Below are 58,069 nucleotides of genomic sequence, written 5' to 3'. Positions count from 1 at the left end.
GACAAGTTCAGCTATCGGCCCAGTTTTGCTTAGGTGTTTAGTGTGAGTTATTCAGCGGCAAAGGAGCAGCATCATCAGACCGTGTAGTTTTCCTACAAGTCTCTTGAGAATAGATGTCTCCTCCAAGTCACAGGATTTAATGAAAATCTCTATTCTTATTCATATATGAGTTTACATACCTGTTTCAGCCTCATTGACCAAGGAGAAACACAGAAAGACATGTCCTAAACATATCTCTTCGCATTTAAACCAGTTTTGGGAGAGGGGAGAGAATGGGGAGTTGGGCACAGCGCTTGGTGACTTATCTCCCTTTCTGGGAAGTAAAATTTATTTTCTGTGCCTGGCCTGGAGACCGTACATCCCTCTGACTGGGAGCTACCCGACTCTCAGAGCACGGCCAAAGGAACCTGAGGACTAAGCATGTAAGGGGTGAATCATTTGAAATGGCTGAGGCCAGATTCTACTCTGGACACTTGAAGTCTGGATTAACTCCTCCAGCTTTGGTGGAATCACTCAGGGTTTGTGCAGATATAAATGACAGCAGGATTTGACCCAGAGGTTTTATGTTTATAATGAAAGAGTTGAAATGCAGGATTTTGCCTTAAATGTGGACAGACCAAACATCTGGAAAGGGATGGCTTTGTTTTGCATTAACGTTAACGCAGTTTTGAAACCAACTCCCACTTCTGAAGGATTTTTAGCATGGATTTCTTCCAAGAACATGAAAAACTAACTTCTGTTTTACTCAGAATCCCCTTATCAGATCTAGCTGTCCATCTGCGTGTCCATTACCACACCAGCTGCTCAAACATCCACTGTTCCTCTCCATACGAGCACATTGGGAAATTGAATCTGAGTTTACGTCTAAGCTGGATTTCATTAACCCTCATTATGTCATTTGTAGTGAGTCTTGCTCAAGAACTGATTGGCCTTCAGCTCATTTATCTTACTTGCTTTCCAAAATGAATTAACTTAAAATGAGTGAAGGAAACCTTAATTCTGAATAGCAGTCTTTTTGAGGAGTAAAATAAAATGTCATAACCCCCCTTCAGTCTGTGCTTCAGAGGGATTGAAATAAGCAGCCACCTCCATGGGCAAGCCCTACATCCTACCAACAGGTTTCCTTCTCATCTGCAGATCAGTACTGGCTTCACAAGGCTTTGTGTTCTTTCCTTTGCCTGCCTGTACTATGCATTGAGGTTTAGGTCTGCTCCATCCATCAGGATGTGGAGCTCTGCCCTAGGTTTTGCCTTACAGATTTACAGTGGCTAGTCTCACCAGTTCAGTCAGTATAAATAACAAGAAAAGAAGGAAAAAAAAATTTTTTAAAAAAAAAGTTGCTTTGTATAAAACAGTACTGCAGCCCTTCTTGCTTACATTATGCTTTTACAAGTGAGTGAGTGCTAAGTTCTGCACAAATCCAGAGAGAGGCAACATCTTCTCTCATTGAATTTATAGTCTGATTAATCAAGACAGACAAATATTAAGGAAACAGAGGCAATGAGGAGCGGTGACTTATCCCAACTTGCTACGTAACTTAATTCTCTCAGGCTGGTGCCCTACCAACATCTTTAATTCAGGAGCCCTATAAGTCCTAATGCCTCTTCTGTGCTTTGAACCAGCTTTGGGGTGATTCTGTGGATGAGGATCCCTCCCAGTCCTGACCTCCCATAGATGCTTCTGCCATGATTGGCAGAGTACTAAGGATGGACCTAAACCTCAAAGGTTTCACAAGGGTCGTCAGAGCCTGTAAGGGAGGCTTGTCAGTAGATGGATGTAGTGCACAATTTTCCTCACCTCCTCCTATGCTGCAAATCACAAAGCACCTAATAGGGTATGATCTGCATCACCCATTCAAATCTAGGGCAGAAAAAGAATGCAGGAGAAGGTTAAGTATACTGTTCTTTTAGGGGAAAAAAGCAGGAGAGAACATAGGCAATATCATCCCTGTGTAGCTGGAATGGGTACCGTGAAATTTCCATCCATTCCTGCCAAAGTGACCTGGGAGAAAGTTCTTCCTAATCTCAGCCTTTGTCTGGCACTGGAACTGGTCCTGGATGTCTGAGCAGGACACACAAATACCCAACAGGCACAGCAGAAAGTTAAAGCAGCAGTATTGCATTAGGTCAAAGCTTGGTATGCTATAACAACCCAAGCATTTGTAGAACAAGCCTTCCCCACAGTTGTACCCCCAGCTTCCCGAGGGCAGCCATACCTGATGGGAATGTGCCAGCTTCATGAAGCGAGATTTTTATTTTTTTTTATGACCAGAAAGTGCCTTTGAGGGTCAAGTATCACCTCGTATCAGCAAGCAGCAGAGGAAGGTAAAAAAGGCTCTGGGTAAAGCACCTTCTCTGTGCCTCATCTGTCCCTTGACCTCTGGAGACCTTACAGGAGCAGAAACCTAATTTTCCCAGGATGATGCTCACAGACTCTTTTCCCAGAGTCTTTGGGGTCAGACGCTGTCAGCTCACAGCCCTGCCTAAGGCAGCCCCCTCTGCACTTGTTGTTGGTTTTAGGTAGGATGTTTATAGAGCCTGATGCCATGTGGCTGAAGGTCTGCATGCAGAGGTGGAAATAGCACTGCATTGATGGCGGCAGGTTGCAATTCTTGAGAGGAGTCCTTGGTATGATATTATTTACTAGGATTTTTTTTTTCCTTTTGGATAATAGGCTCATCCCTGCAAGCTGGGGCATGCTACCCCAGAAATTGCTGCCTTCCTCTGGGTGCATGTGTACGATGTGAGCAATTGCAGGGTGAACTTCCTTGGCCATGTACACAGATGATTCCATGTGGCATCTAGTAAGAGATGTTGCTTGGGTCACTCATTGCTGAACAGGCTGAGATACGCAGGGCAAGGCTGGTGGAGGAAACTGCTGAAGCAAAGGAGATTTTTGCATTCAGATCGCCTGCATTATCTAGAAAGTTTGTGTCCTGCTGCTCTTCACGTGCTGAGGTTTAACCTCATTTCTCCCCATCGCTGCAGGTGGATGCTGATGATGTCATCACCAAAGAGGAGCAGATCTTCCTACTGCTAAAAGCCAAGGCTAAGTGCGAACGACACCTGAAAGCCAAGGTGCCCAAGGTGCATGGTGAGTGTTCCTACAGCAACCCAGACTGCGTGGCTGGGGCTGGGCCCCTCTCTGCTCAACCCCAGCCCTTCCCCTCAGGCCCATATGCAGAGCTCAGAGCATGCGAGGGAGGCAGCTGAAGAAGGCCCAACACATTGGGTTTTCAGGTTAGCCTACAGGGAAGATCTTTCAGCACAAGGTGTTGGAAAGCAAAGCTGTCACAGCCTCTTTCTCCTGCTCCGGAACTCCAGATGCCAAGGGGTCAGGAGGATGCAAGCAAGAGTCATGGTCATGGGCTTACAGCCTTTATCACTATACCCAAAGCCCAGGCAATGCACAGGAGTTAGCATCACCAGGCAAAGCATGGGAGGTAGCGTCAGCCATCAGTTGTCCCAAGATTTTTTGCAGCAAGGCACCAGTAGTATGGGAAACGAAGCATCCTTCCAACACCCCTTCTCTGTTTCCCTCTGATACTCTCTCTCTATTTTTCTCAAATGAGCCCAAGCTCAGCTAAACCTCTGTCTTCCACTTCTTTTCTATTTTGGGCTGCAAAATCACTACCAGATGTAGGGCTAGAGGGAGAAGGAAGGGAGAAAGCTCTCTCATGTGGGTAGCAAAGTAATCATACCCCATTGGTTTCTTTCACCAATTTTACATGTGTTAATTATTGGCTCTGGGGGTGTATGCTGAGGCACCCTGCAACCACCCAGTTAGTCCTGGGTGGGGAACTTGTCCCATCTACCTCTATTGCCTGAGAGAAGGGGACAAGCTAGAATGCTTCTCACCTTCACTGTTGCACCTCAGACATCTCTCTTCCCACAGCCAGCACTGTGGGAGTACTTGGAAATAATTCTGGTAGAAGGAAAGGTCCCCAAAGTCAGCTGTGATTTTAAAGCAGAGTTGCCTGCCCACTTGGTGTCCCTCTCCTGTTGGAAATGACAGTAAGGGGCCATAAGAGCCCAGCTTTCATTTTCTTCCAGGCCTCCTGCTTTACATCATCCAAAACCTCAAGCCACATCCTCTGTTGTTTCTTTGTCCTGTTCACTCAATGCCCAATTAACACCTCATTAAAAAGCATATGTGCAAAGGCATTTCCTTCTCTTGTACTGTAGACCACCTGCCTACCTTGGGAAGTGGTGATATCAACCAGCTGGTCTTGCTCTCACACCCTATTTTCTAACTCTTCTCCATGAGACTGTCAGCATTTAGTATTGATCTCTCTCCTTAATTGTCAGCAGCAGTGTTGGTGGGGCTGGGGAGATGTGTATGACTGGCAAGCAGACTTTGGGTTCTTCACCGTGGTCAAAGAAACCAAATCACAGGGCTTTGCAAACATGCCCTTGGTCCTGTTTTGAGACCTGACTCTGCGACTGAGGCCAGCATGAGCTCTGCCATTGACTGGAACAGAAAGAATTCTAATACATTGTCATTTAGATATCTCATGGACCCAAGTCCTGGCTTTGGAAAAAGCTGTTCTGAGCTGCTCAAACAATAAAACCCAGACTTGCTCCTCCATCCTCTATAGAAAATCTCAGTCCAGTCCCAAAAAGTTCAGCAAAGAGGAGGAATCATCTTGATGTCAGTATTTACAGCAGTATATCCAAGGCTTTAAAGACTCAAGGCAGTCATTAGCAATAGATAGATCAAATTAATCTGCAAGAGGTCCACTAATCCAAAAGCAGAATGAATTCTGATTTAACCTTTCCCAAGAAACGTTTTCTTAAGATGTTGTGAAAGAACCTCCAGTGGCAGTGCCTCCAGCACCCCAGAAATTCACTCTAGCACTTCACAAACAAGGTAGTGAGTTGCCAGACCATCTCTGAGACCGTCTAAAGAGTCCATGGTGGCAGACATAGGGTTTTTCAATTTGGAAAAGATCTTTCCACTTTGCAGAAGAGATGCCATCCACAGATTTTTAGACTACAGATGCCCTTGGACACATGAAAAGATAATCTTATGGGGTATTTGTGAACAGACTGACTCAATCTCCATTTTGCACTCTGTCTGCTCCTTCATGCTGCAGGAGTCAAAGAGGATGGATAGTTTTAGATCCTATTGTGGGTTGAAGGGCGACAGAACAAAAGGTTGTAATCTGCACTGTGTTAGCTTTAATGTAATTAATTGGCTAAGGCTTGGAAGCTTAGTTTTTGCATAAAGGATTCAGAGCCCAGGCTGAAAAGTCGTTAGGTCCAGTCCTTTCCTCCTTTGATGATAAGGAAACTGGGGACTGGTTTCTGTTTGTGCTAATCACCCAAGGATGTATGAGTCTGTGCCCTTCTCAGTCAGATGGAGGACCTCATCCCATTGCCTCTTCCTTCAATACAGACACAAAAGAAAAAGCCTGGGAAGGGCAACATGATCTTCACCAGCCCTGGCTTGCAGACAATATGGGGGGCAAAGTGGTTGTGACTTGGAGCAATACAAATTCTGGATGACCACCCCAAGCCTTCAAGCAGTCTCCTGTGATATCTCTCGGAGTATTTCTAAGGAGCACCCACCTGGGTGGCAGGTGGACTCTTCTAACTGCTATTGAGGACTTGGGTTGTGTTACTGCCCTGCCAGGTCCCCTATCTGTCTTGTCTTTGGATTTTTAGTGGTGTAGGACAGAGTCGTCCCTCACAATGCATTTGTATTTTGGCTCTGCAAGACCTAACCTTTCCTGGAAGGAAAACAAGTGACTCTGCAGGCAGGCAAAGAGCTGTGCCCAGGTCCGTTTGACTCTGTTTGATGGTAATGGCAGCCCATGGCATTTATGTGCCACTATATCGATACCAAGTCTACCTGCCAGCAATGCTGACTGATGGTCACCATGTCAGATGCACAAAGGACCTTGTCTCTTTGCAAGACCTCTTCCAGGGCAGCCAGTCGTGCTCCTTGACAGCTCCCAGTGCCTCCTGAAAGCAAGGCTGGAGACTCAACCCATGACCCTGGAATTTATTTTTCTTTTCAGCAGTGTGATGAATAGGTCTCACTCTGAAGGCTGCTTTTGCCAGTGTAGAACAGACTTATTTTATATTAGAGGTGGGCCAAGCCCTACTGAGAAGTATGTTTGCAGATCACAGGGAGCAGAGCATATGGCCTACAATGATTTATTGATCTGGCTGGTATTCAAAGGACAAAAGGGAAAAGGCACAGCTTAGCCCCCTTAAAATATTTTAAAAAAAAAGAAACAAACCCAGCAAAAAAACCCCACAACAACAAAAAAACAACAACAATGAAAGTGACCACAAAAAGAGACAAATCAGCCCAGGCTCAAGGTATGCAATGCAGGAGGCAGCATACACTCCTGCTTCAACCTGCCTGTGTTACATTTGATTTCTGAATGTCTTCTAAATGAGAGAAACTGTCTCCATGTGGTCAATAAATGGCCATAAGGATCATACATGAGACCCCAAAACGTTTGCACAATCTTCCCTCTCTGTCCGTAATAAAGCAGAGCTACTCCATGGCACCCTGGAGGACTTCAAGGTCAAACAATCTGTCTTGCAAAAGAGGGTAAGGGAGTATGGTTTCATCTGATGTGACAGTGGCATAGTGAACTTCAGCTGAAGAAGTCACTCATAAAACAAAAGTCATGGTCATTGGGGCCATTACGAATTTGAGCCAAGGTGGTCACAGTGCTGGTGATAGCTGTGTGCAGCAGAGGTGGATTACTGATGACCTTGAATATCTGTGCTCCTTCTAGAGTTGGTGGACAGAGAAGAGCATCTTTTGGGGTGGCATCTGCCTCCCACCTGTCTCCAGATGTTAATCACAGATTAAACCTAGGATTGCTGATTTAGATGGACCACTTAACACTCACGCTGCAGGGTGATATGGTTACTGATGATGATGGTGTGATTCTGAGGAGGGTAGTCTAGCATTAAGATAGCTTACCTGAACATGTGGTGGGATCTTCATCTTCAGAGATTTTTGAGAGTTGGCAAGACAAACCCATAACTGACCTGATTCATGCCAGTTTTGAAGGCTGAAGGTTGGACAGGAGATGTTCAGAGGTCCCTTCCAACAAACATTTCTATGATTAGTCCTGTCCAGGGGATTTAGGATCACAGGCCAACATCTTTGAGGCTCCTTGGGGTGATTGTTTCCTCTCTGTAGACTTCAAGGCTCAGTAATCAAAGATTGGTGAGGGCATAACTACAATGCAGCAGGTACAGAGGTGGACAAGAAGAGAAGGGCAGGTCTGGGTAATTTATCTTTTACATTGGAAAAGAAGAGGAGCTTTGCATGTTGTCTCTCTCTTTTTTTTTTTTATTTTCATGTTGTTTCTGGTTATCTTGCATGTTCAAATCTGTGTTTGGTTTGTCATTTCAAAGAAGGAGAAAGGACAAGCCCATGATGAGGCTAGTTTTGGGGAGATCATAAGGAAAGCACATCACATAGTTATCAAAGGATGAGATTTTTCAGCCTTTCTTACACAGTTCTTTGTGGTGAGGGAAAAGATTCACATTCAGCTGTGCTTGAAGGAATCTAAATCTATGTTATTACTTCCTAGAAACAATGCTTTACTGCCTAGCACGTAAAAAATGAAAAAGGAGATTGAAATCTCTTCTATTAGTTCTGCTTCTCTATGTCTGTAAGTACCAAAAAGCACCGGTGCAACAGCTGGATCTCAGCTGCCCAACCTCACGATCTGCTTGTAGAGCCCGAATCCTTCTGGGACCGTTGTAGTCACCTTCAGCATGGAGCAACTCTGCCTGTGGGAGAACTCTGCTGACAACACAGTGGTGTAGGATATTTGGGAAAGGAGAAAGCTTCTGCTTAAAATCCCTGGGCCAAGTCAACAAGGAGTGGCTTTGGACTTGAGAGTCCCATCTCTCCAGGGAAACGCGACTTCAGAGGTCAAAGGAAAAGAGGCTTTTGACCTCATGGCTGGTTTAGAGCTGCTTCACACTGGATGCTTACGAAAGCTCTGCAACAAGTGAAGACTGCTCTGCAGCCTGAGGTCCGGGTTTCAAATCTCTGCTCTGGGGTTTTGTCCTGCACCCCTCCATGTTCGATGTTATAGTTTGTGGATGAAGTCAGAAGAAGACTTTAAAAGATGGATCCATTGCTATGAGCACGCAGGGGTACTTCCCTCTCGTGGCTCTCTAAGCCATGAGAAATAGGGGTGTGCACTGCTGTAGACAGCCTCTGCTTCTCCAAGGAGCCTTCTGAGAACCTCTTCCTGCAGACCTGATCTCATCAACACTTCGAGTTCATACCTGGATTTGAACCAGGCTGAATGAAGCACTGTTTTTCTGCCAGCTCAGAGGCAGCCAGATGGAAGGTGTGAGGAAACAGCAGTAACGTCTCTTCTCTCAGACAAGGAGAAGATGGAGTCCCACAGACTCCTAACTGTATGTCAAGTCTTGAACTGGTCCTACAGGGCATCTCTATGGCCAAGGGAAGGAGTGACTTCACCATAAGCCCATATCCTTGATAGGACAGCTTGGCTAACAAGGGCTGAGCAGGACTCATTGATGGTGGCCAAGTTGCTAAGGACCTGCGTGTGTACACAGGCCAGTTTTCTTATCACCAAAAAGCATGACTTCATTTGCTATTTCAGATTCCTTTTTGCATGCAAGTATGAGCAGGGCCAATGGCACAACTGATTGACCTGAGAAAGAGACTTTTTGGATGGGGCTCTGAGCAACCTTATCTAGTTGGAGATGTCCCTGCTCACCGCAGGGGGAGTCGACTAGATGACCTCTAAAGGTCCCTTCCAGCCCAAATGATTCTATGATTCTATGAGGTTCGTTTTTCAGCTGGATCAGCTTCCTGATCTGGTTCATCATGCAGCCCCATAAACAACAGAGTCATCACAGGGAGAGGAGCAGTGCCAGGAAAGAAAGGTGTTGGTGTAAGCAGTACTGCACTGAGCATTACCTGCCGAACATCTGAGGTTTTGAAAACTGGTTTTTGAAAAGCTGGCTTATCCCCCATTGCCTTCTCTCCTTGCTCCCACGCAGCCCCACTTCACGTCAAGGGGTGTATGCGTCCAATTAGTGCTGTCAGATCCCGTCCTGCGGTCACCCTTGGGCCGTGCCCATCCTTGTTCATCAGAAGTTGCCAGGTACCACCTGGCAGAGGGCTGCTTGGATCCTGCCTCTGCCTGGGTGTGATCCCAGCCCAGTGTTGTGATTTACTCCGCTCCATAATAGTCAATGATCCGTGTTTTCGGAGGCAGTGAGGGAATTTGGGACACCTTGATGGGTTTTTTGTGTTATTTTTTAGATAGAAAGAAATATCACGTAAGCTGGCATGAAAGTTTGGTAGGGCTGCTGTCCTCATTCTTGGGAGCTGACGCAGAGGGATATTCAACGCCTCGCCTCCGATCTCAAAGGAGAGTCTGTGGCAGAGCCAAGATTTGGATTCTCATCTCCTTACTCTTCAGCCAGGGCGCAAGCCACAAACCACATTTCCTTTTGTCCTGGAATTCAAGGTGAGGCTACAAAGATTCAAATCCAGGTGGACAGAAAGTGATGAAAATCTTTGGACAAACCCCATTTGACTGAAACTCAAAACTCTCGTCATCGCTCTTGCTTTAAAGCCTCTGGTTTTGTTTCGAAAAGAGGAAAACACATTTGAAATTTCCTGCAGTGCCATGGGTACCTGGATTCTCCTCCTCTTTTGCCCATCTCATCGCTGAGTGCATTTCACAGCCCAGTTCTTTTCCTGGTATAAACCAGCAGACTCCCATTCAGTTTAGTGAGGGCATTGATTGGTTTCACCCACCTTTCAGCACTGCAACTTACTTTTTTCCCCCCTCTAATATTCATTCAACCAACATCTTAAAAAAAGGAAAAATCTGAATTTCAGAGATATTCGTGAGTCTTAAGAGGCGGGAGGTAACCTGGATCAGCACCGAACCTTGATTTTGGGTTGATACCTGCTGTTCCCTCTCACCTTGCAGCTACCCAATCCCAATACATTTACTCGACAATCGCAGACTAGAAACAGCTACACAAGTTAACACAAGTGAAGAAGAAATGCTATGGCAGGGACCTGTGAGTCCAGCACAGCTGCTTGCCCCCAAGAGGGGAAATCAGATTTTGAGGAGCAGGTTTCCATGCGTCATTCCTCCAGCACAGGCTTGAATTTGGCATGGAGACATACACCAGAATTGGCTTTTTGAGTGAAAAATGTGATCCTGCCTGTGCATGGACTTCATGAGCTCTTCCCCAGGAAGCAGCCAGCCCAGAAGAGACAAGTACCTCGAATCACGCTCCACCGTCCTCTGAAAGCAGAAAGACCTTGGTCTCCCATCTGTTCCACTTAGCGTTGTCCTTTTCCCTTTGCTGGGTTTTACTGTCTCAGTTTTATTAAATCCACAGTATTCTTTTCTTCAACCTGCACGATTATTAAGCAGTGCCATGTGCCTTGCAGTGCCAAAAGGCAGCGGTTTCCAGAGCAGCTCCTATCAAAGTATCGGGTGAGTGGTTATGTTGTTCTCCCAACCAACCTGCACCCTCAAAAACCTGTCCAGCACTGGCTTCATCCTTGTGACAAAGGGCAGATCTTAATGTAGCTTCAGCTACTAAAAACAGCCATAAAAATCAGTATAGTAGGCCTAAAACTTGAACTGTATGTCATGAAAAAAGGAAAGAGTTGATGGGAGTATGGGAGTAGTGGTGTCCACCCATCTGGTAGAGACTGGAAGGAGAGGTTCATTGGAAGGAGACTTCCAGAGGCTGGAAGGGATGCTCGCTGTCTGTCTTGAGTTTAATTTTCATCTGATTCCTGGCCCATGCCCTGAAAGATCAGGCAATTAGCTGTCAAGTGGAGTATTCAAATATGTTATCTGCTACCGTGGTTCAGCAATATCTTCTTCAGTTGAAATAAACCAGATGCAATTTAATTAAATATGTGTCCAAGCTACATTTCAAGAGTTGAATTAGGGACTAAAGAGCATCAGGGTGAACAATAGGCATGCCAAACGTTTCTGGAGAGTGAGAATATGTGGCTGTTACATGTGTGATTGGTGGCAGGGTTGATAGTCCAAAGGAAAGTCCTAGCAAACAAAAAGCTAAAATATTAAAAATTCTAAACTTTCTTCAGCAATAATGAACCACTGTTTATGCGTAAAAATTGAAAATTCCCTTTTTTCCCTCTAAAAATGTTAATTTTTAGTTTTATCCTAGTTAGTGGAGGGTGAGCCTCCTCCTGTCCTCCTAGGACAGATCACGTAGACAGTGTCATCTGTAATCTCTCCACCTCCCAGGCGTGTCTCTCAGCCTGAGGACCTGCCATGGACTCTGATCCATGGGGTGACATGGGCACAGCCCCAGATGGGCCTGTGCCATGGGGAGACAGGGCTAAGCCAGTTCAGTGTGCAACCCCTGTCTCAGGCTATGTGCATCATCTGCCACTTTTGGCCAAGACACTGAGGGAAGGAGACCCAACGTATTGAAACAAAAAATACTCAAAAACCTGTCCCCACAAGCACTTGGCTTCCTTTCTTCTTTTCTCTCTTTTTTCTCCTCTCCTCCTTTTTTCTTTAAATTTAGTCTCTAGATGAAAGCCTTTTGGAAAGAACAGGAAACCCTAAAATTTCTCCTCTACGTACACAAATATTACATTTCAGCTGTGGTGGGCAGCCTGATGCCACCCCAAAGTTAAACCTGGAAGAGGATGAAGTGAAATTCCCAGCTACAAGCCATCAGACCTGATTTTTTTTTAATTTTTTTTATTTTTTTCACTCATGAATTAAAAGTCTGTCTTTCCCTGGTTTGGAAAAGGAGATGGGACATTTTGTGGGGGAAGAGAGATTTTTACACAAACCTGTTATTAGCAAAGGCCATCGGCAATCCTTTCTCAGAGTCCTAGGTGTTGCAGCTTGCCTCAAAATTGCTTGTTTTCTTAATAAACAAACCTATTTGCTAGGGAAAGGGGTTATTTTTAGTTGAGAAGCCTTGTGTATTTACTTAAGGTGTGTGGGTTACACATCTGAGTTTACGGCTCCATTGTCCCTAAAGGACCTATACCCAAGCCCAGGCTCTCCCTGGGCTTGCAAAAGCCCAGGATCTACTCCTGGTTTTCTCTCCAGAGGCTCAAGCACTGTCTCTTCATAATCCATCCTGCCAGGATCTCCTCAGAGGTTGTGAGTAGCCTCAGATGCCTTAGAAGTCAAGGGAGACAAACGCATCCAGGACACTCAGAATTTGCCCTAAACACCCCAGACCTCTCTAAAGCCGTATGTTCTCCTCCTCTTTCTATCTTCTGCCTGTTTCTATTCTCAGTCCTTGCGGCTTAATGATGCAGGGCCAGGACAATGACCTAAATACTGTCCTGCAAACAACTAAAGCATCCCTTGCTAGCATGCTCCCAAGCAGAGTTTTGGCCTGAGACAGCTGTCACTGCCCCAGTGGACCCCATCCAGGATCCAGCATGGATCAGGAGACCTTTCGAGATGACAGCACAGACAAGACTGTTCTTCTAGGGAATGCATGAAGGGGAGTTCAGATTCGTGGATATGAGCCGTGCTGGACTTGAAGGGCCTGAAAATGGGCTATGGTCTGTTGTATTCACTGGTATAGATGCAATCAGTGAGTCTTGGTCAAGTCCGGGTTTTCTCATTGCATCTGTGGTTCTGGGATGGGTCGAAAGAGCACTGAAACCCTACAGAGTGATGTCATCTCCCACCAAGCCCATCTACCACAGCCACCTTTCAAATCAGCAGACTGTGATGACTAGTGAAGGCTTGCAGTTTTTCACAGAGGGCTGCTTGCCAGCCGTGCCTGAATAAGAGCTAGCAAGAGATAGGAAATACCAACGGTTGGCCTCTACGATTGGCCAAGGGCTTCCAACCTGGTTAAGAAATGTCTGCTGAGCAGGTATATAAGTCTTGTAATGCACAGGAGGAGCAGGTCTCAGGAGTTATGATAGGCATAAATGGTCCAGGTGTAGTAGGTAGCAAAGTAACATGGAGAAAGGGTGAAAAACAGTACGTAGGATGGCTGAACTGCAATACTAATTATCAACCTTGTTTCTATGCTTATTTTAATGATTGATATGACCACACTATCCCCTCTCAGAGGGAGATCTGGAGGGTTTTGGAAGGACTAGATGTACTGGGATGAGGAGAGAAGGATGCCTGGGCTTAGCCAGGCCAGTAGCGGCAGGTCAGGTGTTATCACATGAGATGTTGAAGGTGATATTTCTTCTTCCAGGTTGTGAATGCAGTAAGTGGAGAGGCAGCATGTGAAATGGGCTAGTGATGTCAGGGTAGCCAGCTCTCTGGAGCTGTGTCACGCTAGTAATTGTCTGGTAGCACTCATAACCTTGAGACTTTCCCGTTCTGCCTTGGGGTGAGTAAAGACACATTGTGAGTTGGAACAGCCCCTGGCCCACGCACCCTTCTCCTCCAAAGTCCAGTTGCTCCAAGGCTGAGCATGCAAGGGGTGTTTTACCCACTAAACACTGGTGTGCAGACCAGCAAAGGTCTCCGAGTAGTAACAAGCAGAACCTACATCCATCCATCCCCTCTCCTCACCCTCCCCTCATGTTGGCCAGCACGCAGTACCCATATGTACACAGATGCGTTCAGAGATGCACGCGTGGGTGCAGCCCACGTCGTGCACAGCTCCACCGAGAGACACTGCACCACTGTGCTCCCAGCTGCCCACACAAATACCCTTGGGTGCACACGGAGCATCTTTCCTCAAAACAGACACACGCTCCCCCTGCATTGCACAAAACAGGTCAACAACAATACACCCCCCTTCCTACAGACATACCCACCTATAGATTTATACATATACATATGCAGGCACTTATACACACACGCTCTGACAGCCAGGTTTGAAATGCATCTGCAACACCAAACACCCCTATACAGAGGCACTGACCCTCCAAGCCTCCCTTTCTCCCCCTCCTGTCCCAAAATGCTGGGTCATTTTTTTGGTTACTCCTCCCTGCCTGTTTCCAATCCACCAAATGTCCTTCCCGTAATAGAGTGACCACAATTGCACACCGTATTCCAAATGTGGTCTCCCTGGTGCCTTGCACAGTGCCAGAATAAGTTGGGCTGATTTATATTCCATACCCCTAGATAAACACCTCAAGACCATGTTTGCATTTCTCCAGCTGCCAAGCAGCCTCACAGATGGTTTTAATGTGTTCTCCACATGCATCTACCACTTGCACAGAAATCGGAATTGAGACTGGGGGGAAGGAAAGGAGGGAGGAGGCAAGGGAAAAGTAGCAGGCAGGAGAGAATATCCGTCATTGCACCCTGGGGATACGGTCCGAGCAGTGGGTAGGCATGGACCAAATATGCCTCTCCTTTCCTCTCTCTTCCACCAAAGCAACCTGCAGCGTGCTGGGATTTCTGACCAGGCGCAGGTGGGTAAGCCGAAACGAAGAAAGAGCAAAACGAGAGATGCATGTGGTGCAGCCCTTTCACAAAGCACTCTGCGACCGGCCTGTCCGCCTTCAAAAGGCAAGTCCCGCAGCAATGACATCAAACAGAGCGTTTGCTTGCTCCTTCCTGAGTATCACATTGGCTTGTGATAATGACTACAATTTCCATGCCCTGAGATTTCAGCCCTCAAGGGCTACGGAGAGCTGCAAGGCACGTCTGTTCTAAAACTACGGTAGTCTGTGCTACTATAACTACTCTGTAGTAGGGTACTACTGTAAGGGAGTATTCATGTCAGTCCAAGCACCGGTGAGATGAATGGGTACACTATAATAGTAACCTTCAGGCACTGAGACACAGACCCTGCCTGGAGGATTTTACAGTCGAGCCTTAGAAGATGGGTAAAGATGGTCTGTGATAAAAAGGCATGCAGATGCAGAGGAATAAATCAGATTTTCTGACTTAGACCCAGCAGGTATATACCTGCCCTATTGTGATTGACATTTAGAGGAACATGCCATTCAGTGCATTTCGATGAGGTGCTAGTAACGTCTAGTTAGATGGTGAACTGACACGTTTCCACCTGCCTTGTCTTCTCAAAGTGCCTGCTTTGTGGTGGTGATGGTATGTCCTTTGCAGAGATGGACAAGGAGGAGCTGTCTGCTGATGACCCTGCTCACCGCAGGAGAGTTGGACTAGATGACCTCTAAAGGTCCCTTCCAGCCCAAATGATTCTATGATTCTATGACCTGAGCTCCCGCCCCTGGGAAGGCAGTGGGTGAATAGGATTTAGCATCATCTCTCCCAACACATGTCCCTCAGACTCAAGACTGTATTTCAATGAGGGCTTTGTTGCCTGAACACTTGGGGCTGCCTTCAGCTGAAGCTGAGGACTTGAGCGAGGTGGATTGTTGGGCTGAGAAGTAAAAAACAGCCTTATAGCAAATGAATCAGGAAACTAGAGGAGGTGACCCTTACTGGTGTGGGGAGGTAGTGCTGGGAAGAGAGGCTGAGCTCTGCTGTGGCTTAGCTTGCCTTGAGGAAGCGTTGAGCTGGGTATCTCAAGACCAAGAGATGAGAGCACAATTACACACAGGAGCTGTGTTGGCGTCTTTGTACCTGGGAAGGAAGGAAGGAGTAATCCGGACTGGTTTGGAATTTCTCTTGTCCTTGGAAGTGATTGCCCCCAGCGCAAGTAAGATGATTTCTGAGATCTGGAGTAGAAGGAGGTAACCAGCTGGAAAACTGAGGTCTCTTTGGGAAACACAAATGACTTTGCTGACCGCAAAACAGCAGCATGTAGGGTACTGGAGCAGGATGAAGATACACCGACCTGCCTCAGGGCGAGGGTGGCAGTGACACGGTGCTCTCCTCCTAGCCCCATTAATGCCACAGCCTCCGTTTGCTCTAATGATACCAACTTAAAATCACTCAGGGACGTGAAACTTACTGACCTCATCCCGAACACGACTCATCTGAAGGACAGAAGCTCTCTCTTAATTTCCAGTATAAGTTTTTTTCACTGCCAGTTTACACCTGTTTATTTTTGCATCATTTTCCACTTTCGTAGCTCATCTCCAGTCATACTGCTTACCAACAGGATGAGAAAACCCTTCTTTCTCATTCTCTCTTGTTGGATTAAGCAGACCAAGCCTTCTATGCTCCTCCAGGGCCACCAGCAAAATCTTCCGACCCTACCAGTCTTTCCCTCTTGCTGGAAGATTTTTTCTTTCTGTTCCTTTTCAATGAAGGAACTTACGAGCTGTATCGACCCAAACAGCATATTTGAACCCTCAAACTATTTTTCACCCAAAAAAAGAAATTTTTCAAAAGCTTTTCAATCAGCATTTAGAACAAACTGGATCCCTTCTGATCATCTCGGCTTCTAAATATTGTTTAACAGTGTCTCAGAAGAGACTGACTTATTTTTACCATGCCAAAAATACGCTACTTGCAGGTGGTGAATTTTTTTTTTCTAATGACAGCTTATAAAAAGGGTTGTAAACATGGATTTTTTTTTTTTTGTTTTAAAGTATAGCCATCAGGAAAATGGTTGGCTTGTGGATTTTTTTATTGTTTTCCTGAAACTCCTCACCATTTTTCAGATTTCTTCTTGTAATTCAGTGTGAATCTCTTTGGAGAAATGACCAGGAGGAAAGGAAAACAACAGAGAGAAGCCAAGTTGTTAGTACTGTTAATATTTTTATAAACTAAGGGAAAAATGTTTGGAGGAAATATTCGGGAAAACAAATAAAAAGAAAAGTCTTGTTTGGATTCCAGCACAATACTAATGGAATATATGGTATTTTCCCTCCCCATTTTATCATCAGCTCAGTGGTTAAGTGACCTTTAGAGTGAGTAAAATAGGAGATAGTTGGAGGCAGAAGGTGCAGAATTTGGTCCCGGTTATCACACCTGTGGTCTCAAACTGGTGACATTAATGGTAAAGGTGTGACATGGCTGTGCAGAGCAGAGGAGATAGGGAGTGAAGAGGTGGAGGAAGGAAGGGATGTGGGGAATCATAGAATGGTTTGGGTCAGAAGGGACCTTTAAAGGCCATCTAGTCCAACTCCCTGCCATGAGTCGGGACATCTTCAACTCGAGCAGGTTGCTCAGAGCCCCATCCAACCTGACCTTGGATGTTTCCAGGGATGGGGCATCTACCACCTCTCCGGGCAACCTGTGACACTGTTTCACCACCCTCATTGTAAAAAGTGTCTTCCTTATATCTAGTCTGAATCTACCCTCTTTTAGTTTGAAACCATTGTCCCTTGTCCTATCAGGAGGTTGATGGTTCATCTCCTTAAAGGGGAGGAATGGAAGTATTAGAGATAGGAGTGAGAGAAGGATGGTGGGGCTCCCGTCTGGGACAACAGGTGTAACACAGAGGGGAAAAACAACTTTCGGATGTATTAAAACCCAGGAATGCGGATCCAACAGTCACACAGTGTGGCTGATCCTGACATCAGTCAACATTTCCATTTGAAAAATGTTTTCCAAGAGTTTCAGTCAACATAGGAGTTTCTCAATTCCTTCTCCAACCAGGAGGTCCAGAGGCACCTGGCTTGACCTGTGGATGTTCCCCCAACTTCCCCCTACTACAAACTAACAACTTCAGTCCCTCTTCCCAACCCAATTCCTCTCCCCTTTCTCCCATGGTGCCCTGGATTGGCAAGAAACAGCCACGCTGTGCCTGAATTTAAGCTATGCCCGTGGCAGTTGGCTGCTCAGTCAGCAAAGGCTGGTTGGCCAGGTGGTAGCTGCCAAATGTTCACCTGTCCTTTCATCTAACTATTCATCATCAATCACTGTGAAATTTGCAGGAAGGAAATGAAGACTGAGATGTCTTATCCCTCCTTCAAATTTGGCTGAAATGGATTTTCCAAGCATGGGGCGGGGAGCGAGAGACAGGGGATGATGGAGAGATGGAGAGGAGGTTAAAGAGGTTTTTCTGTGTTGTGACAGTTAATGGTAATGATGACAGATTCATTTGCATCTTTTCTTGGGAGACTCAGATGCTTTCTGAAGATTGAGTGCCACCAGATCCTTATCGGCTTTAATGTATTGATCCCACAGGTCAGTACACAGAGGCATGGAAAGATTTCAGATGCAGTGAGAGGCAGCAAAGATTATCTTTTTTTTCCAAATTTCTGGGGCAGCTGATGGCTCCCCAAATTGTCCACATGATAAAGCAGCAGTCCAGAGGTGTCCCAACACCATCTTGCACTGTGTTTCCTGCACAGAGCCTTCAACCCTCTGCTTTTTGGGAGGATGATGAGGATCAAAACACCCAAAAAGAAATAACTGCATACTCTGTAACCCAGAAAGCATCAGTTTTCTTTTGAATGAGTCCATTGCAAGTGTGTCCATGTGCACGTTTATAGCATGAGGAAGGTATACCCACCAGATACTTTTCCACATTAATGTTTTCTGGACAAATATTGCAGTATGATACTAAATGAAACTACTTACAAATGAAAGCTGACCTTTGCAAGTCATTCTGAAGATCTTAGAAAATAGCAAGGTTTTTCTCTCAACATTTCAGAGCATGACGTTCAGATGAATTTTTTTTTCTCCTCAATGTTGTTTCTCCACAGCATTAATTTTAAAGTTTACCCAAATTTATTTATTTTGTAAAAAAGAATTGGTTTTATTTTAAGTAAGACCACTTTGAGGGCTAAATGAAATCTTTATTTACTTTCTTGTCTGCAAAAAAAACCTCAGAGACAATAACATTTTGTCCTAATCCAAATTTTGTGGGGCTTTTTTTTTTTCCTTTTTTTTTTGATCCTTCCAGAGAACTGAAAAATAAACAATCTGGTTTTCACAGTGTAAGTAATCCTGCAACAGAATGAGCCAAAGGGAAGGGCTTTCCCTTTACCATAGTCAGTGATTAGTCTGGTCCTTTTCATCAGCACTAAATTAAAGAGAAGAAATCAGCCGTTAAGCAATGAGTTTTTCTGTTTTTTCTCATTTCCTAAAATACCAACAAACTGAATTGATCACTGTCAGCTCTGACCCTGGAGGACACCATACCAACCAAAGGTCTTTAAAGCAATCCTGGATTCTTATTTAATCTTGTGAAATCACTTTCATTATAAAGGATGAATTACTGTTTGGTTGGAAGATTGCTAAGGCACTAGCTTTGATATTAATGAAACATGCTGAGATCTTGGCTGTGCTTATAATTTCTTTACTAGTGGAATTCTTTTGCAGATAAGAGCAGGCTGTTCTGTTTTATTTTGATTCGCATGTACCTCCTCTCTGTCAGACACTTTATACACTGTTGATAAACTCCTTCATGAGATGCTATCAATACAGAGGGCAGATGCTGCTCTGAAGGCAGAGCTGGGGCAGATTCACCAGTGTTTGCTTTTCACTTCAAATACTCTACTGTAGCTGGATTTTAACCGATGGGTGCAGTTAATATAGCCCAACACAAAGGCATATGTAAGCACCAGTTTGGATTTGAGTGCACGGTACTTCCTCAGGGACTGGAAATGCAGCCCACGTTGAACATCCACATCTGAATGGGAACTTGCTCTGTTGTGGGACTGGGAGCTTACGGATCAAAAGCTGGAGAAATGGGTGACTGACAAGCCAGAAGGATGTAAGAGGTGGGGAACGGGGTTTGACTTCCCTCTTTTTAAAGCAGTGTTGAAAATAAGGTCTATTCCCACAGCTTTCAAGAAGCCTGGAGGATTTCTCAGCCATTCTAATTATGGATAAGTTCTGGCTTTATCCCTTGTAGACTGAATGAACAGACGATGAGGAAGATGAGACTGCCGGGAGGGCGGTCAACCCATCTCACAGGGCAGTCTGCCTCCATCGCTGGTATCTCAGCTGCTTCAGAGGCTGGTGGTAAACCCCATGGGCTGCAGAGCTCCTTCAAGATCCTCTTAGCCTACAGGCTTGTGTAGGACCTGATGCTGGAGCCCTTGAATGTTTGGTCGGTACCTCCGTTTGTGAAGAGAGAAGCAAAACTTCTCATAATTACAGGTCGATAGAAGACTTGCTTAATTACTTCTCAAGTTCTGGAGAACTGCAAAATGACAATTAGAGAACTTTAAATATATACTTATATACTTGCCAATTAAAAAAAAAAAAAAAGTTTTAGAAAAAAAAAGCAGACATAAAATGTGGGAAAGGACTTTTTTCTTAGTTTGTGTCTCTGCTTTTCCTTGCGCTAAGCACATAAATCACAGATATCTGCAAATAAACTAACATACTCAGAGGGAAGAGGGAAACCTGTGGATGGAGGCAGGCAGGATTTCTCCTCCAGGGCTATTTTAGCTTTCTTCAGTGATCAAAAAGGGAGACTAAAGATAATTTAAAGAAAAATCCTGTAACATTCCCACCGCTCCCTTCTGAAAAAAAGTAGCAGTGAGCCTAGCAAAGTGGTACAACAGAGAGAGATAAAAGGTTCCCAGGATATTGGCATTCCTAAGGCAATGGGACCTATCTGATTTCTCCGCCTGCCCATCCTCTTTCTGCTCCTTTTCTGAAAACCTATGACTGAGCAAAGAGCAGAAATCCAAAACAGTGGATAAGCAAGGGGGAAAGCTGGGAACACTCAACCGTTGTGCACCCTGCGTAGCAGCAGCCGACCGGTCAATCAGCGTGTGTGGACTGACAGCCGGTTAGCATGGGCATGGCTCCGAATCAGTCGGTGCATGACCTGCATCTTGCCCCACGAAAACATCACAGGGAAATGGGCGGAGAGGGAAGCTGGGACTAGTGAAGTCATAGGCGAAAAGGATTTCAGATGGGAAAGGATGCAAATCTTTAGGAAACAGAAATTCCATCATTTCACTCCTTATGAAGCAAGGTAATGAAATATTCTCTATTTACAGTTTGAACTGTTGCCACAGACACCTACCTCTCTATAGATTCTTGCTGATCTTAGTGTTATTTAAAAGTGTGCACAAGCGCATCTGAGAAAGCAGCAAAGCATCACAGTGTAGCATTAGCACTGGCTGAGGTAAACAATGAGTTAAAATTACATCTGAATTTGGATTCATGGTCTGTAGGCATTAAATCACAGCCAATATACTCTGTGGGCATGAGTACCTTTCAGGGGAGCCTCAGCTGGTAGCTTTGAGCCTCACATGAACGTAGCCACAACATAATCTATCTCCTTGGTAGCCTAGGCTCAAATCTGTGCTGCCACGTTGAAGATGTACCCAGCCAAGCTCCCTTGGACATCTCCAGGTTGCTCGTCAGCCTGCAGAATCCTAAATGCTCAAGTCCTTCCGTTTTCCACTCTGCTCTCCTGCCCCATTTTCTTTTCTTCCAACCCACAAGGCAAAGTAACTTTCCAGATTCATTGACCTCTCTCAGAGAGTGCTCAGCTATCATCCCATGTCTGACCACGTCCTTCTGAAATAAAACTTGGGAGAAGTGAAATAAAACTGCACCTTCTGGAGCTAAACACTAAGAAGAAAATGGCAACGATGCCTAAGAGGAGCTTTCTCATATTGAGTGACAGCATTGTTGGCTTTTTGATGGAGCGTCCTTTCCAAACGGTGGGGCATTAGTGTCACCTCAGCAGGTCCAGTGACTCCTCTTTATCTTTGTGTCTCTTCCACAGATGGCTTTTGTCTTCCCGAGTGGGATGGTATTGTCTGCTGGCCTGAAGGTGTGCCAGGCAAAGTGGTGGCTATGCCATGTCCCGAGTACATCTATGACTTCAATCACAAAGGTAGGTTTTGTCCTCAGCGTCAGCAGAACCTGGTAAGCTGCAGCAAGGAGAGGCCCGGGAGTCAGAAAATTAGAAATCCTCATTACCATCTCTTTTTTACCACATGGTGACTCCCTTCCAAACAAGAGTAAAGCCAGGGAAAAGGAAGTAAAGAAATAGCCATTATATTTTTATGCTGAAAGAAAAGCTCTGTTTTAACCTAAACAATGACAAATTTCCCACCTACTCCACCCAAACTCCAATGGGGCATTATCAGCCTCGATTACATCCTTACAACTGGGTAGCCTTGCAGCATTACAAACCCGTATTTGTTTGACGCCACAAACTTTGCGTAGCAATAGAAACCCTCAAGATATTCTTCCAATTTATATTCTTCACTTCACGGGTTTGTTAATTCTAGCCCCTGATCCCTGTCCAGACCCCTACGGTGGGTATCTGAGAACAGCGCTGGTAACCAGAACACGTGAATTCCTCCCTATCTCACTTTCCCTCAGGCAGCACATTTCTTGGCTTGCTTGTGGTGCCGCAAAGTCTGTGCATGTTTTTAGAAGCAATTGAAGTACACTCGCTCCTCAGTGTATTTTCAAAGCTAAAGCACTCTCTTTTCTCAGGCAAAGCTGTGCACCCAAAAACTGAAAAATCAGAGAATTAAGACTATATGTTCCCAGCAGAGAGCTGATGCTGTTTTCAGAAAAACAAGTAATGATATTCCAGTGCACCCTGGTTGCACATAGTCTGTCCTACCTTTTCTATAAGGGACTGTGAGCTGAGCCAGCTTCACCCCTGGCTGATGACCTCTCGCAGAGACCCCTACTCAGGTACTTCACATTAGGTGCCAGGAGGAACAGGTAATCCGTCCCTTTTTTCTCCATAAGCCAACATGGCACGGATTCTCCACCTCACTGACGTCCACTGGTCAAGTCAGTTAAGGTGGGAGTCAGATGAAGATCCTTAGGTGCAGAGGTCTTTACAAACTCTCCCTCTGTAGTCAGAGGACAGATAGATCTGTTGACTGGTTTCATCCCTGCTAATTGTAATGGGACTTTTTACACACAGCTCATGCAATGATACACCCCCCCACACCAAACATCTGAACATGGATGTTTTCATCTCCCGGCTGAATCCCGAGATGAAACCTTGCCTTCTCTTCTTTCTCCATCATCATGAGGAGGGTATCCATAGAAAAATCTATCCTGAGATGCACTGAATCTGTAAACAAGGAGCAGCATAGTTTAGATCACTGGTTTTTTTCATAGGGAGAGCTGCAACTCTGAGGATGATTCTGTGCTTTGGGACTTTTCAGAGCTTCTCTGCTTGGTTTGTAGACCCAATACCTTAACCTAAACTAAGTGCAACTTGTTATTAGCTCTCTGATACTAGAAAACTGATAAAGTTGCTAAGGAGATGGAAATTGTGCTCTTGCAGCTGAGCTTCAAAGCAGGCAAGAGGGACCAGGGTTGATGGGAACCACCCTTGGAAGAAGTTTCTCCTGTTCTATGAGGTCATGTTCCGTTTACTCTGTCTCTCGTTTCTCTCCCACAGGCCATGCTTATCGTCGGTGTGACCTGAACGGGAGCTGGGAGTTGGTCCCAGGCAACAACCGCACCTGGGCAAACTACAGTGAATGTGCCAAGTTCCTCACCAACGAGACGAGGGAAAGGGTAGGCGATTGCGTTTGTACATGGAGTGTGAAGTGTTGGCCTCATCCAGGGCTAACCTAAGGACCACTGTCTCATTTAAAACCCTTGATGATTTCTAGTTTGCTGCCTCCTCTTGGAAACTATGACCAAGCTTGCCAAAGCCACATCTTGGTTTTGATGGGGAATTACTTTAAATTTAATTTTAAATTGTCCTCAAAGCCAGAAAGCATTTCTCCAGCTGCCATGATCCCATTTGTAAAGAGATCTTGGAGAAACTTGAAGCAGGCTCAGGGACACTAAGAAGTGGTTGGAGGTTGTCCCATGCCGTTGAGATTCCCTCTTCCCCACCAGACGATAGTTTTCCTACCAGGTTCTTACCAATAATTCCAATGCTTATCTGCTTGTCTGTGCTAGGGGCTGTACAAACACAGAACTAAAAGGTATGTCAATTAAACCAGTAACAACCCTGCTTCTGTAGGTGATTAACAGAGAACCTATTGACTGGGAGGTATAAATTAAGGATCAGAGGTTTTACGTGATCTGTTCATTGGAGATGGATGGGGACAAAGTACTTTGCTAAAGCAAATGAACGTGTAAGAGCAGATCTTGAATTAATTCTGGTGTATTCACAGTTTTGAAACAGGGACACCAGTCCCAAAGGGATTCACAGGATGTGGAGAGGGTTTGGTATGCTCCTGGGAAAAAAAGAGAAAGAGGTGTCTAGCTATACATCAGATCTATGGGCCTTATTTTTACATAAATTCAGGTGAATGGCGAAATAGTAACTGGCAGAAATTTCCTACCTCTTTGTCTGGGTCTGAGCCCAGCTGGGGCTCTGTAGTGTTTCTGAATGTCTCCCAAGCTGAGTGCATCACAGAAGCTGTGCTAACGTGACAGCAAAGCTGTCAATGGAGTCACCTGAGAGGATGTGACCTTGTTTCGCAAAGAAAGACATTTCCACCCACAAGCGGTTGCTGCTTTATTTCTGTAATTTGCAGAGAATTTAGCAGAAATCTCTGGTTTCTCAGTGGTACTTGGAAGATGTTCTCCTTGGATATGGGGTATGGCATTAGGGACTGATCATTTGCAGCAAGAGTTATTTTCAGACAGTTGGAGATAAAGATCTAACCACAAGCTTCATGATGGGAGCAGGCTTGAGGATGATCCACAGTCCCTTTGGGAGAATGTTCTTCATTTTAAATCCAACCACAGTGTAGCTTTTGGGTTGGTTTGTTGTTTTTTATTTCTCAACGGTGAAGCAACATATGAATGAAGTTGTTTAGTGAGGAAAGATGTTATTTGAGCATCTGCACACATTCTATCATGCAGTCAAGGAACAGACAAGGTTGTATACACCAGGTACTGCTCCAGCTACTTAACAGCAAAGCATGTTGTCTCAGTGCTGAACGACATTTACTTTTAGAACAAGCTTGGTGGGACTCATCTCTTCCCAGTCCATATAGTGGAAAGAACTATTTTAGTCCCAGGGGTTTCTGGGAAGTTTCTGTTGGAGTCATTGAACATCTTGCTCACGCTGAGAGCTTTACTAAGTTGCACAACTTCTTGACCTCTCTGAAGTCATTGTCTCCTCTGTCCCACCTCTCTCAGCTGTGTCCTGAGGTGAGAGTCTCTGCTACAGAGCTCTCCATCCGAGCAAGTCTCCTAGATTTCCCCTAGGGAAAGGAGGTCCTTTCTTTTAAACTTCCCATGCTGGCAGCTAGGACGTGGTCAAGGTAAATGTGGAGGGGAAGGGTGCAAAGAAGAAGAGAGTTGTCCATTTGCTACCAGCACATGGAAGAAACAGAGACCTTCCACCCTCAGACTGGTAAAAAAAAGGCTGAAAGCAAAGTCTATCGTCCTGGGTTTCAAGTATCTGTCTTTGTCTATGTCCATTGAGTGTAGAGGTGGTCATTGCCCAGACAGGGGACATGGACTGTGCTTCCTCATGGAGAGACATTAGATGAGGTGTCACGATACAGAAGACTTCGTTTTTATTCTCAGCCTCTGCTCTTACTTGGAAAATTATTGTTTCTCATGACCTCTCCCTTTATGAGCTGTTTTAATAAACCATCCCAATATTAACATCATTATTCTGTACAAAAGGCTCAGTCATCTTTTGCTGTGAGTTTTCTGTTCTAGCTACACAGAGGTGAATTCAATGACATCTAATGGTAAGACAAATTAGACCATCGTCATTGTTTAGATTAAATGGACAACATGGTATTGCCTAAGTGATGCCTGCCCAGTGCAAAGAGCGTTAGAAAAAATGGAAGTTTCCCCCAACTTTGGAATTGTATCTTGATTAACAAATGTATTTCAACAGCATGTTACTCGTTATTTTTATTACCATTACTATTATTGATCTTGCATTTGCAAGAGGATGCTTCCCTCAGTCCAGCCCTGCTCTCACCTTATAGTGATGGTGCATGCTGTCATGTAGATGTCTTCTCTTATCATAGAGGTGGCTGCATTTCAGTGACAAGTGAAGCAATGCATATACATCCACTGCAGGTCTCTTGAGCCTTCTGGTATGAAAAGCACTCTGGAAATAAAAGAGAAAAGGAATGACCTTCTTTTTTTTCTCAGTTGGGTGATGGCTTTCAGAGAGCAAGGAAGACCTCTTGTCTTTCACACCCAAGCGTGGCTCTGAAGCACTGGTATTAATAAACTTTCCTTTGATTTTTTTTTCTTGAAGTAAATACGTCTAGAGATGTCAGAATCAGGGAATTTGGCAAGATAGACTAGTTGTCTTTAGAGAGAGATTGTTTTCTATTATTATTTCCCCCCTGGGGAACGGTGTCTTTGCGTCACCAGTAACAGCTGCATTTAACCAACATTTTGAAAGGAGATCGTGGGCTGACTCCGAGCAGGACAGCATTCGAGCAGATGTAACCAGACAATCTTTTAAGAAACCATGCATTAGAAAGCATAAGGAAAAAAATATCTGTCTGTGACTATATATATATATATGTTTGTCTGCATTGCTATCTCTAGAAATAGGTCTATATCTATAGATAGCTGTATATACAGACATACATATCTAAATAAACACCCACGTCCATGCGTGCACACACATATATATGTCCATGTATGTTTGTTTAGGTGTGTAGTTTTCTTTATTTAGTCACTGTGGGATAAGTATAAGATTGACCAAAGCAGCAAACAGAGGGCCCCAGAAAAAGTTTGTGTCTTTCGCTACCTTTTCCTGAACCATATAAATAGGATTATTCCACACAGAGCAGCACGGAAACCGCTTTCTGAAATTAGCAAAGTATGCTAAAGCCATCAGAGCCAGGAGAATTAACAGCTCGTAACTGCCCAGTGAGCAATTGCTCTTGGGCTGTTTTCTAAGGGAAAATTAGCACTGCTGAAGGACGCTGGATTGACAGCCCTAAAGATTGATGTCCTCTCTTTAGCCAGGAGAGCAGGTAGGCTGCAGCTAGCTATTGAAGTGTGTTTCCCCAAATACCTTGCAGGTAGCATTAATCTTGCCGTGAACAACTGTGTCTCAGACATGGTCTGTAGAAGACAACTGTTTAGCAAGGGAGAGGAAGGAGTTTTGTGGAAAGGTGTCTTAGCAGCACATCATCGGAAGATAAAACTGTTTTCTTAGTGCCTTCAGGCAGTGCTGATGCTACACCACAGTCTGTATACATTCTCTCATATTCGGCTTTTAAGATAACCCTTCACCAATGCAGCAGAGATGGTGGAAAATCATGTTCTCCCACTCCTTCCCCAGGAGATGTGCGTGGGCATCCCCCATCCCAATTGCACCTTGGTTCTGCAGAAAACCCCCATTCCTCTGAATGGATAAGCTGAGAGATCTGTGGCTTCCCACCCCAGCACCGTGACGAGGCAGCTCCGCTTTGTATATTTTCCATCGGGTGTTTAAAGAGAGACAGTAGGACAAGGGAAGGAAGGGACCTGGATTGGCCAGTGTTCACTCTTTGAGGAAGACAGTGTGGTTAAACACCAGCTGCTTATCTGTCTGCTGCTTGTTTCATGTTGCTGAACATCGGGAGAGGGTATACAGCACTGCTACATAACCACTAGATGATAGACACATGCGTGTGTGTATATATATATATTCTATATTTGTTCTGTTCTTGAACTCTTCCCTAAGTATCTGTTCCTGGGCATGTAGGAGACAGGGAGCAGGGCTAAAAGGACCTTTGGTCTGGCCCAGATTGGTCATTCTTCTTACAACTTTCTTAGCTTCCCTTAAAAACAAGAGCAAGAGTGACCTGTATTTTTGGAGCTCCTCAATCTTTGGATAAAACCTGGCACACGTGGGAAGTCCTGATGTGCCTCTGGCATTAGTAGGCAGTTTTTTAGGCAATTTCTCTCCAAAAACCATAGTGGCACTTGTGACTATGGATCCCTTCCCTTCCACACAGCCAACCCATAGCAGCACCTTCAGCACGGTCATTCTTCTGGTCACCTTTTCAGACATTGGCGTGAGTAATGGCATATTTTGCTCAATAAGCAGAAATTTCTTCATTCCCATCTTCCCGAAAACAACCTCAATGCCAAACAGACCATTTTTAAAGCGGCTCAAACCCATCCTGTTTTCAAGGTTGAGCTTAAGGGTAAATATGACCTACATCTGCTGAAATCATGGCAAAGGGGAATACGAGCCAGCAACCTGGGAAGGTAACTCAGTTTGGGAACCACCAGCCTAGCAAGATGAACTGTCCTAAGACCTAACCTCAGCCCACCAATCCTGTCTTCATCTGCTACTGCTTGTTTATATCATGGTGGTTTTACTGCTTCTAGAGAAATCAGAGAGAATCCATCACATACCAAACACAAGGGGAAAGACACAGCATGTTGCAGGGCTACTTTATCTAAACTCCATTGTTCTAACCAAAAATCTTCTATGTCTAGCCTTTGTTATTGAAGCTCCCTGGGGTCCTTTTAAAAGTGAACAACTTTGTGTAGCCTCAAACTGATGGCATAAAACATGTTTACATAGCGTACACTGAGTTATACAGATGAAATGCCATCAGTGTCATACATTTGCACCATGAAAGATGGGTAGATGTTTTAAAGTACGTGTAGGAATAAAAAAAAAAATACATCACCGAGATGTATTCTTCATTCTTGCAAGCAACCCTATCATACAGTCCTCATTTCATGCCTATAGATTAGGTCTAGTGGGTTCCTGTAAATGCTGTAGCACCTTTCAGTGTGATGCTGCTGATAGCATCTTATGCCTAAAGTCTGATGGTTTATAACAGCAACATAATAATACTCCACATGAAAACACAAGGGTCCTCACAACACAATGCACAGGGTCAGATGTAGTTCCCTTGTACCCCAAATTTAACCATTGCTGGCCCGTAGTAGATGCTTAAGGACAGTTTATGAAGGCTGGCAAGCAAAGAGTGTTCTTGTCTCTACTCATAGCCTTCCAAGAGTCTGTAGCTCTGGGTCATTCTCAGCGTGTGGTTGTAGCATAGGATTTGGAGAAATTTTTTACTATTAATGTGAACAGTGGATTTGGGGTACATGTTTTCTATGGCCTCCTGGATGTCCTTTAGCTATGAATACTGTAAATAAACTGGACATGGCATGGAAAAGCGCTACCTTTCATGAATACAGTTAGGGGGCACCCAAAAAGAGTTCAGCTGGCTTCTGAGACATGGGTCTACTCCCACCCTTTTCCTTTTCCTTTTTCTTTTTTTTTTTTTTCCATAGACTGTTCTATAGAGCTGAACAGCTCTCCAGCTCTCCTGACTGCAGTTAAGGGTCCAATTTATTTGCCTACACTTAGACCCCTGGCACCACTGGAGATGTCTCAAGTTGCACCAGGGGAGGGTAAGGTTGGATATTAGGAAGAACTTCTTCACTGTAAGAGTCGTTAGGCATTGGAACAGGCTGCCCAGGGAGGTGGTGGAGTCACCATCCCTGGAGGTGTTCAAAAAACGTTTAGATGTGGTACTTCGAGACATGGTTTAGTGGGTTTAGCGGGCATGGTGGCATCGGGTGTACAGTTGGACTTGATGATCTTTGAGGTCTCTTCCAACCATAATGATTCTATGATTCTATGTATTACACTACCTACAGTATTAGCACAAGGCTGGCAGGTATCTATGAGAGCCACGCTCTTCTGGAAGAGCATCTGGGGTCCATGTGGGTACTTTAATGCACTTCATACAGCACTTGGTGATTACGTGTAGGCAACCAAAAGTGAAGATCTCTCCTTGTTGACTGTCGTGTGAACACAGACACTCAACAGAAATGGAGACACAGATTTGCATATCTAAATTGAGGTGTCTCGATCTGAGAGCTGACCCCAGTCACTATCCAGATCGTGAGGATCTGAAGTGCCTGGCAACTCTATAGAAGAAGTGAAGAGAATTCGGTAGCAAAAAGTCCTGTTGAACACTCAGTGTTTTCCCTTAGGCTTTGGAAATCGGTGTTTTGTGCCTTTTGCAAATATCCCTTCTCCCTGCCTTTCAGCTTTTTTTGAGTCACATCTTTTATTGTAAAAAAAAGACGAGAAAAGCAATGACTAGAGCTAGTGACTGAGGCTTTCTGGCATTGCTTATCATTCAAAGTAGTAAAATGTTTGCCCTGCTAATTTCAAACATGTCATTAGCAACATCTGAATCAGCAGCTTTGAGAAACTTTGCAGATACTTGATCTGGAAAGCCCTTACATATGCTTCCATCCTTATATGCTGCTAATCCCATCCTTCAGCATAGCCCGCCAGCCCCTCAGAAAGCCACTGGATCCATTTCAGCTTCACAACCTAAACGTTGCAGAGTCTTGCTATTGTCTCACAAAGGGGGAAAGAAAAAGGATGAAAGAAGAAAGTTGGATACAGGGCACAGTGCAATGATATTCAGAACGGAGTTTGCCACCAGTCATCTAGAAAATGCATCTCAGTCACCCACGTCCCTCTCTGTGACACTGGAAGGAAACAGAGCACATGAACACCAAAGCCCTGAAGGTTTCATCCAGATGCTGAAATGTAGATTTTGTTTGTGCCCGGAGTTAAATGAGATGACCTAGGGTATAGGAAACAACCGTATGGGAACTGCTGCTACAGCATGGGACCTACAGGAAACTCATTCCCTTCTGCAAAAGCAGCTTAAAGCTAGACAGGACACTTGGGTGTCTAAAATGACTTGAGACACATGGAAGGACAACTGAATTGAGTCCTAAGGGTCACAAAACCTCTTACCTGAGATTCAGATGGATGGGACTTGCTATATAAAGGTAAACACCTCTGAGCTAGTCATCCTGGAGTCCTCTTGGGACAACGTAGTCAGTGCAGCTGATGGCTGAGGGCACCATCCCGTGATTAAAATGCAACCTAAAGCACCCCTTTCTCATTGCTGCTGGGACCTCAGGTGGTCAGCCCTGATGGAGCTATCCCCACCATAGACATCTAAATTAGAGGACCACATCCGCTATGACAAACTCCATGTACCCACGCTAGAATTTGAGGGAGCAGAAATGCTTTTCGCCAGGCTGTCCTACAGCTGGCTGCAATGCGAATGTAAAAGCACAGCCACGGTTTTGTAATGGATGGGGCCTCGAAACCCCACGCCTGGTGCTCTGATGTAACTCTGACCTGTCCTGCAGAGGAAAGCAGTTTTCCTCTGGATTCAGATCAGTGTAAATTATCTCCCCACTGGTGGAAGTGGACAAATTAGGAGTTGGGTTAAGCCCTGAGCACAGTATGAAAGTGTAACAGCCAGCTGCTCCGAGGGTCACACACCTGGAAGACCTCCAAACTGCAGGGAGCGGGGAATGCCGGGACCCTTGTGGGAGGGGGGTACATCCAGCCCATAGATGCCCATGGTGGCTAGGTTTTGCTTATTTTGTTTTTTCTTTGCATGCTCTGAGTTCATGCAGAAGCCATCTCCAGCTCTGTTTCGGTTTCCAGTTCTCCCAAAACCACCAGGCTGTTGTGAAGTTTCTACCCTGAGGTCAGGCTGGTGGAAAGCTGAGATGCAAAGGGGAGCAGAGAGGAAGTCTCCCACCAAACCAAGAGAGAGGAGGAAAGGGAGATCTTGTTACGGGTTCAGCACGCAATACATCTGAAATAGTATTTGTGTTTTTCGCAGTTCGGTCTACCGTCAGTCTCTGAGTTACGGCTGGAGTGAGGTTGGGAAGGCAGGATCAGGTGGTCTAGCTCACTGCAGACAGATCATTTCACCTGGGTATACAAGATAGATGGCTGTGGTTTGGTGGAGCTTTGCAGAGTATGACCAGAGAGGATGAGGGAAAGCAAGTGCCCTGGGGCTGTGCAGTGCCCGGGAGCACCACGCAGCATGAACGAGAGAGGATGCATGCTGCATGACTTGATGGGAATAGTCATTTCACCAACCCCAAAACCAGCTCGGCAGCTTCGGGGGGCCTCATCCTGCCAAGCACCCTCCAGAAGCAACCACGACTGACTCAGCCACGTGAAGGGAAGGCCTCCAGAGCATTCTTCTGCAGGCCCTGTTGGCAGGGGAAGGGGACAAGTAGGGTGCTCCTTTGGGAGATGACAGATGCAAGAGGCCCAGGAAAGCTGTAAGAGATGGGAAGAAAGGGGGAATCAGATCCATCCCACACCTCCCCTATCATTATTTCATCCCTGCAGGGCATGGGATGGAGTGGGCAGAGGGCAACATTCAAGGATGCCAGTTTTGAAACTGATATTCCCTCATCTTGGTACTGTATTGTGAGTTTTACAATATTTTGCTGATAATCCCAGCCCATGGAATCAAAGACAGAGGTTTTGTCCTTCTGGTTTTCCTTTATCTTTTTTTCAACTTGGCTTTTTTACAGCTTTTCTTTTTTTTCAGTGCACATGTGTCAACAGTTGAAACAGTGAAGGGTTACTGCAGGAGTCAAATTAAATGGCACTGGTTAAAGTATCACACCTTTGAAACCTTATGGGTCTTACGGTGTGGCAAGGTCCGATTTTTGCAAGGTGGGTTGCCTCTTCCAACAGTTCAGCGGATGACCAGTGATCGTCAGTCTGTCTTCAGGGTGGATTTATAAGAGACATTAGGTAGAGCTCCTGAGGTAGCGGGATGATGTAGTAAGTAGTGCACTGTCTTGAGACTATGGAGGTCCAGGTTGCGTCCATGGCTTGGCCATGCATGACCTTTGTGGTCTTCTGTGAATTATTTAAACTCCCATCCATCTCAGCTCCAAAAAGAGGGTTCTCAGACCGTGGAGGTAGTTGTTTCAGCTGGCAGATGACTCAATATTTTGTTACCTGGAGGACCTTTCCTGATTCAGCATTGTGGTTTCCACTGAGCTGGGACCTCCCTTGTGCTAGGAGATGAGTGAGACCTGGAATTGCCTTTAGAGCTTTTTTTTTTTTTTCCCCTCCTGGGTAAATCCAGGTCTCACCGTTCCTGAGGACAAACACTCCTGGAAACTAGGAAACATGAGCTGCCCTCCCAAGGGCTGCCCTGTGCAGCCTTTTGGAGAACCTCAACGTTTTGCTCCTGAGGTTTTCCCCAAGGACCTAAGCACCCCATTCAAAAAGTCACTTTCCTCCATCGCGACACTGGGTAAGATTTGTGACACCTATGTCTGCAAGCAAGCACACCAGTGTGCATGCATGCATGCATGTGTATGTCTTGGCAGTTCTGACTCAACATCCTTTCAAAAAGAGGCCCTGTGGTTAATCAGAGGAATTAACCACAGCCTCCAAAAATGTCCTGCCAGCCAATCAGCAGGCCCTTCCCAAGGCCATTGCTGCTACAACAGTGTCATTGTCCGATGGGAACGTGGATCTTTCCGGTTAAATTTCTGAATGGGGCTCAGGAACACTTTTGTTCAGCTGGGTATAGTAACACCTCACAACTGCCGAATTACCAAGAATCCTAAACTTGGGGTTTTTTTAATTTTCACCATGGAGGAAAATCTTCTCCAGTTCAAAGAGGATTCTAGCTTGGCAGTGGTAAAATTGCACCAGGTTTTGAAGGGAAGGAGCTTGGAGCATTTTTTTTCCCCCTAAAGCTCTTGAATCCGCTCACATAGGCTTTTTAGTGCCTGCTGCCTCCACAGATATATAGAGATATATGTATATAAATACGCACATACACACATGTTAGATTAATATTGGCAAGCGCACCACTCTACCAATGGAAACCGCAAAGAAACATTCACATATCTGGGGATTCTGATGTAATAGGGCTGAGGTTTTGCATTCCAGGACAGCGTTTCTAGCCTCAAATCAAAATCAGAGCTGTCATTCAGAGCCCAGCATTACTAATGTTATTGCAACCCAGCGGGTGGGGTGAGGGAAAGGCGGGAGGCAGCGGAGGAGGGAGCGAGGAGAAAGATGCTGAATTGGTTGGTTTCTTTGGGGTTTATTTCTAATTTCAGATGATGAAAGGCAGTACAAGCTAGGATGGTGGCAGGCATTTTAACCCTTTTCAGGCAGATATTCAGTAATCTCCAAGTTAAGCTGCACACCCCAGCACAGGACGAAGAAAATATTTAAGGGAAAGTTCAGAGTTTCTAAGCCCACCTCTAAAATATAGAGGGTCGACAGAACCAAACAAATCCTGCTACAGGATTAATTACTATGAGCTCTCCTGTGACAGGACCTTTTCCAATGGGACTTTGGCAAGCTAAAATTGTGTCTGGATTGGATAACCAGAGTCATAGGCTGCTTTTGATTGTAAAAAAGAAAAATTAATGCAGATGGTTTCTTTTCATACCCCGCAGCCAAAGTATAGCCTCCCCATGTTTTCTGTGGTCAGTTGACACTCTACTAGCCTGAACATCAGTAATTCAGCAATGGTATGGCATAGCCTTATGGCAAGATTTTATAGTTCCAGCAAAAATCCCAGGTCAGTGGGCATTTTGTTCAAGCAAAAATTGCCAAGTGATCTCTGGATTTGGCTGAGAGTTTGTAAAGCGCTTTGGGTTCCTTTGGGATGAAAATACTGCAAAACTCCCAAGCATGGGATTAACCCAACTCCACCACGAGTGCCTTGCAAAAATCCCGGCTCCCCCTGGTCATTAGCAAAGATGAATACCACTTTCCAAGCTGCTCTTAAGTCAAAAAGGAGACAACAAGTGCAATTGCCAAAGGTCCCCCAGACCCAGAGCTGTACACCCCCAGCAGATATGATAGCCTGAATCTCTATGCTGCTACCACGGTTGTGTTACGATGCAGTAGGACGCGTTCTAATGTGACGCTATTTTTTCCATCATTTGTACTGCAGGAGGTCTTTGATCGCCTCTATTTGATTTATACTGTTGGATACTCCATCTCTCTGGGATCCCTCACAGTTGCTGTCCTTATCCTGGGATACTTCAGGTAGGCGGCTCTGTTTCTACCTAAGCGAGTTGTCAGTAGACTGGAAAAGCCTCGGGCTTTCCTAAAGGATAAAACTGGGGTGGCACGTGCTTCGTTAGCAAGCCAGAAGAGGTTGCATCTGTGTTTTGGGCTGTGTTAGTGTCACTTAGGTCAAACTTCTTGGGGAATGGTGGGTGGGATGTTTGGATTTCTTCCGTTTGCCTGCAATGGAGTTTTCTAGATCCCCTTTGTAGCAAACAGGAAAAGGGGCATCTCCAGGAAGAGGTTTGTCTCCCTTGGAAGACTATCTAGAGTTGTCTGTCCCTATTACCCTTTCAGATGACTGTCCTAGATTTAGATGGCTAATTTTTAAATAGCTAAGGGTTCAGAAGGGAAATTACACTCTAAATCTGAATATTCATGAAGGATAGACCAGTTGAAGGGGACCGCAGCGATGTAAAAGTGCTGGACTGACTCCTCCAACCTCCCCATGCTGCTGCTGTACCTAGGGATCCAAAAATGATCACTTACCCTCCTAACTCTGATTGTCCACCCACCCTTTCCACCACCCCTGCAAAGGGATGTAGACATCTAAATACTATTTTGAACCCACACCATCCATTCCTCAGACCTGGTTGTTGCATCTTCTTACTGCCACAGAGACCACGGGATGGGAGCGATGAAAGATATTACTCACAGTTAGAAATTTGTCCTGTGGGAAATCACACCTGGTGAGCTGCAGACAGAGCAGGGTGCTGAGCCCCGATCCCCTGAGCCCCAGATTTGTTTCCCTTCGGTGGCTGGCAGTATATTCTCCTAGCAGACAGCAAGACCCAGACAACAGCTGTGAAGGGAAATTCTCCACGCAGCAAACAACGACGTGGTGTAGGCAGATGGACTCAGCAGCTCCCACCGTGCAAGCTTGAGCTAAGCCCGAGACACATACCACTGGGAATAAAATGTGTGGCCTTTGGCTCTAAAAGTGCTCAGACCTCTCTGTAGTGAGCAAACGGAGGTCAGGGGGATTTGCTTGGGTAGAAGAGCATCCCAGTATCCGAATCTGAGACACACGCAAGCCAAAGAGGACTGGAGGCACCTCACATGATGTAGTCCCAGAACCCATCCCTGCCACCACCCTCCTGTCCTCTCAACCCTTTCCCTCTTGTTTCATTTCCCACTGGACACTGGCAAGGTTGTTAAAATATTTAATGTCCATGTATGTAAAAGTACTCCTAGTTTCAGGAGACGTGCTCTCCCTTTATTCATGTAGTCAGAGCACTTCACTTACAGCCCAGACTACAAGGGAGACTGTGCTAGGGCGTCTTTGTCCCAAGGATCGAAGCAGCAGCAGGGACCAAGCCAGATTTTATTCCAGATAACACATAATCCAGAGATTTACTGACTACTTTTCAAGTGCAGGGAACAAAGCCCATCTTCATTTATACCTCAGCAGTTCCACTTGGAGTAATTTGTATTATAATAGCACAGGAAACAACTGTTATTATGATTACAATCTCCTCCAAAGGAGAAAAAAAACCACAGCTTTTATTTTTTTATTTCCATCGTTGGAGCTGGGGATTTAAGAGGGTGTAAATCCATTCATAAATTCTTGCATGGCTAGCCAGGCAACTGAGCTAGAGAGGACTGAAAGGGACTCCCAACAAGTCAGTTAGTTCCTTCTTCTCCCCAAAGGCATGATCACTGTATCTAAAATGCACCTTGTAGATACGGGTCTAACTCATTCACTTCTTATCATCCAGCTTTTCCCCCAAAAGGATCTTAAAGCGCTTTACAATCAGCATTTGTGGGGTCGTTGCTGCCATTGCTGGGGTGGAGCCCCGAAGCTCCTCAACACGACCAAGCAAAGGACAGTGTCTCTAACGGGAACAGAGAAAACAGCCCAGCGCGCTATAGGTTGCTGCTAAATTAGGAGTGGGCACAAACATTAGTAGTTTACAAGAACCTCTGCAAGGTTTCTAGTGGCCACAAGTTCCGTAGCCTTCGTAGTCCATTTCCTCTGCAAAAAATGCCGATAAACATGAAGTCTTTAAAGGCAGGGTTTGACTCTGAGAAGGGTAGACTTGTTGGAGGGATGGATTTAACAGTGAAAGGGACACACGGGATACACACTTTAGTATCAGTGAGCACTGTGCATCTATCCCACCTTCTGTCTGTACATCTTGGAAAATGACTGCATGCCTGATGCACGCTCATTGCATGTGTGCTGGACCCCAGGGACGTGCTCATCACGCACGCACTGCACACAGGGATGGACATGCCCCGCACACACTGCACAGCTGTTGTTGGCTCACTGCACACGCACTGCACACCAGGTGTACATTCCCGGGATGTGCACCGCACACTGGATGCGTGGCTCACTGCACACACCTTACACGTTGGCTGTGCACCCGCTGCATTCATCCTGATGTTCCCCAGATGTGCAGACGCTGCACACGTGCTTCATACCGAATGCACCTCTCACTGCCTCCAACTGCTTGTGCACTGCACACACAGCATCCTGCACATGCAAACTCACCGCACACGTGCTGCACCCGCACTGCACGCACACTGCAAACACACACCGCGTGCAAGCTGCGCTCTGGATTTGCACATGCTGAGCATGGACTGCATGCCACATACCCTCCTCCAACCGCATAGGCACTGCGCACACACCATCCTCCAGATGTCAACTCACTGCCCACACTGCCCAGTGCATGCGTGCTCACTACCGATGCCTGATATAGGCAAAATACATCCCTGTTTCTTTGCAAGATCTCCCAGTGAGAAATAAAGGAGTTAAAATGAGTATAGGCACAGCACTGTCCTAACGCAAAGTCAGCAGTGGTGTGCTGCACCCAACCCCCTGGTTAGGTATTAATTCATTTACCAACCCCATCAGTGAACCATGAGTGTGGGACAGCAGTGGCACTGCCACTGTTTCCCCGTGGTGGCACAGTGCTGGTGAGAGGAGCTAGGGCTCTTCAGAAGCAGAGGTGATCCTGAGACTGTCCAACAGATGGGCTAAACTACTCCAATCCTTCTCTGTCTCCTCCTCCAGACGTTTGCACTGCACTAGAAACTACATCCACATGCACCTGTTCGTCTCCTTCATGCTGAGAGCTGTGAGCATCTTCGTGAAGGACGCAGTCTTGTACTCCGGGTCAGCTTTGGAGGAGATGGAACGGATCTCAGAGGAAGACTTGAAATCCATTACTGAAGCACCTCCAGCAGATAAATCACAGTTTGTGAGTATCACCGGAGCAGCTGGTTCTTCAGGCTTCGTGCCTCTCTCCTCTCTACTCAACACCTCACGCCTCTGTTGGGAGGATTTTCCACCCTACAGAGAGACACCAGCTCCCTCCCCTTTCCTCATCCTCCACAGCCTCTCCCCATTCCTTCCCAATCCCTCTCAATCCACCAGCCCAGAGGGACTGCCCAGCCCCACAGCCAAGGAAGAGCAGTTCCCCATGGCAGTCAAAAGTCAAGGTTGATGTTTTGGTTCCCACCTACAATTACTATTTTCAACATTCCCCTGATGCCCCCTAAAGTGTACGGCTCTGGAAACTCCCCTGGCCATCCCAGTGCAAGGCACAGCAGCGCTTGCATTTCACGGCGGGTACTTCTCCCAACATCATGTGTGATTGGCTGATTTTCCACTTGGAGCTCCTCTCCATATGACCCATGGAAGCATCACTGTGCTGTAACATCTGTGTCATCAAACTGACAGCCCAGATGTAGCAAAGCCACAGTTCAATGTGTCTTGGGAGGCTCTCAGCCCTGATTCCAGAGCCAGAGCAGAGGCAGCTTGTGAGGAAGAAGGTCAGGAGGAGACATCTCACCTCACTGCTGATTGCTCCTGTTGTGATTTGTGACTCCCATCTCTGAAAAAAGACATTTTAGAAGGGACAATGGAAGGATTATGCTGTATCATAAGAAAGGGTAGGGTTCACCTGTAAAAAGCAGAAGTCTACAAGGGAGACACCTTCATTCAGTCTAGTCAACTCAGGTTCCATCTATGGTCAGTGAGTCAGCATGGTCAAGACAGCCAGTCAAGTCAAGGGTATGACAAACCACATCCTAAAATAAAAATTGAAGTGAGGTCAGTTGAACTTGTCTCCAAAAGTACATGTTTCTTTTCACTGTATAGAAAGCTCAGATGGCAATATCTGCATTGTCCATGTGCTTGGGGGGGTGAAGCCCGTCCTCAGGTTTCAAAGCCACCCCCACCTACTGAAGCTGTCTGCTCTCCTTGTCACTGGTCTCATCACAGATTTCCCATGGTATGATATTTCCCATGGTACGATAGCTTATCATCCACACATTGTTGGGTGCTGCAGAGACAGAGGAGGTAGATTTTAGTACCTAAGATCAAGTGTTTCCTTCAAAGCATACAAAAAAATCTGAGCTAGCTCAAACATCCTAGCGGAGTGGCTCTCGTAATGTGGCAACAAACTTTCTGCGCATCTATTGATTCGACTCCTCAAGCCTTTCACAGCTTGGGCTGCTACCAGGGACCCGGCCATCAACACTCCTGCATAAAATCAACATTTATGAAGTGTCCGACTATCCCTCCAAGTCCCCCCAAATGGAAATTTCTTACTGTGTTTCCTTCCCATTTCAGAGATCCATTTCATTAATTTGGTAAGTCTCTGTCTGGAGTGCTCAACACACTTCAAAACACTCCCTTTTTGGAAAGAATACAAAATGTTTTACTGCATTGTTTTCTGTTTCTTCTTGGGCTGGACTCATTCTAAGGAATAATTGGGATAATACATTGCATTCTTTGAACATTAGCAATTTAATGGAAATTCCCATTCTTCCAAATTGAAAGGCAAACAAGTGATGAAAGCAACAATTAATGTATTTCTTTTGTTTCCAAGTGAAGTGGGAGTTTTGCAATTATTGCCTGATGCTCCCTGTGTGTGGGTAGATGGTGATTTTTTGTAAATATAAAAATTATTATTAAACCCAGTTTGGGATTTTTTTAATTGGCCTTCCTTCTGTTTTAACTCATTTCATCTGTAGGAGAAAACAAGTGTAAATGTGTCCATGTTATATATATACGCATATATATGTATATATGTATATAATATGTGCATATTCATTTTGATTGGCAAAGGATTAACATAAGAGCTATGCTAGAATAAAAAATTCTTTTTTTATTTACAAGGCACTTATTATTGACATTTTCTGCAAGCTGCTTGTATTCCTCTCAAAGGAAGGGGCAGCATGGAGATGGATTGCTGCCATGGAATGCGTCTGGTAGTCATAGCCTTCCTGTGAAATCAAAACACCCAGAGTCCTAGCATTTCCACATTGACAAGAGAGGGCTTTATGTGTCCCTTTGTACCAAATAACCCCAGGTGGCATCATCACTTTGCAGCCATTCTCCATTAGAGATGAGAAGTGTTGGAAGAAGGGTGGCTTTGCCCCACTCTGGCAGAAGGGCAGAGGAACATTGAGTCACAGTCAAGAAAGCAAAGGATTGCAGGTCGGTGTGGAGCGAGAGGCCAGCTTATGGGCCTATTTAAGATCAGTGGTAGCCTCTACCAGGTCTCCCACCTTGCAGCTCAGGTCTGTCCAGAAAACACCTTGACATTGTGGGTGAAATCCTCCAGCTTATGTTTGCTGTTGGAGGACCAGTCGTCGAAGCCTACAGCAGCTATCTAGGGTGTCTTCACACTCGTTGGGGAAAGACAGGCAGCCCTGGAGGGCCCTGTGTTGGACATCCATGACAGGATGGGGTGGCTCACCCCCAGCACGGTGTCCATATCTCTCCAGGAGCTGAGGAAGAAGTCGTCCTTCCAAGTCATGTGACTTGCACCAGGTCACCTAGACCGAGGCGACTTGGCCGCAACCCTTTGTCCTCTAACATGGACAAGAGACACAGGGAAAAGATGAAACACAGCTGCTCCAGAAAGTGTGTGAGCCCCTTATCGACAGGGTTGGGAGAGAGTAGGATCAGTTCAGCATCTCTCCACACATGCCCTGTCCTCCCACACCTCCCAACTCACCTGCTGCTGGAGACACGGTGTTGGGCTGAGGGGAATCTTTCTTCTCCACTGCTCATCTTTTCTGTCCTTGCACTGATTTTTTCCCCCCCTTGTAAAAGCCCTGCAACAGAATTTTCTGATCTCTTTTTTTCTTTTCTCCATCTTGTTATCCAACCTATCTTGGTAAATTTTAGCTTTATGTAGAATAAGACTTTCACACCATGTTCTTCACATAGCCCTGTCTTTCTGTGGTCGTTGCAGGTGGGCTGTAAAGTAGCGGTTACCTTCTTCCTCTACTTCCTGGCAACCAATTACTACTGGATTCTGGTGGAAGGGCTCTATCTCCACAGCCTCATCTTCATGGCATTTTTCTCAGAGAAGAAGTATCTTTGGGGATTCACATTATTTGGCTGGGGTAAGTCATGGCTGCTCCTTACGGCTGACCTCTAAGAAACCTGTTGGAGGTAGACTTCGAAGCAGATAGTGCATGTACATAAATATAGGAGAGGGGACAGAGGCAGAGTGAGCATCAGAGACACAGTGACTCTTGCAAGGACAGGTTAGGTCTCTCGTGAAGACTTTGTCGTTTCTAAATTCTGATATTTAAACTGTGGCACTCCCAGGATCTCTGGAAACATCAGCCCAGGCTTGGAAAGGCAGCACATCTTGCCACCCTTGGAAAGACAGCACATCTTGCCATCCTTCCAGGGCAGCAGATGTGTGCGTGTCACAGCTGATTTTAACGCACCCTCTGATATATCTCCATCTCTGCCAAGTGTCTCCTGCTGAGAAACAGGCATTGGGCTGAAGGGTCGGAAAGCTGCATGAGGCTCTGAGCATCTGCTCCCAATGGCAGACCTAAGCTCTGACCTCCTACCTCAGAACTCAGCCGCTCAAAAAAGCTCCTGAGGTTGCATGAGTTTGGAGTACCAGTAGAAACCTGCAATTTGTGGGAAAGATTGGGTTTTTTTTTCCTTTTCTTTTAACGTGGGCATCTTTTCCTGGAGTAAGGAGAAAAGGGCGGGATGTGGGTGCAGGGAGGATGCTTGTTAGTGGAAGGCACGGCGGGCACACGCATTTCAGATGAGAATGTGCTTTCTGTTCACTTCTGGCATTAGCTTTGGCTTGCAAGGAGTTATGAGGTGCTGGTAGGTTGAGGACAGTAAAACAACTGCCCGCAGTTGTCTGAAGTGTGTGGACTAAGGGAGAGCAGGAAACATATTAGATGTTCCTCGAGGTCATAACTAAGAATAACGGGGTGTAGGTCTACAAAGGAGCTTACAGCAGGAAAAACCTATTCAGAGGTGTCTATGGTTACCTCTAAACTGTATGGCCCAGGACCACTTTCCAGTTTCCAGGTCCAAAATGCACCTGGCCACATCCTGACTGCATTCTGGGACAAGATTAATGTGTGCATCACACCATCCCCATTCCAGAACATGATTTCTTCTGGAAGAAAACCAGTGTCTCTAACAGTGGAGCTCTGAGCAAGCAGAACTTAGTTTATGGAGGACTGGAGGTTTTTGCTTTGTGAGATCAAGCAAGGGATTCAGTAACCCAGGGCAGTCCAGCCACCAGGGCTCTCTCCAGCCTTCTCCTTCCCAAGTGTGGTACGGGGGAGAAGGGGACCAGAGGGTCCTTGCTCACCTCATGTTCAGCTGGTGCATCGGTCAGAAACTGCTGATGCTGCCATATGATAAAGATGGGAGGTGTAAATATGAGTCCCAAAGTGGGCATCCATCTCTCAGGTAAAATCTAGTCCCAGCCAGCTGGTAGGTTTGGGGGAAAATCTCTAAAGAGAGATATTTTGGGGACAGGGCATTTCTTACCTCAGCTGCAGACAGAGGACTTTAGATGTCACCTTTTTTTAAAAACAAATGAACAAAAAACAGATCCAAAAGAAACCAAAACCCAACCTCTTCCAGACCTTCAAGCTACATAAAATTTACTTCTCAGAAAATGGCATTAAGCTGTACAGAGCAGACTTAAAGAAGCAATTCCCTAGAGCAAATTCTGGAAGAGAAGGAAGAAGTTGAAAAATAATGCCATATGTTTAACAAGAAAAACCAACTTGATGCTGCTTGTAATGCAGCCAAAGGAAAACAGTCTAACAGGCATGGGTTCCTCTTATTAATTCTTCCAACCACTGCCAGAGTATAATCATTTTATCAGAGCAACCACAAAGCTGAAGTCACACCTGTCACAACACCAGTCATCAATGCGCTTCCAAAAGTTTGAGGCTGCTCAATTTAAATTCCTCTGGAATGAGAACATAGGATCCCTCCAGTTGCATTTGTTTTTGCTTTGTTTTGATTAGCATGATAATGTACACACACAGACCCGCACAGACGTATTGTTTTGATAGCTTTTGGGCACTGGAAAGGGCAACCCAATCCAAGACCCACTGGAGTCAGTGGAAAAACTCCAGTTCCCTGCAGTGGGCACTGGATCCTGCCCATACCACAGCAATGAGTGACAGGGAATCAGTGATAAATAATTACAACATTCCACATAGGTACAGAAAAGACAAGTTTGCCCCAAAAGCTGGGATATATTTTTACTTGTGTAACAATAAACAGCGGTGCATTTATCCTGCCTGGAAATTTCCAAGGTGGGGGCATGGAGCAAAAATCACCCTCCAACTTCTTCTTTCCAGACTACTGAAGAAACCAGAACATATAGTTACTCTTTGATGTCAGACCCAAAGATTTCTGTCAAGTCTTTTCAATCCACATCCTCGCTGGCACAAGGGAGCACAGCTCCGTGAACGTCCGCAGTGCCCTTCTTGCAAGGGAGACGCTGATGACAGAAAGGAACTTGTTCCTTGCCAGCACCCAACAAAAATAAATAAATAATCATATTATGGGCAACAATAAATTCCCCAGCAGACTTCAAGTTCCCTGCAGCTGTTTTATGAAGGAAGTCTAAGAAGCATGACCAATAGCTAGAAAACCCAAGCTGATTCCACTGGCATTTTTCCTTCACACCATATTAATTCCCCTCCACCGGCTGGACTGCACTGGCTTTCAGCTAGGGTGCAAATGAGGATTGCAGGGAGACCTGGAAAAGAGAAATAGATTGATGTGTTGCTGTTAGAGGTGTTCGGGTCCAAAAACCCATGATGGTGAGCCCTGCACATTTAACTAAGCAGAAATGCCTGAAAGTTTTCGTACCTAACAAGACAACAGGCATAAGAGGGTATTATTAGCCCCATTTAATATTAGGGAACTGTGACACAAAGGGATTGAAAAAACACATGCATTGTTCCTCAGAGATGTTTTCAAATAGCAAGGAACCGAGACCAGATTTCTCCAGACCTACGTAAGGTCTTTATTCATAAGCTTACTCCTAGTATTCACTTCGCAACCACCTCTCTTACTCACAGCTTTGACACATGCATGAAAGCCATTTTTTCCAACTGCTAGGAGACACGTACACAACTAAAGCGACAGAAGAGAGCAGGGAGTTGGGGTGGCCACCAGACTTTGCCCAGCTTGAGGTTTGCACATTTTCCAGCTGATGGGGAGATACCTGACTTTATAGCACCTGCATTGTACACACTGTGTGTATTGACTGGAAATGCACAGCGCATACAATGTGGATTCTGTAGAAGTCATTCACGGCATCGCCGCCTGGTAGGGTTCATCCTGCGTCATACCGATCGTGCACGTGGGGTACATACATGCGAGGGGGAGGACATGCATGCATCCATTCATGCCTGCATCCGTCTGTGCTCACAGCCACCCAGGCAATCACAGGCTTTTTGGAGACTCACTTTGCTGTCTCTGGTGGGTTGGCCAGATGCGTTGTAATCACGTATGACTTTCCTGCCCACTGAGCTGCATCCTCATGGGTGTCTTGCTTTTTGTTGATATCTTTGGATGGCTAACTTTGAGGACCTCAGTCCTGATTTTTGGGTTAATGGTTCTCCCATCGATGGGTGCTGTGAGTGCTCAGCAGGAGGGATTGCCCATCTTGGGGCGTCACAGGCCAGGACTTTCAGGTGGAGACACCAAAAAGTCAGTCATCATCCTCTGAAAGTGAAAGAGATGCTGAAGGCAACGTTAAGCCTTCTGACTCTTCACGTTGAAAGAGTAGCTTACCAGAGTGGGAGGAAAAGATCGAGCTCTAGAAATTACTTAACGGCCCAAGCGCTCCATGTTACGTTGACGTAGAAAGAATCTAAAAATGAGGCAGAAAAAAGGAGGGTGAGGATTCATACCACTTTTTGTAAATTTAAGAACATTTACGATTGTTCACACTGCAAAAAAAAAAAAAAAAAGAACGATGTAAGAAACACAAAAAGGTAGCAATAAAACTAGGGACAGGAATTCACTTCATGTGTTTTGCAGAAAATGTCAAGGATCGTTTTCCTAAGCTTGCCTGAACAGAGTAAGGCAGCAGTGCACAGGGCACAATAAATCCACACATAGGGATTTTTTTAGGTATAAGTATTTTTTTCTGTATATTTTATTGTTGCTAGGAACCTTGAACACAGCACAGGATTAGTATGAATAGGAACAGTGTCTCTTCTGAAGTGCAGGACAGGCTAGAGAAGAACAAATATGTGTCAAACACATCCAAATCTCTGAAACAATCCGTCTTTCAAACTTAAAACTTCACAATGGTGGGTCGACATCCACCATCTCGCAGGCAGGCAGCAGGCATGTCAGCCTCTCAACATGGCCAGTTTCTCAGCTGATAGAAACTGGAATATCAACAACGATATCAACAAAGTCTATGCATTTATGCCTTTTCATAGCTCACCCAGTAGTCTGGAGCATGTACGTATTTTTCATAGATAGGCAATTAAGAGTTAGGAGGAGATAAATGGTGCTTGTTACAACAAATCATCACCTTCCCCAAGCCCTCAGCTTCAACATGCTCATGGGTTCCCTGTGCAATAGGTTAAGTATTTTCTTTCCAATGTCAGCCATCGCAGGGGATTGTAAAGCAGGGTGCGTTCCTTATAAATATATCTTTGTAGGCAGTGCTGCTGCACTGGTCCTGAGTGAGGCTCTGTGTTTAATTATTTATGCTTTCTTATATTACCATGGCATTTAAAGGTTCAAACCAAGATAACGGCCCCGTTGTCCATGTGTGTACGAGACAGGCGTCCCTGCTCCACACCCCAGCTCAGGAAAGCGTCCGTGGTCAGGAAAGCCTTTAAGCACCCTAATGAGACTTAAGTGCATGCTGAAAGTTAAGCGTGTGCTTATGCACGCCGAGCCCCAATGAGCTTAGACTATGAACAGCATATTTACAGTCGTCGGTGATAAATGTCGCCTTTATTTATTTTTTAATTTTTTTTTTTTCACCTGAAAGGGGCTATTCTTCTTGAATTTGTGGAAGCTACTGTGGATTTGATCCTGCCTTTTAAGGGATGCCAGTAGGGGACTCAGTTGTATAAATAAAGCAGAACTGGACCCTAAAAAAATAAATAGAAGATTGCATTTGGACATTGGTGATTCTTTTACTTTTCACAGGGAAAAGATGGTGCCCAGTATAACTGTGCTGAAATAAGGATGGTTCATTTGGGAGTGAACCTTTGGCTACCGTATTTTGCAAGCATTACTCTAAATTCTAGCATTTATCTGCTTCACGCAGCAAGTCTTTCACACTTAACAGACTTTCCAATCCATCCAGCCCTGTGCTGGGAGAAACAGTCTGAGCCTGACTCCAGATCCACCTTTCCTTGACGTCAGGGGAAGGGAACAAATACCTTGGGAAAGGTGCGTTGCACAAAACCCTTCTCTGCTTTAAACTGAAGGAGTTGGCTAGAGCAGATATCAGTCACCCAGGTTCTATCACTGCAGGTTATGTGTCTACAAAGTAGTACTAGAGGAAAGACACAGGACCTGGTGATTTATCCTGTCAAGTCCATGACCCATCTCTGGTCCAGACCAGCTGGGTATCTCCCAAACATGGATTAGGAGGTAGCTTAAGCCTGGACCACTCCTGGCTGGCAGCTTGGGAAAGCAAGCTGCTCCGTTTTGAAAGCCAGGAGAGTTCAGTAGGGTGGACGTGTCCAGACCATGACATTTGTCTTGCAGAAAATGCTCCCTGCCACTGTTTGGTTTACCATTTGGATTACAGAAGAGATGTGTGACCAAGATCAGGCTTTCCTAGTCTAAATTATGCTTGAATATTTAAAACCTGCTTCTTCCACCGCTTCACCTGGACTTATGGTAACAGACTGCCCCTACTCACCCCGTTTGACCTGTGTTTTTTTGCAGGACTCCCTGCTGTATTTGTTACAGCATGGGCCAGCGTGAGAGCCACTCTAGCCGACACAGAGTAAGTCGCATCGGATTTTCTGTTCTCCCTTTTACGTGTGATGTTTTTGTGGGACTTTTGGCAATGGTGACTTTGTGGGTGAATCAAAAGGAAAAAAGGAACCGGGTGAAGCCAGAAGTGATTTCTACTATGAATTTAGCAAACTTTTTTTTTTTTTTGGGGGGGGGGGTGGCAAGGAAGGATAAAGCGGGTGCAACTTTCCTAGCTTTCCTTTCATTTTACAGAATTTGATAAATGTGAACACCTGCAGCTGTTATCCCTGGGGCTAGAGGGAATTACTCACAGCTAGGCAGGGACAGGATAGGGATCTTTAAAATCCTGAATGAGTGGGAATGAAGTTGGGAGATAGCAGGTTCAGCACAGTCAAAGAAAGCGGTTTGACGTTGATGAGGTGGTGAAACTGTAACTCCTCCCTGCGGAAGGTTTGGATGCCAGCATGTCCTTAGGTTTAAAAAACATTTGTACAAATTCATGGAAGACAAATTCCTCTAGAAGTATTAGATAGTCGGTAATGCTCTGGCTCAGGAAGTCATTCTGAACAGCAAATTGTTGGAAGAATCGTCTAGAAAAATATTACTACCTGCTTACCCGTTCCACCTCAAATGTCAGCTTCTGGCTACTGTCAGAAACAAGATATGGACCAGCTGCTGCTTTGGTCCTACACATGCACCCTCGTGGCCTCATATTCTTACAGTATGCTGAATGAATCCAATCTTCAAACCCCCAATCAATCCCATTTTCCCCCCATAATGCGCCGACTTGACCGGACGATGGGTTTCATCTGCCCACGATCTGCCAACAAAAAGTGTGGGGGTCCTCAGGTAACTTTTCAAACGGCTTTTCTTGGGAGGACACTGCTTTCCGAACGGGATTTCAACTCCGGGCTTGGAAGGACGGAGTAGCACGGCTACTGAAGTGTGACGCATCTGCATTGGCACAGGCTCACCCTCCTAGAGCCTTTCAGTCAGCACCGGTGGTTTCTCTGCCTCTCGCTTGCCTTGAATAGCTGCCTGGGCAGCATTTGGCCCGTGAAATGAAAACTGCAGCTGCCATGTGGGGGCTGTCTGGCTCAGATAAAGAAAAGCCTGTGGCACTCCTCTCTCTGTGGTTGGAGAGAATTCAAACGGAGTAATTAACACTGAGTGACCTTATTCAATGGCTGCTGGAAATGCCTGGGAGGAAACAGTGTTCAGCACCTTCTTGGCAGACAGAGGACCGTAGCCCAACATCCACGCCACCAACAGTTTGCCCTTCCAGTCCTCACTTGGATAAGGGCTGAAGATGGAAAGGAGATGAAGACTTTTGTGGGGCATGGCTGGGTCTCACTGCAAGAGCCGGGCTGAAGGAAGAGCAGGAACTGAATTTAGAACAACAGTGTTGTCCCCATCACGATGTCTTCACCAACTTTCATGCAAAGTTGTGCAGGTTTATTCCAAGGAGTAATATCATATCAAGGGGTAATAAAATACCTTGTTTTCATGAAAGCTGGATTACTCTTAGCGTAGTTTTTTTCTGGTAACGAGGTGAAGAAGAAGTGGAAGAAGATGGGTTCCTGCCCAGAAGGGATAAGTCGTGATGACTGTGGCTATTCCACCATCTGGAGAGCATAACTTTAAATGCATTTAGTAGTGGTTTCAGTTTTGGATAGTATAACAGCAGGAGAAGGACTATTTCAAAGCCATGCCAACAGAAGGCAGGGTTAGAGCTACGTCCTTCTACCACGCCAGGCTTTGGAGGAACCCATCCTTCCAGGGTGGATTTATCCAACAAGACACTAGAGTCTGTCGCTCTTTGTAACTAACGATTTCCTGATGGGATGTCAATCTCTTCTCAGGTGTTGGGACTTGAGTGCTGGCAATTTAAAATGGATTATTCAGGTGCCCATCCTGGCAGCTATCGTGGTGAGTACTGGCTGATTGCAAGGGGTGGGAGGCAGTGCCTTTTGTTGATACAGGCTCGGAGGGAAGAGTTGAGCCAGGCTGCCCTACCCGAATCACCCTGTCAACACAGCTTCTGTCTTAATAGCATGGAGTCTCTATAGACCCAGCTTAAGGGCCTTATGTTTGACCTGCCTGTAAGTTTGATAGCTGCATACAGCAGAGGGGTTTATAAGCAACTTTAAGTTTTACTTAGGAGAAAAAAATTACACAGGGGTAAGATCCTAAAATCATTAACGAAACAAACATTCAAGCCAATATTTCCAACCCATGTGATACTGGAAACCCTCAGGGGTCATAACGCATTCTCACCAGGCATCTCCAGTGGGAAGAACTGGAGTTTGGGTTCCATAGCTGGACCAAACCTTTTCCCCAAGCATGCTTCAGTGTCATCAGATTGTTTCAGACTCGTCTTTCTGAACTGATAAAAGCTTGGGATACCTCAAAGGCGGGGACAAAAGTTAAACCATCCCAGCTATGATCGGACATGATGTTAATCACTGATGGTGGATTACTTAGGCTCCCACCAGGAGCCAGAGGGGACAGAAAGGGTATAAGTGACATTATCCAGACACAAGACTGAGCTCTCACAAGCTGGAGAGGTAGTTATAAGGTGTGATAACCTGCAGAAGGGAAATTCGGTGGGTAGTTACTTGTTTGCTGGAGCAGGGTCCTAATTAGTTAGAGAACCTGCTTTCACAGTTTTCATTAATTAGCCTCTTTCCTCCCCTTGTCTTTCTCTATGTTCTCCATTATTCCATCTTCCAATGGTTAGATGAGTGCATGCAAAAGAGCTTGTCCACTCCCACACGTCCTAGTCCCCCTTTACGTTCATCCACGAGTAGCTGAGTGGAGCCAGTGAGAATCTCTCTGTATCCTTCAGAGGGGTTTACGTCAAGCTCTATATACTTCCTTCTGACTCACAAATCAGGAGGCCTTGGAAGACGATCAGTGTGGGTGAGAAGAAAATCAGACCATCGGCATATAAGCAGCAGGAAAGTTTCTGAGGTGAATACGCTCATATGTGCAATTAGGTGAGCTGCTTTGGACTTGGTGAGCTTTTCTCTTCATCTGAATTTCCTTTTGGTGGAAATTCTCCACCTGGCTCTAGCAATTAGTTCTGCACCTTGGAAGAAACTAATCACCAAGCCTACATCGTGGTCATTGGAAACAAAATAGTAGGATGGAGAACAAAGTTCAGATAGTTCAACTACATTAATGCCAGCAACCTCATTGCATTTAATTTAAAGCCCAATTAGCAGAGGAGAAAGAGTTCAATTGAGGCTTGTCGTTGTAAAAATAATGTTTCTCCAGGAGGCTCTGCTGTGCTTGTACCCTGACTATTTGCAAATGCAGCTATTTATCATGCAAAAATATTCTGTGGGCTGTTTCTGTTTCGTTTCTGTGGGTTCATATTGTTCACTTGGCTGCCTTTTCAGTTCCCACACTGGCTGGTCATATGTTACTGGACTAACTTATGCATTTTCTGGATGTATTTGCAGAGAATTTCAAGGCTGAGGGGCTTAAAATCCCTCCACTCTGCTGCTAGCTTTGATGTTATTCAGTTGTCAGGATTTCCTTTAAAACTTAGCACGTGTTTCAGGAAGTCAGAAGAGTTTCCCTTCTGACTATGATAAGGTTGGACATCTTCAATTTAGCCGACAAATGCAGAACAAGACCCCGCTTTCGAGCCTTTGAAGCTAGAAAAACTCATATGAGAAACAAAATCTGTCTTTTTCATTTTCCCTTTCAGAGTGGTTTCCAGTGAAAATGAATTACACGCCCCCAGGCTGTGCGCTTCTCTGCCTGTCGGTCTATCCATCCCTCCCTTATAACTTTTGTGCCAGTCAGTAAATTCCAACCAAATGTAACTAAGGGAATGGGTTTGCATGGATGTCAAATTCCCACAAACCTCATGAAAACAGTCAAATAGATATGGGAGAGAAATTCTACTAATCCCCCTTCAAGGGGAAGGGTATAGTACGACCTTACCCCCTTTTTAACACAGAGGATTGCTGTTCAAAATGAACTTGCACCTCGTTAAAGGAGAAGGAATCCAACCACAGAAGACAAAGCCATAGCAAACCAGACCGTGTTCGTTCAGTGGCTCAGGGAACTACTTGTTTTAACAGTGAGGATAATTAACCATTGGAACAACTTACCAATGGTTGTGGTAGGATCTCCGTCATGGAAACACTGAAACCCAAATCTGCTATAGCTCAAACAAAAATGAATACAAGGAGGTCTTATGGACTGAGTTTTGCAGATCAAACTAGAGGTTCACAATGGCCCCTTCTGGCTTAAAACTATGAGCCTGTGTGTGGCATGGTAATTTGTTTCCTTGAAATGCTGCTATACTGGCATCTGAGAAGTCAAATGACTGCTGCAAGCCTCCAGAGAAACCCATAGGCATCAGCGTTAGCCCAGCAGCACAGATCGGCCCCATACAGACAATTACACAATGGTTCTGCTTGTGGCCTTGCCATAGTCCCAAGCATGGGTTGGTCGAGGGCAGCAGCAGTTGTAATCCCAGCCCCAGTGAAACCAGTCTCTAAAGAGCTCCAAAAAGCTGAGAATCCCTCAAAGATTTCCCCATTTTTCATCTCTGTTAAGTGGCAGTGTAGCCGTGGGATGTTGCCGTGACCTTTTGCCGCGTGGGTCACCATGAGCATGTTCCTGTAGGACTAGATTAGCTTGGTTGAGCAGCTGGTCACAAGATGGGTTCATAGATGTGGCTCCCTGCTTAGAAAGTAGATATTACCTCCTTACTGCCCTTACCTGGTCCGTACTAAACACTCTCCAGAGGGACAGTTATCAATAGAGATACAACAGAAATTTTATAGTTTATATTGCCATTTTGCATTCTTGATCTGTCATCTCTAGTTATGTCTACTCTGTGGCTTCGTCATGTTGCAGTTTGCTTGCTCGTCTTTCCTTTTGCACATGGAAATACAGAAAGACATCCTACTAATGCTTCTCTTAGCCTGAGAAGGTCTTAATCTCAGGTGGGCTGCCAGAGACAAATATAACCTAATTTCGGTCTACTCCCTAAACCCCGAGCTAAATTTGAGAGATTTATGAGACCATGAAAATGATCTGTATCACTGTATGGAGCTTTAAAAAAAGATGATGTGAAAAATACTGAGAGTTGTTTGTAGTCCATACCTCAAAATGCCTGGTAAGTGCCGCCTTATATATTGACATCATATCTGGTTACCAGGTGTCTGCTGGGCTGGCTAGCTCAGTTGTAGCTGTTTCCATGTGAGATGCTCACACCTAGTCAGAGAAAGCCCTTCCCTTCTCTCTCTCAACCATTCAGGTTAAACACAGCTGACAAGATCCCACCGAACACTGGGTCTTTCCTGGGGAGCTCGTCCCTTCCACAGGAGAAGCTCTCCCAGAAAAAGCTTCATATGATCAGGTCACTGCCACAGCCCCTTGGCTCATCTTGGGGAAAGCACTGACTGAACAACACTATCATCATCTGGATCTTTTTTAACAGTTATCCTTTCTTTTTTGTTTTGTTTTGGTTTTTCTTTCCCCACCTCTTCCAGGTAAATTTTATTCTTTTTATCAATATTATCAGAGTCCTAGCAACCAAGCTACGAGAGACGAACGCAGGGAGGTGTGACTCAAGACAACAGTACAGGTGAGTCACATCATACCCTCTCCACTTTTTGGGAGATGTCAAAGTCCTTATTTCACCCCCCTGACTACAGAGGGAGCCCAGGGTGACTAGTTCATGCTGTCTACGATGTAGACACCTAAAATAGGGTGAGAAGAATGCTGTCTTCCAAGTCTGGTAATGCAGAATGAATCAACGGCAGTTTAAACATCTCCTAAAGCTTTCAAATCCAACCTGGGGGACCTGCCTCGTAGGTTAAAGAGAGGAATTCAATCTCTTCAGCCAGTTTGGAACTGACTGCGCTGGCCTTGAACCAAGAGTGCAAAAATAAAAGCATCGCTTATGCTAAAACTTGTACCAATTTATTTCTTTCTATTTATTTCCCTCCTGTGCTTTGTAAAACTTGATCTAGTTGTTAAATCTGCCCTTCAGTGGGCATTTCAGCACCTTTGCTGAAACAAAAAAAAAACGATTCCTGACTCTTTGCTGGAAATCTGGCGTTTCCCCGTTTGTTTTGTTTTCCTTTGTTCTGCCAGCTCTTCTCTCTTGATAATTTAGGATATTTGGAGCATGGTCAAAACTGGACAGAAAAAGCAGATTGCTGAGACACTGTGGCTGCTTGAGAGCTCCCAGGGCTTCAGATAATCTCCTGAGCTCAACTGACCAGCATGACACATGCAAAGGGGGGAGAGCAGAATGATTTGGACTGTAAACCATGAGCTCATTGCTACCGTCTCACTCTCCAAACACAAGACGTTTCATTTGAAGCAGGAAGGAGATTTGGCAGGAAAACACCCCTCCGTTTTTCTTTGCTGCCGTGTCAGGGCTCTGATTTATCTATTTATTTATTTCTCCCTGGCTGGAGCTTGCTATTAATTATGGTTTGGATGGGACCTTCTCCTTTTAATGTGTTAAATTCCCTCAGTGGTTTCCAGTTGCTGGACAGAGAGGGTACCAGGTCTTTCTGGTAGTGATGTCTGCCCTTCTCGGTAATTGCCTGCACTTGGTGACTTGCTGTAACTCTTGGCAGAAGCTTTAATCCTTCAATTAATATCACTTCCAGGCAAGGCTGGTTCCCTCAGGAGCAAACCCAGCCAAGTATTTGGGGCTGCATTATACCTCCCCCCAGTCCCCAACAGAGGTCCTGTGCTGAGATGGAGCTGCTTCTTTGAAAAGGGGCATTCCAAGTAATACTGCAGTCCAAAGCACCTCCTAAGAGTGTTCACCTTCTGCTTATCCCGCAGTGCACCGTCCTCTTCCCCTTGATATCTACAGTATTTCTGCTCTTAGATGCCCCTCCCTCTCCGCCAGCCCTGCTTATCACACAGGAGGCACTAACCCAGGGTGGACCTTTGTATCTTGCCTCAATAAAGAGGCAGAATCACAGAATCACATCACAGGAGGCACTAACCCAGGGTGGACCTTCGTATCTTGCCTCAATAAAGAGGCAGAATCGCAGAATCACAGAATCACAGAACGGTTGAGGTCAGAAGGGATCTCTGGAGGTCATCTAGTCCAATCCCCCCCTGCTCAAGTTCTCTGGAGGTCATCTAGTCCAATCCCCCCTGCTCAAACGGTGTCAGCTACTGTAGGTTGTACAGGACCCTGTCCAGTCATTGTAAGCTGAAGCAGGACCATCCTTTAGGGATGAGGGGATTTAGTGCCAGACAGAGAGAGGCTGAGGGTTGGAAGCACACATTGCTTTCCAGTCACCCTTCCACCCTCTACCCATGATCCTGACCCAAAGCTGGAGGTAGTCTGAGGCTGAAAAAGACATCTCCGTGTCTTCATCTCCAGTACCCACAGCAGCATCACATGGGGGCATGCGTGTGGAAAGGGTTAGTCTAGCACATCAAGACACACTGGAGGATGGGGAGGTTCAGGCTGGACATCAGAAAGAACATCTTCACTGTAAGAGTTGTTAAGCATTGGAATGAGGTCCCCAGGGAGGTGGTGAACTCACCATCCCTGGAGGTGTTCAAAAAAACGTTTAGATGTGGCGCTTCAAGACATGGTTTAGTGGATTTAGCGGGCATGGTGGCATCGGGTATACAATTGGACTTAATGATCTTTGAGGTCTCTTCCAACCATAATAATTCTATGATTCTATGATTCTATGGACTGCGTTGTCTCACATGCAGTAACAGAAGCAACAGTTTGAAATTGCAGGTGGACACAGTGCCTGTGTAAATGTAAGATATCGAAGCCTAGCCAAGAGGACATGTAAGCAGGAATCATAGAATCATAGAATCATTATGGTTGGAAGAGACCTCAAAGATCATCAAGTCCAACCGTAAAGAATGAAATTATGTGCAACTTGTGCCCAATGTATGATGAGGTGGACGAGCTTGACTGGGAGGTTCACTCCATCCACTGATTTCCTCTGTGTCTTTCTCTTTCTTTATTGCTACAGGAAGCTGCTGAAATCTACCCTCGTCCTTATGCCTCTGTTTGGCGTTCACTATATTGTTTTCATGGCTATGCCATACACAGATGTGTCAGGGATTCTTTGGCAAGTTCAAATGCACTATGAAATGCTGTTCAACTCTTTCCAGGTATTGTAACCGTTAAACTATGGGGGCAAACTTTGAGAATTTCAGTGGGGAGAGGAGGGAAACGAGAGTGCAAGGCTGTCTTTGGAAGCAGAGCTCTTTTTACAATGCACCAAATTTCATTCACAAGGTGATCTGAGAGTATTTTAGCATCAAGTATGTTCCATATTTGCAAAAACAACATATAAAGGCTCAGTGTGTTCAACAAAAAAAAATGTTTCTGTTGAAAGATAACTTGGCCCACAAATAAATCCATCTAGATCCAGGTTAGACGTAAGCTGGTAGAGATCCACAGAGACATGTTGTTTCAAATTACCTTCCAGTTTTCTTGTCCCAAGTAGTCTTTCGGTCCTGTGAACGGATTCCTCAGTTCTAGGTTTGGGCAAAAGGCAGATTCAGTTATAGGACTGGTCCTATATAAGACACAGCAGCAAGAATACCCAACTCTACAAGAAGAGCAGTGTTTGATCCTCACTGCACACCCTTCTCCTAGAGATTAACTTTTGGCTCGCTTGCTACTATCTATCGTTATGGTTGACCAGTGTGGATGATGAAAGGTGGACAGTGGGTCTGGCTGGATGACAGTTAAGAGAAACTATACGGGAGATGACGGGGACCAAGCTTGCATTCATGTGCTTCCACAATTCCTGTTGGGTGCAGATGGGATAAAATAGTGGGTGACCTCAGCAAGACCTGGGTAAACTATTGGCCAACAAAAAGATGTAGATGGTTTGCTTGCATCTGAATTCCTTTGCTGAGCCACTCAGCCAGTTCTGCTCCACGCATGGGCTACCCCACTTACAGCCAGAACTGGAAAAGTCCCATCAAGACCACCTTCCACCCTCCCATGCTGCAGCAGGATCAGCTACATGTAAAACACTGGAAATGTTAATCCAATAAGTTCGGAAACACCTCCAGTGAGGTAGACCCCACCTCCTTCCCAGGCACCCATCACCATCTCAGAACCTTTGCAAAAGATCTGGGGGTGAAAATAGACCTGTTAGCTAAACCATGACCCAGAGGGCTTATACAGTCTGTCTACTTTGTCAATAGTCTGCAGCGAAACGTCTATTTTATTTGTCTGTCATGCGCTACTGAACAATGCAAGGCTTCTTATGGATATTACACACAGCATATTATGAATGTCATTGGTTTCAGAGGAACATTGGGATGCTGGGCAGCACCATCAGGAAAGAGATACTCACATGCAGAAAGATTAACATTAATATGTTGTTTCTTCTTCCTTTTAGGGATTTTTTGTTGCCATCATATACTGTTTTTGCAATGGAGAGGTAAGTCACCGGCTTCTTAATTATTTCCCTCTTTTGTTAGGTTGGTTCCACACACAGATGGTAAGGCGGATGCACATCAGCATATCCTCACTTATTCTAGAGATGCAATCCTGGTTTGCACTCAGTGAAAGATCCGTCGGTCTACATAGAAAGTTCATACCTTCAGTTTTGGTCATGTAGGACATCCAAGTCAATATGTCACCAATAAATGAGCTACTGGAAGCAGCTAATAGAGAAAAAAATTGTGTTTTTTCTTTTCTCTTCCCAGCACAAGTACTGTTTACTGCTGCACAAGTTTAGATCTGTGGTAGGAAGAAAAGAGGATTAATAGAGTAGCTGCCTAACCAGTAATCTCTTTTGGTCGTCCAGGCCTTTTTGACCTTTTTTCCTATTTCCAGAGTGATACGCTTTAATGTCTTTGTTTCCATTAATTCCTTCTACAGCTGCAAACTAAGAAATTAGATGATCAGTGGATGCACACTGAGAAAGAACAGAACTACTTTCGTGGCCCAGCATAAGGCTGTTTTGGTCTAAGTTTATGGATTTTAAGGGGAAATGCGACTACAAATATACTGCTTATGTTCCACAGCAGAAAACCAAGATAAAATCCATACTATAAGGGGAATTGATCCCATCCTAACTTTAGCCATCTAAAAGTGGGATACTCAGTCTAAAGTAGTCAGCTAACTCCTTTCTAGAGGAAATTTCTGGTGACTCAAGCACCTCTGAAGGGGATTCATCCCACTTATAGTTGGCACTCATGGTACATTGAAAGGACTCTCCTGGATGCACTGCTCACCATCCCTTAACCCTGGGAGAGAGTTAACCCACGTTTTCAGTCAGAAGTTTTCAGCCATTTAAGCTTCCCAATGTCAAATATTGCATTTGGAATGGGCAGATTTACTGCGAATTTACTGTTCCTTCCAATTTCACTCCCCAGAGAGTTTCTCACCCATTCCGTCTGTGGATACTACCTCCTTCTGATACTCTTTGCCCCTCTCTCCTCCCACTCATGCTTTTTTTTTCACCTTTGTCTCTCAGGTCCAAGCAGAAATAAAGAAGTCATGGAGCAGGTGGACATTAGCACTTGACTTTAAAAGGAAAGCACGAAGTGGGAGCACAACCTACAGTTATGGACCAATGGTTTCCCACACCAGCATCACAAATGTAGCCACAAGAGGAGCACTTGCCCTCCATCTCAATACGAGACTTATACCAGGGACCCTCAATGGACACCGGAATTTGCCAGGTTATGTAAAAAATGGCTCCATTTCTGAAAACTCCATGCCTTCTTCTGGACCAGAGCAGTACAACAAAGATGAGGAGTACCTGAATGGCTCTGGGCTTTACGATGGAGACAGACCCACAGTACTTGTTGAAGAAGAAAGAGAGACAGTGATGTAAAGAGAGGAGAAAAAAAAGAGGCAAAAGGATGAAAAAGGTTCCTGGAGAGCATTTAGTGGGCAAAAGAATATCAGGCCACACATCGGATGCCAAGGGTTTCCATACAGTTTCTCTGTTCTGTGGAACGAGAGGTTAAGTTATATGGGAAAAAAAAGTGAGCCACCAATGTGGCCAGCTGTCGATCACATCCATATACTCGGTGATCTAAGTCTCCCTGGTGTTAACAGAGGGAAAAAGGTTCCTGGAGAGCATTTAGTGGGCAAAAGAATATCAGGCCACACATCGGATGCCAAGGGTTTCCATACAGTTTCTCTGTTCTGTGGAACGAGAGGTTAAGTTATATGGGAAAAAAAAGTGAGCCACCAATGTGGCCAGCTGTCGATCACATCCATATACTCGGTGATCTAAGTCTCCCTGGTGTTAACAGAGGCAGGGCTATCCAGACC

At 45.3% G+C, this 58,069-nt stretch overlaps 1 protein-coding gene across 1 annotated transcript; it reads left to right on the top strand.

The window, feature by feature from the left end:
* The first annotated feature begins 2,986 nt into the window (after nucleotides 1-2,986).
* Nucleotides 2,987-57,768, top strand: LOC104157286 (parathyroid hormone/parathyroid hormone-related peptide receptor). The gene is made up of 12 exons (XM_009694570.1): nucleotides 2,987-3,093; nucleotides 21,504-21,614; nucleotides 23,157-23,275; nucleotides 34,450-34,544; nucleotides 37,582-37,768; nucleotides 40,778-40,931; nucleotides 46,753-46,813; nucleotides 48,648-48,714; nucleotides 52,305-52,399; nucleotides 54,789-54,930; nucleotides 56,178-56,219; nucleotides 57,261-57,768. The coding sequence occupies exons 2-12, from the start codon at nucleotides 21,575-21,577 to the stop codon at nucleotides 57,621-57,623; spliced, it is 1,365 nt and encodes a 454-aa protein (XP_009692872.1). The 5' UTR covers nucleotides 2,987-3,093; nucleotides 21,504-21,574; the 3' UTR covers nucleotides 57,624-57,768.
* The last annotated feature ends 301 nt before the right edge of the window (nucleotides 57,769-58,069 follow it).

The sequence above is a fragment of the Cariama cristata genome, unplaced genomic scaffold, assembly GCF_000690535.1.
Source record: "Cariama cristata isolate BGI_N322 unplaced genomic scaffold, ASM69053v1 scaffold1132, whole genome shotgun sequence".
Taxonomy (NCBI): Eukaryota; Metazoa; Chordata; class Aves; order Cariamiformes; family Cariamidae; genus Cariama; species Cariama cristata.
The sequence above is the reverse complement of the archived record's forward strand: the minus strand, read 5'-3'. Positions and strand labels throughout refer to the sequence as shown.

Bases quoted from the DNA above. Each gene is read 5' to 3' on its own strand.
- LOC104157286 (XM_009694570.1), top strand. From the start codon at position 21,575: ATGCCATGTCCCGAGTACATCTATGACTTCAATCACAAAG. The intron at 34,545-37,581 runs GTAGGCGGCTCT...CTCCTCCTCCAG, and splicing joins CTTATCCTGGGATACTTCAG to ACGTTTGCACTGCACTAGAA. The intron at 56,220-57,260 runs GTAAGTCACCGG...TTTGTCTCTCAG, and splicing joins ACTGTTTTTGCAATGGAGAG to GTCCAAGCAGAAATAAAGAA.